The following is a 72,089-nucleotide window of genomic DNA, read 5'->3' on the forward strand; positions in this document are numbered from 1 at the left end:
TATTAGAGAATGTAAGCCTTAAATACTCAATTCTCTAGATTCATTAGGAATGTTTTTCATGTATTGCCTTAAATGAAATGTTTCTGATATGAGCTCATTATCGTTAATGTCTTCACAATAGAAGTCTGCAAATTCTTTGCAGTTATTTCTCAATTGGTCCGAATCGTTTCTTTATAGCTGAGAAAAGAAAGTAAGCCTTTTTTTAACTTCCTCACATGATAGCAAATCTTGCTTTAAATGAGCACCTAATGTGTCGATTATAGACAGAAAATTTTTCACATGAAATATTTCTTTGCATCGAGTTGCACAAACAAACTCTGAAGTTTCTTCAAGATAGTATCATGCATGCTGTAAATTCTGTTCCCTTTGGGGTTATGTTTATAATCAGCACTGTAATTTTTCTTTTTGATTGACAGTTCGTGCTGATTGTATTTACTGCAAGTACTACTGATAAAATTAGCCAGAGATGCAAAACTATTTGATGCAATCTCTTATGTGGTGGTTCTATACTGTAAAATTATGCTTTCCTTATTGATAATGCTCGAAAAGTCATTCTGTATCTCCATTAGGAAAATGGTCTCCAGTTTTCCATTTCTGTGGCAAGACTTTGAGATTCATTTTTTGTTTCTATTGGTTGATTCCTGTTTCTAGCAATTGACTTTAGAGCTTCAAAAATATGATTGTAGCCATTACTCAGAATGTTAAGAGCAGTGCAGGACAACAATAATAAATTCGTGTTTTTCTTTTATTCTTACCTGAAGAGCAGAATACGTTCCACTCATTTTTGCTGCATTATCATGGTTCTGTTGGTGACAGTCTCTCATTGAAATGTCAAGGCTATCCAAGAAATTATAAACAGTATCTGCTATATTTTGAGCACTATGCTCCTCCTCAAACAAAAATCGCAAAAATGTCACAACATGCATTCCAAGTGATGAAAATCAGCTGGTCAACAATGGGTGAGATTTGGCAAGGAATCAACACTTACTGAGTAGTATTTGGCTGCTTTTAGCTTGCTGATAATCATAGTTAACACTTTCTGTCCCATTACGTCAATAAATTCATTGCAAATATCCACAGACAAATATGACATATTTCATTTGCCACAATTGTCATAGATCAGCAACACAAGGATCAAATTCATTTATTAATTCTAAGCATCCCTAATAATTTCCGTTATTTTGAGAACTTCAGGAAACCCAACTGCAACAGTTCTTTTTAGTACACTGTTCCAATAGCTCACCACATTATTAATTTTGGAAAACAACCTAATGTGCTCTCGTCCAACAATTTTACATAATTCATCATACATTCCCTGTGCTGTAAAATGTTCTCATGCTCCTTTAATAAGTTTTTTATTTGCTTCCAATCTTTGTATCCACTAGAAGAACTCAAATTATTGCCCAGAGTATTATTAAATAGACGGTAAGAATAACAATACACGAATTTCTTCGACAGCGAATATAAAAGCCACTTTCTTCCCAAACACCCACCATTAGTCCGTTTTCGAGAGGAAACACTTCCATTTAATTTTTTTGTTTTTCTTTTATCACCTACATCAGAAAAAAACATGTTGAAGTTTCGGAGATGTCACTATTTTTACTTAGAAATACTGTGGCCTTTTGTGAACCCAAATATTGCTCAACTGTTCAGATTTCATCATGGTACTTACCAGGGCCATGCGATATATTTTCTAAGGTACATCTGCTTGTAAGGCAAGGTGGCCTGAGTCGAAGATCCAAGCTGTGATGTGCATGTAACTGTCTTCATAACTGGAACTGATGAACTCGAAACACAAATGTCATCCTCTGTGTGATATGTGGGTCACATTTCTAAGCTTTGAGCTTCAGAGATATCTTGAGATGATGAGCTCGATGAGTCACACTGCGAGTTAGTTTCTTCAACTGCCAAGAGTGAAGTTAGTTCAGGTAGTCAGCTGATATTTTCTTTTTGAGTTTCAATTGTTGTTCCTTTCTTAAGAGCGAATTGAGTATGTCCTTTTTGACATTATTAAACAATCTACAAAACCACACAGATACATAAACTTTAAGTAACTTTTTAATAAATAGACAATCAAGCAAAGCAAATCATGTTCAGTAAAATGTCACTTAACAAGCACCTCCAATATCGAACTAATGCTTTGTAAGGTAGGAATTCCAACACTGCCGAATTCAGCTAGACTGGTGGCAATGTGCCTCGCCGCATTTGTTGTCTCCTGTACCAGCGTACCAGCCTTCATGGCAATGTTGCAAACTCTCTCTAATGATGCTGTACTCTTTTTTTTTCCTCGGCTTAATGCCTTACACTATCTGATCATGAATTCCAATTCTAATTTGTCGAATTTAGCTAACACAATGCCAGTGAAGGTAGCTAAAAGGCAGTTTCTATGTTCACAACAAGTTTAGTTTATGATAATAAGATAATTCGATAAAAATTACATTACAGGTGGTGTAGTCCATTAAAAATCTTTTTTAATTTTATTTTCGGGATGAATGCGTTGTCTCATTGTACATGGATCCCTTTTGAAACTTTTTTTTCACTTAATGAATGCTTTGTGTTACGAGTAAGATTCAGAAACGAATTATGTGTGTTAAGTCAGGTGCTATGGTTAAACTTACAGAAAACAATTGTATTCTAATTGTGCTCAAAAACAATAAGGAGAATTGCTATCTAATCACTGAGAAGACTACAGATGTAATTTTATAGGCAGAAGCTGACTTACTCGAGAAAATACCCCAGCTAATTTAAGGATTACACAAGGCATTAAATTCTGAAAACTAGCGAGTCCTCCAGTGACAGTCATGGGTTCTTTTTCTTTTTTTTTTTTTGGTAAGTAGGACGGATTAAATTTTGAAATTAACTTTTCGGAAATGTGATAAATGTTTGTTACTTGGCAATAAATTTTAATTATTTGTTCTTCAATTCCAAAAATTCACTTAAGAAAAGCAACTGTAACAACCCATCAAGCCGGGGGCCTTGGGCTATGTGCCCCTTGTGCCGTCAGACGTAGATACGATACTGGTGGATAATAATTTAATTAATGTCTGCCCATTTCAGATGAGCCCATACTGAATACTATGCCACTAGCATTTTGATTGCAACATGTGGAAATAGTAGTTCAAAACGGCCTTAGTTTTGTAGTCGTTGCTGTGGCTTGTGGAAGACCAGTTCAAGGGAAGTAAATCTATGGCTCTGTCAGTTTACATCTTTGGAGATCACTTAATGAGTTTGTGTGGTGTCATAGGGTTTGTAGGTGTGGGTGTTTAGGTGTTTGTTGTGCGGCGTTGTGTAGGGGGAGCGAAGGTTAGATTTTTGGAAAAATTACAGCGCTTTTTATTGACACTTAGCAACGGATTGTAAATGTTCTGGAAGTTCCGGTTTATAGTGGCTGTGTTACGTCTTGTAGACACTCCGAACCTGTTGTTCCGTTCCGAATTTCTGATAATTTGTACTTATTTCCCTGCTGAGTGTTGTTGCACGATTCCCTCACTTCTACTTTTTATGCCTGGATGTACAGCTAACATATATTCATGCATAGTGAAATACTGAATGCTTAAAATAGCTGCGGTTTTACAGATTTGGAGGTCGGGATAAACGTTGCAGCGTAAAGGTGCGTGTTACTCCATATCACTGCCAGCGGCAAAAGCGTGCCAGAAATGTCGAGCAGAAGAGCGAGAAAACGGAGCCCTAGTTCAGTATCGAGTGAAGGCAGCAAACGCAGTAGAAGCTATTACGACGATGCCGATTTTGAGGAAGAAGAAGAAGGCTATCGGTTACACATAGCGGATGTTGGTATGCGATATAACTACATAACGTCGTAATTACAGAAAATTGTACATAACATTGATGGGATGCATGTTGCATAGTATTACTTAGGCAGTTGTACAACAATTTTCAGTTCCCTTTAATTTAAAGTCATAAATCTTGTTTTGGGAGTAACTAGTAGCTTTTACAGTATGTTGGTATCTCCACATCCTTTCTTACTGTGTATGACTGATTCGTGCTACTAGAAAAGGCGCTTTGAATTGTAATAATGAAGAATGGAAAATGCTCATAGTCATCTGTATTTATTTGGAAATCAAAATTTATTGTACCACCATATTTATAAAATATTTTCCTCGAGTTTAAGGTATATAATATCAATTATTCAGTCCAAAAAAAGCTGAAGAATCCATACATAATTGATTTTGTAAGAAAGAGGCACCTATTGCTGATCATTAATATTGAACTAATAAAAAAAATCAAAACTGTGTTTTAACATGTAATATAATTTTGGTCTATTCATTCACTACCAGTGAACCCTACATTTAATGGTGATTCACTCTTGTTAAGTATCAGGGATAGACAGGCATAGTATTCATTTTAATTTCCTCTATCATTTGACAGACAGTTACAGCAAAAACACATGCAGCACTCTGGAGAGGAATTTTCGCTGCTACATTGTCAGATGAAAACTGTTTGAGGTTTACAGAGAAATGGCTTTTGCAAGCAATACGTGGTTTATGAAGGTCTCCTGTAAGTTCAGCAAACAAGGACAAAGATACTGCTAGACCAAAATTTTGTACAAACTGTTATGTATGAGAGCACATGTACACTTTGGAAACTTTCTTGTTTTGTGTAGGTAGACTGCCCAAAACTCATTGTCATTCACATGCAAGACTTTCAAATGTGCGTAGGGTTGGTTGAATTAATTATCTTCTTTGATTAGGAAGACTTTGGATGTAGATGAAGGAAAGTGGCATTGTTTCATATTAATATTGGTGTGCGACAAAGGTCATCCTGACATCCACTGCTGGATAAAGGGTGCCAATACAGTTGCCTAAACGTTATGGTATTCAGCTATGTGAATTAACATTGCTTCTGCAAGTTTTCTGAGTTCACTGTCTTAGCCTTTTCCCCTCTTTTAGAATCAAGTCAAGTATTTCCTTGTTCTGTGTTCCATCCATCTCAGTTTGGTTACCATTGTAATTAAGCATCTTCGACTTAAGTCTTTTTCCTGGCTCTCTTTCCATTGCATTCTGTCATAGGTCAAAACAGGTAATGTGTGCCAGTTGTAAACTTCCCTTTTTGTTTAGGCACTCCAGTGTCTTGGGTGTGAAAGTGCTGTATTTACTTTACCAAAGGCAATCTAGGTCAGTGTTAATCTTCTGTTAACTTCTTTTGTTGTCCATCTAGGTTTTCTAATTTACTTTGAAATCTGCATTATTTATCAAGAAAAGTCATGAAAATTATGATGGTTATAGAGTTGATGGTATCACACACTATAATGTTGACACGTTCTATTGAGTTAAAGTTCCTGAATACTGAGACATCCATTTGATGTATTGTTCAGCATCAAAACCGTTTGCTCAGTTTCTAATGAGTAAGCCTGAATTTGGAGAGAGAATCTAATGTACCAAGCTGTTTCACCAGGTGAAACAAAGGTGAATTGTGACAGTTTGAGTGGGTTATTGTTGGCTTTTTAATATTTTTTGGAATTACTGTCTGTGTGCTTTGAGGGCTGTTTTTTGCTAAAAAGCTAAGGCACTATAATGAAAATAATTGTTCAAGATTGAAAAGAAATGTCGACCAATAGTAAATGTATGCAAACATTTAAAACTACAACACATTAAATGGAAACTAATGATTAGAATAGGGAAAAATATAAATGATGATGTGAGGATGGTTAAAATTAAAGAAAATGGAATTTAAGTCAAACAAGTTAGCACTGAGGTGTCTCCCACTAAAGTGCATTATTTTAGTTGGGGAACAGAGTGTTATGATGTAGGAGTAAAAATTAGCATGATGAGGAGTGGGGGGGGGGGGGGGGCAGCATGGAAGGATGTTTTTTTATCTTTAAAGGATACCATGTCTTCGGAAGGGCCTGGGATGGAGAAGTATCTGTTTTAATGCATGAAGCATATACATACCAGCAGACTTACCATGATTGTGTCAGTGAAATAGTGAGATTATGACTCAGTACTAGTAGAGGGGAAGAGTTAGATGTAATAGACATATATGTAATGAGGAGTGGGTTTACAGTACAGTAGAAAAATTGTTCAACTGTGGGAGCTTGGCTGAATAGAAGGATAGACATATGTATAGTAATTCAGATGGACTTAAACAGCCAGGAGCACATTGGGAAGGTAAAGTGTACTCACAGTGCAAGAATTAAGTTGTATTATACAAGCTGCCCTCAGAAGAAGGTTAACAGAAAAGATAGCTTATGGATGTTTTTCTTATAGTGAGGTTATAAATGGTAGAAAAGGCATTATTGAGGAGTGAGTAACCCTAGGACTGTAGTAGTTAAAGTATTGTTACAGATCACAAGTCTTAACAGAAAACAAAGAACAGTTGCTAAATATCACATACCATATGTCGAGGAAATAATGTACTTCAGTGAAATATTCAGTCAGTGCTTAAACACAGGAGCAAACTGTTAGGACACCACGTGATGTTTAAGACACTGTTGTGAGAATTACATCTGTAGCAATTATGATATGACCAATATATATGAGGTAAAAAGCAACAAATGACTTCTGGGGGTGGACAAACCAAGCTCTGTGATTACAGGGCCTGATCGGTGGTTGCTCGTCAACGTGGGTGGCTATTTCTACAGGGCCGTGTCGGTGTGGAGTGTTCAGATTTTTGCCGGTACGTCCACTTCTCTATTATCTGTCTCGCGTGTGTATTTCCTGGAACAGCTGATGCCATTGGCGGAGTGTTGCCAAGAGGTGGAACAGCATGTTTGGAAGTATAAGAAGCCATAAAATAACACAAAGGCAAATGTCAAGTAAGAAAGAACACAGTAAAAGCTGAGCTATTTAACCATGAATCCAAGAGAATTGTGGGTGTGGCTGGGAAAGTGCAGGGGAGTAGTGGTACAGGAACAAGGGAGGAATGATGTCAAAGGGTCCACATTTAATAACAGAGAAGTATATATTACCATAGGAGCAAGGAAGTAAGCAAGCAGGAGAGGAAAGAATAGAGAAATTCAAAAAGTCATGGGTTGCACCATTGTGCCTTATCAAAGATCCCTATTTAACTTTAAAATCTCCTTCTTCCTGAAATGTTTCTGCTTATGCAGATTGTTCAACTTCTGTGCAAATAAGTGAGATGCCAGATAATGGAAAGAAGTGGTAGAAAGAGCAAGGGACAATATCAAAAATTACAGGACATTGCATCTTACTTGTACTGTAAGTAAAATATTTAAAGGGACGATTGATAAATATATTAAAGAATCTTTGCAGAAAGTGAGATGATGGTGTAGAAGCCATCATGGATTCAGAGCAAGGTTTTCATGTGACTCAACAGCTAGCTGGTTTTCAGCAGGGTATATCAGATTGGTAGGAGAAGGCAGTTGATTGTATAGCCATTTATCTTTCCGAAGTATTTGATAGAATAAATCTGCAAGGGCTGGGTCCTAATGAAAGCATATTATGTTGGTGCCGAGAAGTCTATGACAGAACATAAATTGTGAGTATGCGAGACTTCACATCAAATTTAGCAATAATAGAGTTGTGCCACAAGGCTATAAATTAGGACCATTGCTGTGTGTGGTTCATGTAAATGATTCGGGGGAAGTGATAAAGTCAAAATTGAAACTGTTTGCTACGAAGAAGTAAAAGAAGAAGAGAGAAGGAAAAAATAATAATGTGGGAGGCTATGGGATTCTACAGGATGATTTAGAAGTCATCAGAAACTTGATCCAAAGAAGTGAAATGTTGGAAAATCTAAAGAAGAGTCAACTTATCACCTTCTCAGATAGCACTTGTGCTATAAGACAAGACTACAAGCTATGACCTGACAGCATTACAATAGGACAACAAAGCTGATATGTGGGTGTGACACTGCATGCTGAGAAATTAAATTAGGGGGCGCACACAGGTCAGACAGTAAAGAAAAATCTATGTAGAAGATATCCTTAGTCGGTTTACAGAAAGTGTCATCAGATTTAAATACATGGGTCAATAATGGCAAAGCATCAAGATTATTGTCAATTGGACAAGGGTAAATTTACTTTTATAGTAAATTATTGTACAGTAATACTAGGAATGTAATATAATTATGTGTTGTGAAAAATAACAATAATTGCCACCTTCGTTACAGCCATATTTGTGAACAAATAAAAATTGCACAAGCCTACATAAAAAACTACAAATACTTGTTTGTGACATTGTGAGTATTCTGTTCAATCTTTTTCACTTTTTATTTTTTCACAGAACCCTCTTTAATGTCCAACAATAGTCAGTTGTAATACTTTCATCCCATCTTTCCTGACAGCTCCTTAATGTCCCATTGGAGCCACTCTCCTTGTGTTTCGCTATAATGACCTAAATTTTGTGCATAGTAATCATTATGTGGGTATAGGAAACAACTTTCACACTCGACTTACAACCTAATTTCTTGAAATTCCCCATTGTGATTTTTGCAGTATAATATGAATATTTTTTATTCCCTAGAAAGTTTTCAGCACCATGCGTCTTATTCTCTAGTATTCACCATGTTTTCAGATTTATGATCCCTCATCAATTTGTGAATTTGAGGAAAACAGAACCCCAGCTTTCAATTTTCTTGGGTGATAATGAACAGTTTTGTACAAAGGTACTTAGAGCAGTATCAGTCTTGTGAGAAATACCTTATTAACTGCTTCATGAATTCCAGCTTGCGATGCGTAGTAATGGAAGCAACATTATTATTATTATTATTACTATTGATGTTTTACAAGAAGTCCATGCAATATGTTATTTATCTTATGTACAGAAGTGATATATACAAAAATTTAAACACCAATACTTCTACTTTGCCCAGTTAACCCCGTCACATTAAAAAGCATGGCATTTTAGAGTACCTGGCTTGCTACTGTAAATGAAGCACCACAACTATTTGTATTCCTCATTTTGAATACTTGTTAACACAGTCATAATCTGAATGGCTCTTTCATTTCAACTGAATGGGCTATAGGAAGGGATCTGTATATAAGCTCATTATGCAGTAATACACATTTGAGGCTTAGTGCAGGAGAATCAGTAAAATTACTACACCTTTGAGGGTTAGTACAGGAGAATCAGTAAAATGTCTCCACTCGGCAGGATCATGCTCACCTCATAATTGTGGATTAACTTTTTGATGTCATTGGAGGAAACTGAAGAAATTTGTTCCTGGTGCTAGAACATTTTTACTTTTCAGACAAGAACCAACTACTCCAGCAGATTGCTTCAGCATATTGACATCACACAGCCTTGTTCAGGATTGTAAACATCATTATTGTCTTAGGATGTTCCTTTGCATTTGAAATCATTTTCTCCCACATTCTTTAAATGAGTTGGGGAAAGAAAATACAAATACTCTCCATGTGGAACTGGATCAGTGGCTTCAGGAATACTTTCACACACATTTTGCTTCTTACTTTTTGAATTCATTCCTTGAACTTATGTAAGAGGTTTAATAACTCAGGAAAAAAAAGTTTGTTTCATAAACTATTCACCTTACTTCGCAAAATAGTCTCCTTTGAGGAATATACACTTGATCCAGTGATCCTCCAGCTTGTTCATCCCATTGCAAAAATAGGTTTTGTCAACCTCTGCAAAGTACTTGTTGAGGAAAACTTCTTCCCAGCAAACCAAAGGTTTAGCTTAGGGAACAGGAAGAAATTGTCTGGAGCAAAGTCTGGTGATTAGGGTGGATTAGGGACCAATTTGGTGGATGCCAACAAATGTGATTTGGACATTCCTGATTTTCTTAATGAAGGCAGTAGTGACAGACTTTTTTTTTTACCGTAGCTGAAAACTTAGGTTAGATTGGAAGAAGCTGACAGTTCAGTTCTGAGTTAGCAAATGTTGTGAAAAATATACCCCCTCCCACACACACATTTATTGCGTTTTCCATAATTAGAATTATGTGGTGTGTGAAAACGTCTTTTGCTCCATTCTGGTATGCTAGTTTCAAGTTTTAAATATGTTTCAAAGCATTAATAACATCATCTCCCATTCCAAAACTCCTAGTCCCATTGAGAAACCATTAGTTGTCGGTTTTTGTTTTGCAAATGTTTGCTAGTTTTTAATGACGTCATCCATTGACAGCACATAACTCTACAATGTTAATGTCATCATTGACAGTCAACACTGTATCAAATTTTGTACTAAACTTGATATTGCGCATGAATGCTGACAATATTTTTCTTCCAGCTGTCTCTAAAGAAACGTGAGAATATGCATAACTGACATTTACATTGAGGCAGCTCTTAAGCTGTTTTTCATTATGTTCACCTTTGGAAGTGAGACACTGATCATATTGGGAACAATCCTTTGTATTCTTGTATCGTAGAAGCCTGCCATGTATGGTTTCAGTCTGTTTGACAGCCACAAGCATCTCTTTCTCTTATTGAAAATTTTCTTCAGGTACAAGATACTGCAGCAAGATCAAGACTACGGGATGTATGGTTAAAACTCCCAGTAGCAACCCCCTATAGATAATTGTTTTGTGATGAACTGTATGTGGACAAGCACTGTCACCACCTGTTTCCAATTCCAGAATGTTTGACAGTATTTACCATTCATTGTTTAGGCAGAAGGCCAATGAACACCTGTTTCCTTCCTGCTGTGAGGAGTATGTCCATCACTTACTGCAACAGCCCCCCCCCCCCCCTCTCCGCATACACACACACACACACACACACATACATATTCATTGCCCACTGGTGCTCCCATGATGTCTCAGCACGTGTCTATAACACAAATACCCATATGATCTTCAACATTTTTCTGCAGTGCCACATTTCAGAAGGCTCTAGTCTCTTCTCATCTAAACTGTTTATTGTCCATATTTCACTCCATACATGGCTACACCCCAAACAAATACCTTTAGAAAAAGACTTCCTAAAACTTAAATTTATATTTGCTGTTAACAAATTTTTCTTCTTCAGAAAACCTTACCAGTCGACATTTTATATCACCCATACATATCATCAGTTATTCTGTTTACCAAATAGCAGAATTCGTCTACTGCTGTTAGTGTGTTATCTCCTAATGTAATTTCCTCAGCATTATCAGATTTAATTTGACTACATTCCTTAATTCTTGTTTCGCTTTTGTTGATGTTCATATTACATCCTCCTCTGAAGAAGCTGTCCATCCCATTCCACTGGTCTTCCAAGCCCTTTGGTGTCTGTGACAGAATGAAATGTCATTGGCAAACCTCAGAAGTTTTTATTCCTTCTCCAAATTTTACTTTGGTTTCCTTTATTGCTTGCTCAATGTACAGATTGAATAACATCAGGGATAGGCTACAGCCCTGTCTTACTCCATTCTCAACCACTGCTTCCCTTTCATGCCCCTTGACTCTGGTTTCTGTACAAGTTTTAAATAGCTTTTCACTCCCAGTAAACTGAGGTGGCTAAAGTCATGGGGTACCAGTGTGCACATATGCAGGTGGCAGTAGTATCATGTACACAAGGCATAAAAGGGCAGGGCATTGGTGGAGCTGTCATTTGTACTCGGGTGACTCCTGTGAAAAGGTTTCTGACATCGTTATTGCTATAGGATTTAACAGACTTAGAACTTGGAATGGTAGTTGGAGCTATAGTTGTGGGACATTAAGTTTTGGAAATCATTAGGAATTCAATATTCCGATATCCACAGTGTTGAGAGTGTGCCGAGAATACCAAATTTCAGGCATTACCTCCCACCATGGACAACACGGTGGCCTACGGCCTTCACTTAATGACTGAGAGCAGCGACAATTTGCGTACAGTTTTCATTGCTGACAGACAAACCAGTGTGAGACGTATGCTGAAGATATCTATTAGGACCGTGCAGAGAAATTCAGCTTTAATGGGCTGTTAGAGCAGATGACCAATGCGAATACCTTCACTAACAGCACATCATCACCTGCTGCACTTCTCTCTGTCAGACCCTAGACTACTGGGAAACTGTGGCCTGATCAGACGAATCCCACTGTTAGTTAGTAAGAGCTGATCGTAGGATTAAAGTGTGATGCAGACTCCACAAAAACCAAGTTGTCAACAATGCACTGCACAGGCTGGTGGTGACTCCATAATGGTGTGGGTTGTGTTTACATGGCACTGACAGGGTCTTCCAGTCCAGCTGCACGATCATTGACTGGAATGGTTACGTTCAACTATTGGGATACCGTTTGCAACCATTCATGGACTCCATATTCAGAAAGAACAATGGAATTTTATGGATGCCAACGCACCATGTCACTCTGCAACAGTTGTTCGTGATTGGTTGGAAGAGTATTCTGGACAATTTGAGTGAATGATTTGGTCATTCATACTGCCCTACATGAGCCCCATTATGGGACATAATCGAGAGGTCAGTTTGTGCACAAAATCATGCAGCGGCAATACTTAGGAATTTACAGGGGCAGCGTGTCACAGTATATCTTCAGTCGACTTCCAACAACTTTTTGTGTCCTTACCAAGTCAAGCTGCTGCACTACACTGATCAAAAGGTGGTCTGATGCGGCGTTAGGAGGCATCCCATGACTTTTCTGTCCTTGGTGTACCTTACCCCATTTACTTTCATAATTTCAAAAAGAGTATTCCACTCAACATTGTCAAAAGGTTTCTCAGAGTCTACAAATGCTATAAATGTGTGTTGGCCTTTCCTTAACATATCTTTAAAGAGAAGTCTTGTCTTGTTTGATGAGCTTTCGGAATTGCAGTCGGGTCATCTTGACTTCTTGCCGAAATATCATAGCGAGAAGTGAATATAATCCGGCTGCAATCCCAAAACCTCATTGAACATTCAGAACGCTGGGAAATCTTCAAGAATCACAAGTCTTGTCTTGCTGTTTTTCTCCGGAATCAAAACTGACTTTCCCCGAGGTCAACAATTTTACTTGAAATTGCACATTAAGTTGTTAATACTTTTGGTGTTAGTTGTTTGAGAACATTATTGTAATTTTGGCGTCGGCCGGAGTGGCTGAGCGGTTCTAGGTGCTACAGTCGGGAACCGTGCGACTGCTACGGTCGCAGGTTCGAATCTTGCCTGGGGCATGGATGTGTGTGATGTCCTTAGTTTAGTTAGGTTTAAGTAGTTCTAAGTTCTAGGGGACTGATGACCACAGCAGTTAAGTCCCATAGTGCTCAGAGCCATTTGAACCATTTTTTGTAATTTTGGTGGTCCTAGACTTACCTGCCCATCTGCAGCAACACATTGTAAGTCCTACACTTGAGTTTCAGCGTTGGATTTGTTTTAATTTCTAATTTTTTTAAAAAAAGGCAATGCAACTATTTTTGTAGATCCTTGATATCTGTATAATTCTCTTTGTCCTCCTTTTTATACCTGCACTTAAATGTAACAAAGTTGTTTGAGATAACCACATTTAGAACAACATGCATGTCAAAGAAATTGGGCATTCTAGGATAGTTTTAAGCTACCCAGCTTAGTAAATGTGAGGCCAGTCCAGCAATATATGTATGCAAGTGATACGTTGGACATTACTCAAGCATGAGTTGTTGGTGTTTGGTGCAGATACTCCCTTCAGCATGAATACTAATAAATAGGGTACAAGTTTTTGTTAATAAGACTGAAATAAAAGGTAATGAGACCACTGGTAAGGGACCAACTGGTTTGTCATAGAATCAGAGTGAGGTAGCAATATCACTGGGGTGTCGTGCAGTTTTTGAAATTTGGATGTTTTTGCATGTAATCAGATTTGGGTTCGCGTGCACTCGTGAGGGGGTGGGGGAAGGTCAGTACACAACTGCAGTGCCCAACATTGTATGATGGAATATGGTGCATAGTATGCATTTACTGAATCTTGGAATGCTGTAATATATTAAAAATTGTCACTGACACTTAAGCTTGTAGAACATGAAACAAAACCCATGTTCATGTGTAAAACATCTGCATCTTATGGTGTCAGACTACTGCTTTGTGGTAGAATTTCGGTGATCGTAGACCTAACTGTGTATGTAAAACAACACATTGTCAGTCCTACACTTGGGTTTTAGTGTAGGATTTGTTTTAATTTATAAATTGAAAAAAATACAAGGAAACTATGCTTGTGTGTTGTAAATTCTTCCAATTTTGTGGTTTCATCCCTGTGCAGCTCATGTTGTGCGCAAGGTAAGGTTATCATTCAGCTGCCATGGCCAGCATGCTCTCATGACTTGATTCCTATTCATGATGTATGGAATGTTTGAATGGCTTATTGCAGATGGTCTAGCTCTTTCTATGATGGATCCTGACATGGAAATTATTGTTCTTGATGAAATGATATGTTCCTCTAGGCTCCTTGACAGACGCGATGAATTCATTTTGTGTGGGTTGTGAAGCAGAGTTGACTGCTGACTATGAGTACACACCATGTTAGGAAACAATAGTTATAACTATGCCATGTATTTGTGAGGTAGTAAAAAATTGTATTCTAATATTTTCCCTCTTGTTCACCTATGCTTCCTCTGTGTTTATATATTTTTTTTTACACCTCATTTCAGCATTCACCCTCTCCTGTTTATCACTTTGTTTCCATACTTCATCTCATTCTTAACTCCTTTAGAATTTGAAATCCTTAGTGTTAAAGATTTGTATTTGGTATCTGGTACCCCACCCCCTTTCATGCATCCAATATTTGACCCTTGATTACAATCTCTCCCCTTCTACTTCAGAGAAAATGTTTGTTCAAAAAGCATTGTATTTTATTGTAGATGACTTTGTACCTTACAGGTCATGTTGAGGGAAATGCCAGTTATTTCATTTTTATTAAACCAGACACTTGGTGATCTCGATCAGCTTTAGGTTATGAACAATCATGGCGGGGCAGAGACGGTCAATGTTGGAGGGAAATGAACCAGTTCATAGTCAAAGCACTGACTGTTTACTACATAAACAAGATTCATATTGAGCTGGCATAGCAATTTCATTGTGTACTTCTATCTTTCACATATATACTTACATTATGAGGCTGTTAGAGTGTAATAGACGGCAGAGTTTCCCTGCTGTTGTGTGATGTGGTAATGGCACACTTGCAGTGATGGTTTATTTCAGAGGGCAAGGCAGGAGAAGGGAAGCATTGGTGTGATGAGAAAAGGCATGCAGAAGGTGGCTGTATAGTATATAATCAATACTCATGTGTTCTGATGGTCATGTCAGACACTAATTGCAATGTTGTGTAGCCAGTTGTTTCACTAGTACTTTGCACATATCATTTTAAGTCAGTTATGGGAAGAATTGGAAAATTGCAGTGTGAAATTGTTTTATTTGATGGAGGCATACTGCATAAAACTCAATGATCATATGAAATGTAGGTACTGTGTAAGCTGTTTCAAGGATATGTAATAACCAGTTTGTTACATTTAGGGCTCAGTGTATCAAAGAGAGACTTGGAACGTCTCTTTGAAAAATATGGTCGCCTCAAGGAAGTCTGGTTGGCCAAAGCTCCACCTTGCTTTGGTTTTGTAGTTTACCATGAGAAAGATGATGCTGAAGATGCTGTCAAAGCTACAAATGGAATGTAAGTTAAAATGTTAATAATTATAATAGGACTTGGGATATTTAGAGACTTTTTGTTCCATTATATCTCATTATTTTGTATTAGCCTTTGAATTTTAATTGTGCAATTGCCAGAACACTTCATGGCAGTCGTATTAGAGTCACCTTCGCTCGGCCAAGGACTCGTGGGAAAGGTCGCAGGGGATTTGATCCCAATATGCGCTGCTATCAGTGTGGAGATAAGGGACATTTCTCCAGGGATTGCCCCGACACTCCATATGGATATAAACGACCACCATCCAGGTGCAGTAATAATTGTTTATGATGTTTACCCTTTTAAAATTCTTTCCTTTCCTGTTAATAGTAGCCTCTTAAAGTTCATGTACTGCAAAAAATGAAATAACCTTACAGTTACATCTATTTGAATTAGAGATTTAAGTTGAGTTGGTAATGTCTTTTGACCCTGTAAATGAATTTCAGTACTCCAACTGTGTGGTACATTGATTAATTATCTGTGATTGGTTTAAACTTCATGGCTACATACATTGTTTGGTTGTCGATTCATCTTCTAAGATGCATTACACCTCTGAAGGCATAAGTGTCGTGGAAGTTATTTGATTTCACTAACTTGAAACAGCAAACATTTTTGCATCTGTAAGAGTATTATTCTGTTTAAGCAATTTCAACAATGCTGGCGGGTGGTACTTATGCTTAGAGTATGCACAAGGGGAAATGCTGCTATTTGTTTGATTTTTCTTGTTTTAATGGAAAATGTGACACACACTAGACATTATTTGATAGATCAGAGAAATTTACAGACGGTAATCAAACCATTTTAAATAATGGTAGGACTGTGTGTTTCATTGCTGTGCAGGGGACCTTCTCAGTCTTGTTTGCAAGTAAATTTCACTTGTGACTTATACTCTGTTTCAAATCAGTTTTCATTTTCCAGCTATTTAGTTTCAGCATACAAGATAGCAACAGTTTACTTGTGTCAGTGTGACTTGGTGTTCTTTAATTTGTTTAGACTCTTATGACATATGTCTTCTGAAAATTTGGAATTTTCCTTATCAACTTTTTGTGAAAGTTAAGAGTGGTTGTCATTTTGTACATTTTCTTCCTTTTCTTTTTTCACACAAGCTCTGCACAGGATATTTGTACAGTCTTCAGAGTAATTCATACAGAAAAGTTACATGCTATTTAAACTCATGTTTATGGGGTTCCCAGCGCCAGGAATGAGATACCTGACTGAAGCTTATGGGTCACAGTATCTTGTGCAAATAACAGTACCAGTGCAAGCAAATGTTACGTTTTTAATGGGAGAAAATCGCATGCATGTTGTAGGCATATTCTATGCTGTGAATGTAGCTCAGGCGGTTCGTAATTCCAAGAGTTCGACATTTGTATGGAGACTGAGCTGTGTTGAGCCATTTGAGCATGAAATCTGGCTGTATACCACATAATTATAAGAAATGAAAGAGTTATAGATATCTCCTCTTCAAAACAGTGACTGCAGACTGTATAACTGTGTTTTTCATAAATTTGGAAGTATTGTATAGGTATGTGAGTTCATGTATCCGTAATTCCATAGCCCTTTCAGTGGAGGAGTTTTTAATTACTGTGTTGCTCAGAGGGAGAAAACAGGTGTATGCCTTAAGAATGCAGGAGGGAGGTGTGGCAGGTGCACAGGCTAGGCATGTAATGCCTGGGTACAGGAGCTGGTGAGATGCAGTTTACAATGAAGAGGACATGGAAGTTTGAATTGGGAGGGGGTGGAAGGACAGAGAAAGGGTAAACTTCTGGATATAGGATGTGGGGAGAGTGGGTTAACAGAGATTGAGACCAGGAGGATTATGAGAGTGAAGGATGGGCTGCAAAGGTAACTGCCATGTACATAGTTCAGAAAAGCTGGTGCTGGAAGAGATTTTCAAGGTGGCACAGTTTGTGAACCAGCTATGTTGTGCTCAGCAGTATTGGTGGTCAACTTCATTCTGTTCTTGGCCACAATTTGGTGGTGGCCATTCATTCTGGTGGTTCTGGTGGACAGCTTGTTGGCCATGCCCACATAAAATGCCATGCAGTGATTGCAGAAGAACTGGTATGTGACATTACTGCTTTCACAGCATAAGACCACAACAGGCCTGGAGTGGGTGAGGTGAGTGAATGTATGGGAAACCTGGGTCCTCCACAGGTATATGACCTGTGGCAAGGTGTTAGGGGTGGGAGTGGCAAAATGATGGACCGTTAATGATGTGTACGTTGGGCTGGTAATGGAATAACGCTTCAGGAAGGTTTGGAAGGATTTTTGTTAGGCTGTTAGTCATTTCTGGGTTGATTGCAGATAAACAAAACCTTGCTCAATTCTAGGGTGCTATTGGATGACCAAGGAAGTGCTGCTTTGCAGCTGATAAATGGGTATAATGGGTGGAGTAGATGTGTCTGAAGATATGACATAGGAAATCTGTTTGCAGACAAGGCTTGGGGGGGGGGGGGGGGGTGTAGTGTCAGTGAAGGCCTTTGTGAGATCATCAGTATACTGGGCAAGGGAATTTTCAGTTTTTTTCATTTTTCCTGTTTCAGCATTCTTTAGCAGGAAAAAATTAGGCTGCGAAATTCATACCTTACAGGTTAATTTTCAAGTCTGGCCTACTGAGGCTACGGAAAACTGTACATAGTTGTCAGTGAACAGTGAATGCAAAAGTGGAATTAACAACAGATAGTTCAAATGTAACAGAAATTATTTGAATACAGAGATACTCTTAACAGTTTGGACAATTTAAAGTGTTGAAGTATGTTTGCAAACTTCTACTTCTTTTATGAGATGATTTACTTCAGATGTTCAGCCAAACTTTCCTGCTCGCTGGCCTGCTGCTGCAAACTCTCTTTCACTTCTTCTCTGAAGTATGCTGCTAGGTACAGGAATTTCGTAAGACTCTTTCTGCTTATAAAAATAAGTAGACATACCAGATTTCATTTGCTTCAATTAACAATGTATATTTTAACTTCAGACATTTTACAAATTCCGCACTTCACATAAATAAATACTGTTTCATAAGTCTCTCCAAGCATTAGAAACAAAATAAGTTACATAAGAGAGAAAGTTGGCTTAAAAAACATGAGATCAGAAAACACATCTTCCCTTCACCAGGGCTCAGACAAAAGTTTTTACTGGTTCTTTTTCACTGTTCCTGTTACTGTAACAATGGTCAAAACACAATTAGAACAGAGTAGCATAAACACTCCACAAGAAAATTCCAGGGGACTAGAAGTTAGCAAGTGGGCCTGGTGCAGTTCGACCGCCGTGTCTACATTCTGCTCACAACTCATTTCCAACCTGCACACACAAACATGTGACATGCAGTAGGTAGGATTCCACTTTCTTGCACTCATATCTAAAATATCGTGCGTTCGAGACAGTAGGAGGCCAAGTAGTTCTAGAGTTTACAAAGAAATTCACGAATCACAATAATACCTGCACTGACAGCACCTGGTCTTAAAAATAAACACCAAAGTGACAGCATATACTTCATAAATGTTTTCAGAATAAATGCCACAATCCACATGTGGTTCTTACCAAGTCAAAACGAAACTAGAGATCAGCATAGCCAAAGCAAAAGGAAATTTTTGATGCTGCTTATGTCACACCGACATACAAATGCACGTCCACAGCTAATGGGTGTGTTGCTTCTAATGTGGATGTGTCTAAGCACCTTCATTACACCTGACATCAGTACAGTGAATGACAACAAATGTACAAGTATTATTCAAATACAAATATTAGTGTCGCATTTACCTGTAACATATTTGAACATAAGACAAGGATTTCATGTTCATGTTTGCATCTATGGCCAATGGGCACATAAAATTAAAATAGGGGCCATCAGAGCACCTTTATTAATCAGTGACATTTAATATAAAGTACAATGAAACAAATGAAAATCACATTTGTTGCTCCATTACAAATGTTGCATCATATGTGCAGATGGTTGTCTTCCAAAAGTCTATGTACATCAATTAAAAACAGTTCATAGGGTTTGTTTAGTCAAGAAGATTTGTAAAAAACAGTTACGTAATCCTACTAAAACAGTGTCTCACCACACAGAATCCATCATACCCGACCACATAGAAATTGCCTTTTCCTGTATTCAAAGTGTGTGTACATTCATGCGAGTCTCGTTATTGTCAATCACAGTGGACAAATAATTAAATACTGATACTCAAAGCTTTTTACATAATTCTGAACAATTTTGTGTTACCGGTCATGCATGCTGCATGAACAACATTTGCATATAGTGCCTCTTGGATTACACCACCAGTCAGATGCAAACATCATGACCTGACGTAATTTGCTCACTAGACATGTTAATTCAATTATAAATGCACTTAAGTGCTCTCCTAAGAAACATTGTTTCAAATTAATCACACACCCCAGGTTGACTTGGGGCTTGTAGTGACTTCTGTTTTTGTGATTACTGGGTCTCCTTAATACAGAGTACATGGGCAATATCACTTAATGTGAGATCTCCTCGCCTACTCATGTGTTTAGTTACGCATGGACGTTTCATTGAATAGCCGTGTAATGTCACCAGCGCCTTCATCATGCGTTCTGGGATGCCAATGCCGTTTCCCTATAATTGCTAGATAGTAATGCAAAGATATTAACAGGCTCTGAGGTGTGTGGCAGGAGCTCTAGGAGTAAATGGTTTATAAATAGTGTGTCCAGATGCCGTGCAAAAGTGCTCATGCACGGAGGCCGGACACAATGGCCTGATTTTTTAAATTTTATTTCTTTATTTCATCTTTAGTTGAGGGTATGTAGGTTTTTGAATGCAAGCAACGCCTAATGGCTTTTTCAATTTTTAAGTACTGCATTAGGTACCCAGAATAGCATAAGATGATCTCACAGCAAATAAATAGTACATACTGTTCACTGTGTGACACACAACACAGTGTTTCATACAAGAGCACTTTGTAGTGGGTATTCTGTCATTGAAATGTAATCCATAATTGGATATGCATGTCAAGCCAACAAATATGTTAGATCATTGTGGTTGAATTTGAAACAGTGGTTCACTGGAGAGCACTTATGTGCATTTGTAATTGGATTAGCATGTTGTTGTTGTTGTTGTCTTCAGTCCTGAGACTGGTTTGATGCAGCTCTCCATGCTACTCTATCCTGTGCAAGCTGCTTCATCTCCCAGTACCTACTGCAACCTACATCCTTCTGAATCTGCTTAGTGTACTCATCTCTCGGTCTCCCTCTACGATTTTTACCCTCCACGCTGCCTTCCAATGCTAAATTTGTGATCCCTTGATGCCTCAGAACATGTCCTACCAACCGATCCCTTCTTCTAGACAAGTTGTGCCACAAACTTCTCTTCTCCCCAATCCTATTCAATACCTCCTCATTAGTTACGTGATCTATCCACCTTATCTTCAGTATTCTTCTGTAGCACCACATTTCGAAAGCTTCTATTCTCTTCTTGTCCAAACTAGTTATCGTCCATGTTTCACTTCCATACATGGCTACACTCCAAACAAATACTTTCAGAAACGACTTCCTGATACATAAATCTATATTCGATGTTAACAAATTTCTCTTCTTCAGAAACGCTTTCCTTGCCATTGCCAGTCTACATTTTATATCCTCTCTACTTTGACCATCATCAGTTATTTTACTTCCTAAATAGCAAAACTCCTTTACTACTTTAAGTGTCTCATTTCCTAATCTAATTCCCTCAGCATCACCCGATTTAATTTGACTACATTCCATTATCCTCGTTTTGCTTTTGTTAATGTTCATCTTATATCCTCCTTTCAAGACACTGTCCATTCCGTTCAACTGCTCTTCCAAGTCCTTTGCCGTCTCTGACAGAATTACAATGTCATCGGCGAACCTCAAAGTTTTTACTTCGGCTCCATGAATTTTAATACCTACTCCAAATTTTTCTTTTGTTTCCTTTACTGCTTGCTCAATATACAGATTGAATAACATCGGGGAGAGGCTACAACCCTGTCTCACTCCTTTCCCAACCACTGCTTCCCTTTCATGCCCCTCGACTCTTATTACTGCCATCTGGTTTCTGTACAAATTATAAATAGCCTTTCGCTCCCTGTATTTTACCCCTGCCACCTTTAGAATTTGAAAAAGAGTATTCCAGTCTACATTGTCAAAAGCTTTCTCTAAGTCTACAAATGCTAGAAACGTAGGTTTGCCTTTTCTTAATCTTTCTTCTAAGATAAGTCGTAAGGTCAGTATTGCCTCACGTGTTCCAACATTTCGACGGAATCCAAACTGATCCTCCCCGAGGTCTGCATCTACCAGTTTTTCCATTCGTCTGTAAAGAATTCGCGTTAGTATTTTGCAGCCGTGGCTTATTAAACTGATAGTTCGGTAATTTTCACATCTGTCAGCACCTGCTTTCTTTGGGATTGGAATTATTATATTCTTCTTGAAGTCTGAGGGTATTTCGCCTGTCTGATACATCTTGCTCACCAGCTGGTAGAGTTTTGTCATGACTGGCTCTCCCAAGGCCGTCAGTAGTTCTAATGGAATGTTGTCTACTCCAGGGGCCTTGTTTCGACTCAGGTCTTTCAGTGCTCTGTCAAACTCTTCACGCAGTATCGTATCTCCCATTTCGTCTTCATCTACATCCTCTTCTATTTCCATAATATTGTCCTCAAGTACATCGCCCTTGTATAAACCTTCTATATACTCCTTCCACCTTTCTGCCTTCCCTTCTTTGCTTAGAACTGGGCTGCCATCTGAGCTCTTGATATTCATACACGTGGTTCTCTTCTCTCCAAAGGTCTCTTTAATTTTCCTGTAGGCTGTATCTATCTTACCCCTAGTGAGATAAGCTTCTACATCCTTACATTTGTCCTCTAGCCATCCCTGTTTAGCCATTTTGCATTTCCTATCGATCTCATTTTTGAGACGTTTGTATTCCTTTTTGCCTGCTTCATTTACTGCATTTTTATATTTTCTCCTTTCATCAATTAAATTCAATATTTCTTCTGTTACCCAAGGATTTCTAGCAGCCCTCGTCTTTGTACCTACTTTATCCTCTGCTGCCTTCACTACTACATCCCTCAGAGCTACCCATTCTTCTTCTACTGTATTTCTTTCCCCTATTCCTGTCAATTGTTCCCTTATGCTCTCTCTGAAACTCTGTACAACCTCTGGTTCTTTCAGTTTATCCAGGTCCCATCTCCTTACTTTCTCACATTTTTGCAGTTTCTTCAGTTTTAATCTACAGGTCATTACCAATAGATTGTGGTCAGAGTCCACATCTGCCCCTGGAAATGTCTTACAACTTAAAACCTGGTTCCTAAATCTCTGTCTTACCATTATATAATCTATCTGATACCTTTTAGTATCTCCAGGGTTCTTCCACGTATACAACCTTCTTTCATGATTCTTAAACCAAGTGTTAGCTATGATTAAGTTGTGCTCTGTGCAAAATTCTACTAGGCGGCTTCCTCTTTCATTTCTTAGCCCCAATCCATATTCACCTACTATGTTTCCTTCTCTCCCTTTTCCTACACTCGAATTCCAGTCACCCATGACTATTAGATTTTCGTCACCCTTCACTATCTGAATAATTTCTTTTATTTGATCATACATTTCTTCAATTTCTTCGTCATCTGCAGAGCTAGTTGGCATATAAACTTGTACTACTGTAGTAGGTGTGGGCTTCGTATCTATCTTGGCCACAATAATGCGTTCACTATGCTGTTTGTAGTAGCTTACCCGCATTCCTATTTTCCTATTCATTATTAAACCTACTCCTGCATTACCCCTATTTGATTTTGTGTTTATAACCCTGTAGTCACCTGACCAGAAGTCTTGTTCCTCCTGCCACCGAACTTCACTAATTCCCACTATATCTAACTTTAACCTATCCATTTCCCTTTTTAAATTTTCTAACCTACCTGCCCGATTAAGGGATCTGACATTCCACGCTCCGATCCGTAGAACGCCAGTTTTCTTTCTCCTGATAACGACATCCTCCTGAGTAGTCCCCGCCCGGAGATCCGAATGGGGGACTATTTTACCTCCGGAATATTTTACCCAAGAGGATGCCATCATCATTTAATCATACAGTAAAGCTGCATGTCCTCGGGAAAAATTACGGCTGTAGTTTCCCCTTGCTTTCAGCCGTTCGCAGTACCAGCACAGCAAGGCCGTTTTGGTTAATGTTGCAAGGCCAGATCAGTCAATCATCCAGACTGTTGCCCCTGCAACTACTGAAAAGGCTGCTGCCCCTCTTCAGGAACCACACGTTTGTCTGGCCTCTCAACAGATACCCCTCCGTTGTGGTTGCACCTACGGTACGGCCATCTGTATCGCTGAGGCACGCAAGCCTCCCCACCAACGGCAAGGTCCATGGTTCATGGGGGGAAGGGATTAGCATGTGTAGTTAGTAAATTATGTCAAGTCGTGATGTTTGTATCTGACTGGTGGGGTATTCATAGGGGCGCTATAGGGAAAAGATTGTTCATGTTGCATGCATGAGCAGTAACGTAAAATTGTTTAGAATTAAGTAAAATGCTTGAGTATCTGTATTTTAGTATTAACCCACTGTGATTTACGGCAACAGGACTCGCACAAACGGATACACACAGTACAGGAAAATGCGATTTCAGTGTGGTTGTGCATGACGAGGTATCATAAACAATTCTGTGCCATGAGACACTGTTTTAGTAGGGCTATGTATCTGCTTCTTACAAAACTTGTTGGCCAAACAAATGATATATATTGATTTTTGTAATGTTTTATGTACATAGATTATTTATGGATTTAGAATTTTGGAAGACAACCATCTATATGTAAGATGCATAATGTGTGATGGAGCAACAAATGTGATTTTTACTTGTGTAATTGTACATTATATTAAATGTCACTGGTTAATAAAGGTACAGTGATGGCCCCTATTTTAATTTTGTGCGCCCATTGGCCATTAATGCAACAAGAACATGAAATGCTTGTCTTATGGCCAATATGTTACAAGTGAATACGACACTAGAATTTCTAGTTGTGTAATACTTGAATATTTGTTGTTGTTGTTCACTGCATTGATGTCAGGTTTAATGAAGGTGCTTAGACACATCCACATACAAGATGCAACACACCCATTAGCTGTGGACTGGGATTTGTATGTGAGGTGTGACGTTAGCAGCATCAAAAGTTTCCTGGTGCTGTTGGCTATGTTGATCTCCAGTTTGGTTTTGACATGGTAAGAGGCACATGTGGATTGTGGCGTTGATTCTGCAAATATTCATAAAGCATATGCTGTCACTTTGGTGTTTATTTTTAAGATCAGGTGCTGCAGTGCAGGTATCTTTGTAGTCGATATTTGAAACTAATTGCCTAATATAAATACCGCAACTGTTGACAGAATCATTAATAAACACTCAAAGGAGCATTCATCTCTGCAGGTATACTATCTTTGGGTGGTCAGACTGTGGGGCAAGGATTTTTCTTTTTATTGTAGACTGGATGACAGCTGTCAGAACACAAGTACTGTTGGTGGTTAGTTTGTTCCATATGGACACAGGTGTGGCTGGAGCTGTCAGAGAGGTGGAAATCCTTGTCCAGGAAGGTGGCACATTGGGTTGAGGGTGACCAAGTGAAATGGATGGGAGAGGTGTTGAGGTTGTGTAAGAGTGAGGATGTATCTTGGCCCTGAGACCAGGTCATGAAGATATCATCAAAGAATCTGAACCAGCAAGAGTTTTGGAATTCTGGGTGGCTAGAAAGGTTTTCTCCAGCTGCCTCACAAACAAGTTGGCGTAGAAGAGTTCCATGCTGGTGCCCATGGCTGTGCTGTGGATTTGTTTATATACCTTCCCCTTAAGGTCAAATGTAGGGCAAAATGCATTCTTATATTGATAAATATATACATCTCAAAAATATTACAGCTAATATTACATAATAATGGTTGACATTCCGTGCCATTTTTTTAAATGGGTATCGACGTACATTTTATAAGGATTTGAATTTTTTGTTGCCTTTATTTCTATGAAGTACCTTTTCCTTGAAACAAATCAAGCAGTAAAATTGGAATTTCACAGTGTACATATGCAAAAAGAGACTAATAAAATGTGTAAGAGATTTGTGTTTAAGGTCATAGTTGTTTTGAAATTAATTTCTTTCAGTTTTGCATTACTGTGTGGCTATTTTTCTCAACTTCTCTAGGAGAACTTTTCTCAGCGAAAAGATAACAGAAAAGTGCTGCACAGGATTATTCAGTATATAATTCTTTAGAACTATGCCAAATTTCAGGATATTAGCTTTCATAGTTGCTGTGAAAAGGTACATTATAGCTCAAAAAAGTCAATTTATGACTGTTTGAATTCAAAGTTTTTATATCAATTTTTGACAGTATTGCTATATCGCTAGTGACTATAAAGCTGTCCATATCCATAATCTTCCTAGAGTAATCTCGTCCCCTGCCTGCTTTGCCTAGCCAACTTTTCCAATTTATCTGCTGTTGCCTGAGCATTTTCCAGTTGTACTCCATCGATGCTTCTGAGTATATGCGTGAATGCATCTGGATGGAAGCCTAGTCTCTGCAAGCATTTAATCCTTAAGTGGCTTACAAAGTGTCTAATGGATTGGTAGAGACCTGGCCAGTGATATCATCATTTGTCTGTATGTATAATTTTCGCGAAACCCAGTTGATCAGATGTCACCGTTCTTATACAATGTGAGGTCCTTTCACCCATGGTTATCACATGCACATGAAACATTAATCAGATGAGCAAGCGTTTCTAAGTCAATTAACCTAAATCACTTGAAAACTTGTCTGGCACTGTGCATAGCATCATCAATTTCTTCACTAATTTTTCTTCTCCATTGAACTCAGTGAATTTGTCGAAAATTCTTCTTCTCACTTGGGAGCAGCATGTGTAACACTGTTATTTAAATTTCCTGTACCTTTTACACGTGAAATTCGACATTTACTCACTTTTTCAAATATGTGTTCACAGTTATGACGTCAATCAGTTGTAGAATTTTGGAACACGTATTATGTTCGAGTATAATGTCTTTTCTGGAGACTAGAAATCTACTCTGTAGGAAAAGACGGTCGTGTGAAACCCAGCTCGTGCTATTCGTCCACGAGACTCAGAGGGCCTTAGGCACGGGTTCACAGGTAGATGCCTTGTTTCTTGACTTCCGCAAGGCGTTTGACACAGTTCCCCACAGTCGTTTAATGAACAAAGTAAGAGCATACGGACTATCAGATCAATTGTGTGATTGGATTGAGGAGTTCCTAGATAACAGAACGCAGCATGTCATTCTCAATGGAGAGAAGTCTTCCGAAGTAAGAGTGATTTCAGGTGTGCCACAGGGGAGTGTCATAGGACCGTTGCTATTCACAATATACATAAATGACCTGGTGGATGACATCGGAAGTTCACTGAGGCTTTTTGCAGATGATGCTGTGGTGTATCGAGAGGTTGCAACAATGGAAAATTGTACTGAAATGTAGGAGGATCTGCAGCGAATTGACGCATGGTGCACGGAATGGCAATTGAATCTCAATGTAGACAAGTGTAATATGATGCAAATACATAGAAAGACAGGTCCCTTATCATATAGCTACAAAATATCAGGTCAGCAACTGGAAGCAGTTAATTCCATAAATTATCTGTGAGTACGCATTAGGAGTGATTTAAAATGGAATGATCATATAAAGTTGATCGTCGGTAAAGCAGATGCCAGACAGATTCATTGGAAGAATTCTAAGGAAATGCAATCCAACAACAAAGGAAGTAGGTTGCAGTACACTTGTTCGCCCACTGCTTGAATACTGCTCAGGAGTGTGGCATCCGCACCAGATAGGGTTGATAGAAGAGATAGAGAAGATCCAACGGAGAGCAGCGCTCTTCGTTACAGGATCATTTAGTAATCGCGAAAGCGTTACGGAGATGATAGATAAACTCCAGTGGAAGACTCTGCAGGAGAGACGCTCAGTAGCCCGGTACGGGCTTTTGTTATAGTTTCGAGAACATACCTTCACTGAAGAGTCAAGCAGTATATTGCTCCTTCCTAAGTATATCTCGCGAAGAGACCATGAGGATAAAATCAGAGAGATTAGAGCCCACACAGAAGCATACCGACAATCCTTCTTTCCACGTACAATACGAGACTGGAATAGAAGGGAGAACCGATAGAGGTACTCAGGGTACCCTCCGCCACACACCGCCAGGTGGCTTGCGGAGTATGGATGTAGATGTAGATGTAGATTTCGAGCAAAACAGGTTTTGTTGGTATGTGCAAAACTAAGAACTGAAATAAGATTTTTAAAAATAAGTGTTGTGAAGAAAGGAAAAAGCAAAGATAATCTTTCTCACCGCCTTCTAAACTTGTCTGCGGTTCGTTTACATTGTTTGAACGAAAAGTTAATGCACAAAAAATTTCTAGTTTAGAGGTGCGGATCACAGCATTGAAAAAGGGGGCATGGTAGGCACAGATACCCAAACTAATCTTTTTAAAACGTGTTTCTAGCCATAATTTGATTATGAAACTTCAATTCTTTAAGAATAACATCACAATCTAATAAATTACACAATTAAAAAATTGAATTTTTTCACATTGTTGCTCTATATTTATCCTTACGAAGAAGTAGTTGGATGTGAGGATGTAGTTAAGGCGTATGAGGAATGAGATAGTGGGTTTGGATTGGAAAGGATATTGGGAGACATAGTGTTCAGCAAGGCCATGGGTGCGAGGAATGTTAGTATATAGGGAACAGGCATCAACAGTGAGAAGTAGGGACTTCGGTAGTATGCAGTAGTGGGAAAGGTCAAGAATTGGTGAAGGAAGTGGTTTGTATGTTTGATAGAGGCTAGGCTTTGGGCAACGGGTTGGAGAAGTTGGTCAGTGAGAGCACGATAACCATCTACAATGGGGCATCCATGATTTGTTTGGGTTTGTGGGCATTGGGAAGCATGTAGAAAGCGGCCATTTTGGGGGCGCGGGGGGGGGGGGGGGGATGAGGAGGGAGAGGGACTCAGGGAAGATGTTCTGGGATGGGCCTAAGGATTTCAGTAAGAATAGGAGGTTATGTTGGACTTCTGGGATGAGGTCACTGTGGCACAGCTTGTAGAACTTGTAAAAGGATTTTTGCAAAAGCTAGCAGAGTTCTCTCTCTCTTTCTTTCTGTGAGTGCAAGTGCTTCTGATGTTTGCTGAATAGCCTCCTTTACTCCTAAATTATTTACATTTTGAAATTTCGCTACTAATATTATGGATTTTAGTAATCATATGAACAGTGATATGAGACTCTGAAATGTCATAGTTTCAGATGGTGTTCAAATATGTTGTGGATCACTATCTCATGTGTCTTGTGATATGGTGAGTTATTAGGTTGAGCACATGTTTAGAAACTTCTTATTGGAGAAATAGCAGATTTGATGTGGCACAGCACTATATGTCTTAAGTGATCTCATGTTCTAAGGCTACACAAAACAGCCATGTTTATCACAGGAAAGTTCTGGAGACTGATGTCATACAATTCTTGCAGTGTATTCTAAGGAAATCCTCAATTTGCTAGTGAACTGTTACCACCAGAGGACATAGCTTGGGAGGTAATGTTACTGGAACTGAATCTGTGCTTCTTTAAATAACTGTTCGACATGTAAGTTAAATATGGCTTCAGTGAATATTGATTTTATTCTTGAACTGCAGTTGATCATATGTACAGTCATATGTGGCACTAACCACATATTGTATTATTGACTTGCTCAAACATTCCATAAACATAGACAGTTGCCCTTATTTGTGTTAACCTTTGCTTCAGTTGCAAACTAGCCTTAGGCCTTCGTTTTGTATCAAGTTATGTGTTGTTTCATGGAGAGTTATATGCTTCAGGTGAGCCTAGATGTGGTTCAGATTTCACAAGTGCATAGAAGTAGTGAGAAATAAATTCATAGGACCACAGAGTAAGAGATCAGATTTGGTCAGTATGTTAAACCATTTCATCGATTACAAAGTGACATACAAATAATATTTCTGTAGATCCATCATACAGATATGGATGCTGGACTGTGGCTGATCAATAACTTGTAGAAAAAGTATATCACCAGCTGTATTCCGTCCTAAAAATTTAAATTTTGTAAGCAACCAGTTGCAGTGCTAATTAAGCATCAAAACTACTTGCTTAAATAATTTGTGTGTGCATGTTACTACATTGAGGGAACTATACCTACAGAATTTATGAAACCTATAAAGATTAACATGTGTTCAAATTACGGAGCCCATCCTATGCTCCAAAAATTGTGCTAAATGTTGAAGAATTAATAACAAAGATTCATCAACGTTTAGTTTGATCATTTTTGGTGTAGGAAAAAATGTGGATTATATTAGAATTAAACAGAAAAAATTATATAGCTTTTGTTGGCGTGGAAAAGGCATTTGACACAGGACCTGGGGAGCTCAGAAAGTTGAAAACTGGAATAGCCTGGAGAGATAAGACTGATCTTCAGTTTGTGTGGAATCGAAAAGTCAGTAATAGACATAAATTTAATGAAACATCACCTAAAGAGTTAAAAAGTAATTTTAAATGAATACTGATCAATGAAATTGTTCTGTAAGCAGTTGTATAGCTAAACTTCCAGGAAACTTTCCTCACACACCTCTTTATTTCCATGTTAGAACTCATTTTCTACTTATCTTCAACATCTCATTAATCATGGGAAAAACACAGAAACAGAACATACCAGCATTAAATTAAACACTTTTTAATGTGAAATGTTTAAAATACACTCTTCATTACATTTGGATAGAATGTACAATACGTTATAATTCCTAGGTTCACCGCCATTGTTTCTTGCTTAATTGAACAAAGATAATGGTGACACATGAATAACTTAATTGCTTTTATTGACATTTGGGGGGGGGGGGCATTTGAAAGCTCTTGTGTATGAAGCCCCAGTAAAGATGTGTACAGAACGTACATACCCATGTCGTGGAAGGCTGTGAAGCACAATCCCAATTCAGCGCATCAGGCATTCAATGCAATGATGGGTTGATGCATGTATCCTTGCAAACAGATGGCATACTGAACATTTCACTTGGGGAAGTTTTTCATACTGTGTTCGCATATTCATATCCTTCATGTTTCCCATGGTTAATGTGGTTGTAAAGAGAAGTAGAAAATGAGCTCCAACATGAAAATAGTGTCTCTGGACTCATGTCCAATAACATATTTTCTTCTTCTATATGTGAGGAATGTTTCTTGAAAGTTCAGCTATACCTTTGTGTTATACTCTGCATATTAATTACTTTGACTTACCTGCTAGCCATCCATAAATTAAATATAAAAATAATAATGCAGAAATGAAACTGAATAGGCAAGTGAGAGGAAATACAATTAAAGTGAGTAAATGAATTATGTACTAGATTAGCAGAATTATTGGTATCAGGCATCTGATGGATATAAAACAAGAACCACAGTGGCTGAACTACTACCCATCTCAGATCCCTGGGAGGGGACTGCTGAGGAGGAGGTGATCTGCGATAAAGTTTGAATGACCATCAAAACATAACATTCTACAAGTAGGGGCATGGAATATCAGAAGTTTGGACATGGTAGGGGAACTAGAAAATTTGAAAAGGGATATACTGAGGCTCAATCTAGATACAGTTGGAGCTCAGTGAACTGAAATGGAAGGAAGACAAAGTTTTCTGGTCAAAAGAGTATAGGATAATCTCAATAGCTGCAGAAAATGGTATAAAAATTAGATAAGAAGGCAGAGAGCGAGTTACTGTGAACAGTTCAGTGATATGGTTGTTCTCCTCAGAATCGGCAGCAGACCAACACTAACAACAGTAGTTCAGGTATACGTGCCAACGTTACAAGCATAGGATGAAGAGCTAGAGAAAGTATATGAGGATATTGAACAGGTAATGTGCATAGTACATAAAGAAAGATGAAAATCTGATAGTCATGTGGGATTAGAATGCTGTTGAAGGGGGGAGAGCAGAAGAAAATGTTACGGGGGAATATGGACTTGATAATAGAAAATGGTGCATTTGCCCAGGAAAAACCCAGGAATTTTTCATTGTTTTAGTTTTCAGTTAAATTTTTGTAGTTTTGACTGGTAGGAACTGATGCAATAACAAAGAATTTTTAATGTTGCAAAGATTCATCAACTACCATAACAAAACATAGTGCACACACAGGTGTCTGCCAACACCAAAAAATACCAAAAGCTGCAGGACATAGACTGAGCAATACTTAATAACAAGACACTGCTTTTGATGGCTGTGTTATCACAACAGCTTACATTAAGTTTGTTTGGGCAGTTAACAGCAGGCTCAGGCGCATGTGCAGTTATGTCATGTATGGGCAGTACCTTCTCCTGCTTCTGGTCACTTGAAGTGCAGCTATTAACCATATCAGCAGTAGCAACAGCCAGATGCTACATGGAAAAGCTGCCAGATTCGTGCATGAGCAGAGCAGTTTGAGTTGTAAGGGGGAGGGGGTGGGGAGTCCTCATGTGACCCGTGTTTATGTTTAGTGATTTTGCTGTTTCCACTTCGTTTACAGTTCTCATGTCAAATGGAAACAAAATGGATTTCTGTGGTCGGGAGCCATCAAGTGAATTAAAATACATTCCCATAATTATGGAAGGCTAAAATATGTTAATAGTATAAATTTTCTGATTTTATTGTATTTCCAGGCTTTTGGCAGTCGGGAATTAGTTGCCCTGCAGAACAATGAAGTTATTTCTCTCTCTTTGCTAAAGAAGTTTGGCTTTTATAAATCTTTTCCACAGAAGCAGTCAATTTATTTGATACAATATTGATGAGTGTCAACTGTTATTTCAAGTGCACATTTTTATCTTCTGGTACACATGGTATTATGCCATAATAAAGAACCAAAATGAGATAATATAGTACTGGTACTCCAAGAAAATTTGCATCCAGAAAACCACACTGAAAATCTTAATATCAGGTTGGGGCCCACTTCTTTGTGAATCTGGACTTATGAATGTTCACTTTAAGGTGAATTATGCATTTCAGTATGGTTTACGAAATTCTGATGCTCTTGGAGTAATCTCAGACGTCCTGGTTCATTTATGACATAATGTGAGATCACTTCATGCTATAACATACAAACATATGGGCTTCGTACGTCATTGTAGCTACACACACACTGTAACACCGTTTTCTTTGGCTCTCTGACAAATGCTGAAATGAGTTCTAAGAGGTCGCAGGAAAAATATTGTAAATGGTGGTTTGAAAAGTGTTACTTTCAAAGTAAATTTCTTTTTACACAAGATGTAACGCAATTCATGTGCGAACGTACGTTGAATTTATTCAATTACAGAACGTTTTGTTCTCATTTAAAACCAGCCACTTAGAAGAATTTTGAACCCAGAAGACCAAACATTTATGTCGTGATTTAAAATTTTACTGGCACATTTGTCCGATGTATCTTAAAGTGGATCACAAGCAAATGAAGACCAATATTATATATGAAAGCTTAACTTTCGTTATACCTGTACTATGTAAATTAAGTTAAAACATTAACTTTTCCTGTTTGTATGTTCGCACTAATAAACAATGATGTTGCTATTGGCTAACTACATCATATGTCCTATGCTCTGAATGTCTGCTATCATTGGCTGGCGAGAAAATGTGACATGAGCTACGATTGGTTTATAAAAGCACATCACAACCTTGATTTCAATGCTTCGGAAACTAACATGCTGTGCTTGGTGGAATTCAAATTTCATAGTACTAAAGTATGTAGCATATCATAATACGAAAATATGCAGTGTGCATGCTGCTGTGCATCAAAGATCTTTGCAAAACGCGTTTTTTTCTGGGGTTTGTTTTCTAAAGTGCCGGGATGTTTTATGCTTACGTATAAAACCTTAACTACTCAAAGGTTTGCTAAGTTTTACGGTTCCGAGGGAAAATATAGTATCACTCAACACGAAAAAAGTGTATTTTCAACCAGAGAAAAAACGTGTTTTTAACCAGGAGATCTGGGAAAAAACCGGGGAATTTTTTTTCTTTGTCCATGTATACACCCTGTAGAAACAAGGGAGGAGAAAGACTAATTGAGTTCTGCAGTAAATTTCAGCTAGTAATAGCAAATTCTCTATTCAAGAATCACGAGGGGTGTTGGTGTAATTCGAAACGACCAGGAGACACAAGAAAATTTCTGTTAGATTACATCATGGTCATGCAGAAATTGCTAAATCAGATATTCGATTGCAAGGTGTACCCAGGAGCAGATATACTCTCAGATCACAATTTAGTAATGATGAAGAGCAGACAGAAGTTTGGGACAAGTCAGGAACAGTCAGTGTACAATGAAACGAGATATGGAAGTACTAAGGAATGACGAGATATGCTTGAAGTTCTCTGAGGCTGTAGACAATGCGATAATGAATAGCTCAGTTGGTTGTACAGTTGGAGAGGAATGAACACCTTTAAAGAGGGTAAATGCAGACGTTGGAAACAAAACTGTTGATACAATTGAGGCAACTGCGAAGAAACCATGGATAATAGGTGAAATATTTCAGCTCATCAACAGGAGGAGGTAGTAGAAAAATGTTAAGGAAAATTCAGGAAGACAGAAATTAAAGTCAGTTAGGAATGAAATAAATATGTAGTGCGAGGAAGACTAAGGTGAAATGGCTTCATGAAAAATGTGAAGGAAATGAAAAAAATAAATAAAAAAATGTTTGGCGGACGGATTCAGCATATAGAAAAAAATAAATCAGTCTGTGTCAGTGAATTTACGATAAAGCAAAGCCATTGAGGAAAGTAAACATGAAGCAGCACCAGTTGGTCAGTCTTCATTCGTTGACAAGAGTTTTGAACTAACTGCAATCGTTACCAAGTTATAAAAAGCTTCTACACCTGTAAATGTATAGGCATCAGAATTTTCTACCCCATATGCATTCAGTGTAACTTTTGTTGCTTCATGTTTTTTTGATATATGTGTACATTTTCTGTAATATAATGTCCGATCTTATGGTCGCGGAAATTGTAGTAGCAAATGTTCAAGAAACAGGGAGTGTAGGTAGTAATAGTATACACTCCAGTAGTCTTACAAATGGAGCGCTGCTATATGCTACACATTTGTGTGTGTGTCACGGATGGAAGTGACCGCTTAGAACAAGTAGAGTAGCAGGATGTACACTATATCAGTCTTAGATGCTCATGACACTTCACTAGCAGTATCCGCAGAACTACCTTTCTCGGTGATATCTGTATTTTCCACAGTTGTGTCTGTTCATTCGGTGTCTGCTGTAACATTTAGAGATGTACACTATATCAGTCTTAGATGCTCATGACACTTCACTAGCAGTATCCGCAGAACTACCTTTCTCGGTGATATCTGTATTTTCCACAGTTGTGTCTGTTCATTCGGTGTCTGCTGTAACATTTAGAGATGATAATGCCAACCCTTCGTCCAAATTTGTGCCAGTTGATTTTATTTTAAGTTTCCTCATCAGGGCCAGCAGGCTGGGTGACATTCAGCGTCTATATACTAGCAGCAAAGGCATTCACCATTATTTTTTCAAGTTAGAAAGCAAGATGTTTGACTTAAGACTATGGATCTTATTCTGTGCAATAATTTATACCAGTTCTGTACGATGTAGAGCTCAGGTAGTGGACAGCACTTTGAAGAGAACAATTTTGTTGCAAAATTTTGTTGGTGGAATAAAAAGGAGGAGATTAGTGCCCATAATTAATGTAAAAGTTTGGCATTCCTTGCCTCTATGTATTTTTATTTTTTTTCCCCCATTTCTAGTTGCATGTTGAAATTTGATTTGTTCTATATGTAAAGACTTTAGTGAATCTGAATCATTTCATGTTTCCTATTTGCTTCTGCGTGGGGAAGTTGTGTTTCTGTGTTTATTTATGTATTTATTTATTTATTTACTCGTCAAGTTCAGTAGCACAAAATTGAGAAGCAAATTTCCAAGGTCATGGAATGTGTCAGTACATGCAATACAACATAAACGTAATAACAGATAAAAATAATGTTCATGAACCTTAAAAAATTCAGTTCATAAGTTTAAGTAAACGCTATCAGCAATACAATAAAAATCAGCTTAATTTTTCAAGGAACTCCTCGACAGAATAGAAGGAGTGACCCATGAGGAAACTCTTCAGTTTTGATTTGAAAGCGCGTGGATTACTGCGAAGATTTTTGAATTTGAGTGGCACCTCACTGAAAATGGATGCAGCAGTACAAGAGTTAAGGAAGTCCACTCCGAATGCAGGTTTGATTTCTGCTGAGTATTAACCGAGTGGAAGTTGCTTGTTCTTGGGAATAAACTAATATTGGTAACAAGAAATGACAATAAGGAATATACATATTGAGAGGCCAATGTTAAAATACCCAGACTCGTGAATAGAGGTCGACAAGAGGTTCATGAACTAACACAACTTATTGCCTGAACCACCCGTTTCTGAGCCAAAAATACCCTTTTAGAATGGGAAGAGTTATGAAAATAAATAAAGTAGACTAATTTTCATGTAGAATGATCACTCACTTCTGATGCCATTCGAATAGCAAAAATGGCAGTATTAAGTCTTTGAACAAGATCTTGAACATGGGCTTTCCACGACAGCTTACTACCCATCTGAACACCCAGAAATTTGAACTGTTCAGTTTGACTAATCATATGCCCGTTCAGTGAAATTAAAATGTCAGGTTATGTTGAATTGTGTGTTAGAAACTGTAAAAACTGAGTCTTACTGTGATTTAGCATTAGTTTATCTTCTACAAGCCATGAACTGAGGTCATGTACTGAATTATTTGAAACTGAGCCAGTGTTGCACACAACATCCTGTACTACCAAGCTAGTGTCATCAGCAAACAGAAATATTTTACAGTAACCCATAATACTAGAGGGCATATCATTTATATAAATAAGGAACAGGAGTGGCCCCAACACTGTTCCCTAGGGCAGCCCCTACTTGACAGTACCCCACTCAGACCCCACATCACAGCCATTATGAACATTGTGAATAATGACCTTTTGCTGCTTGTTGCTACAGTAAGAGGCGAATCAATTGTGAGCTACTCCCCATATTCCGTAATGGTCCAACTTCTGGAGCAATATTTTGTGATCAAGACTATCAAATGCCTTAGTTAAATCAAAAATATGCCAAATGTTCGAAACCTTTTGTTTAACCCATCTAGTACCTCACAGAGAAAAGAGAATGTAGCACTTTCAGTTGTTAAATGACTTCCAAATTGGAACTGTACATTTGATAGCAAATCATGTGATATAAAATGGTCAATTATCCTTATATAGACAGCCTTTTCAATAACTTTTGCAAACACTGATGGCATAGAAATAGATCTAAAATTGTCTACATTATCCATTTCTCCCTTTTTATAAAGTGGCTTTACTACTGAGTACTTTAATTGCTCAGGAAACTGACCATTCCTAAAGGAAAAATTACAAATATGGCTAAATACAGGCTAACATGTGCAGCACAGCACTTTAATAATCTGCTAGACACTCCATCATAACCATGAGAGACCTTAGTCTTCAGTGATTTAATTATTGACTCGATCTCCCTTTTGTCTGTATCACAAAGGAGTATTTCAGACATCAATCTTGGAAAGGTAATTGCCAAGAAAGTTATATGATTTCCTGCAGAAACTAAATTTTTATTTAATTCACCAGCAGTGCTCAGAAAATGATTGTTAAATACTGTACATATATCTGATGTGTCAGTAACAGAAATATTTTTACTGCAAACTGACTTTATATCGTCGATCTTGTGCTGCTGACCAGACACTTCCTTCACACAACAGACCATATGGTTTTAATTTCATCCTGTGAATTAGCTATTCTATTTGCATACCACATACTTTTTGCCTTCCTGATAACATTTTTAAGCACCTTACAATACTGTTTGTAATGGGCTACTGTAGCTTGATTGTGACTACTTCTAACATTTTGATATAATTCCCGCTTTTTTCTACGTGATATCCTTATCCCGCAAGTCAGCCACCCAGGCTGCCCGTTACTGCTGGTACCCCGTTTAGAATGTTCTAACGGAAAGCAGCTCTCAAAGAGCATGAGAAATGTGTTAAGGAAAGCATTGTATTTATCATCGATGTTATTGGCACTGTAAACATCCTGCTACTCTTTTTATTTGACAAGGTTTAAAAAACTCTCTATTGCTGTTGGATTAACTTTCCTACATAGTTTGTAATTAAATATGACCTTGATTTGAGTACAAAAGCCTTTTAGGGTTAAAATTTGTGCATCATGGTCTGAAAGGCCATTCACACTTTTACTAACAGAATGTCCATCTAGTAATGAAGAATGAATAAAAATATTGTCTATGGCTGTGCTACTGTTTCCCCTGCACCCTAGTTGGAAAAAACACAGTTTGTCAGATCATATGAATTTAGGAGATATACCAACATCCTTTTTCTTGCACCATCATATACAAAATTTATACTGAAGTCACCACATATAACTAGTTTCAGGTACTTCCTACAAAGTGAATCGAGAACCCTCTCCAGCTTGAGCAGAAATGCTCTGAAGTCGGAGTTAGGGGACCTATAAACAACAACAATTAGAAGTTTAGTTTTACTAAATTCAACTACTGCTGCACAACATTCAAATATCTGCTCAATGCAGTGTCGTGATACACCTACGGACTCAAATGGAATACTGTTTTTTACATACAGAGTCACTCCCCCACCCCACAAGGAACTGCTTGGTAAAGGAAGCCTCTGAATTGTCAAATTATTTAAGTGGTGCTCTGATATACCAATAATTTCATAGTCGACATCTATAAGCAGTTCACTAACTTTATCTCTCTGTCTTCAATCTAAAAAAGGTGCACCTCTAACACCAACTGCTACAGGAATTTTTCCATGAGTGACACCACCACCACCACCCACTACACTGTCACCTATAAGCTTAGCCAGCATCCCCTTCCCATACCTATTGAGGTGCAGGCCATGCCTAGTGAAACCCGATCTACTGATAGACCGAACTGGCACCACTGAGATGTGACCCATGCCCTCTGCCATCAGCACCCACTCCAGCCCCACGTTAACTCGCTTAACAGCCGCATTAAGGTGAGGTTGATCATGACGCTGAAACAGTTGCACGAAATGCACATTAGTGCCACCAGTTTGAGTACCTATCTGTAGCAGGTCACCAATACGTCGTATTCCTCATCCTTATCGAGACTGTTACCTGCTCCACCCACTATTACTACCTGATCCTCCTTCATAAAATTCCTACAGAACTTGCCTATGCTGTCAGTCACCTGAGCCAACCATGCACTAGGCTAGGCTTCACAATGCTGGTGACTTGGTACTCGCTCCCCAACGCTTCCTGCAACTGCTGGCCCACACCTCTTCTGTGGGGACTACCTAGCAGGAGAACCTTCTTCTTTCTGCTAGACTTTGTGACTAACTTAGGCCTCCTAATTGCTGAGGTCTGCTGCATGTTCCCTACATCTATAGCTACATGAGGCTCCTCTCTACTCAACTCTGACAGTTGGTCATATCTATAGCGTGTACGCAAAGTAAAACTGTCTGAAAACCTCCTCTTCCTAGCTGCCTCCTTGCCAACATCCAGTTTCCATTCCCTACCACCCTTCACCATCATCAACCTATCTAGTTCCTCCATTAGCACATTGTAACTGCAGCTGAAGGGCACAGATCTTAAGCTCCTGCTCCTCTATCAACTTATTTGTACTACAGATTCTGCATTCCCAGGAGAGGATCTCACTAAAATGACCACTGGCTTCCCCACCGCATTCTCCCGAGTGCAAAAAATCTGAACAAATCGCACACCATAACCCACTACTCACAAACTTACGACAGAGCCCACACGTCTCACTCATGGTAAAATTTTACAATTACAGAAAAAACTATACGTCTACGTTACCAAAGTTCAGTTACACCAGTAGAACTATATAATCACTAACAATAATGGTCTCGAAATTCTCTCCCTCTTAAGAAAGCAACTACTCGTATTAATACTACTACACCACAACTAATACCAATACCAATACCAACAAATTTTCACAAAATTATTAGCTAAAACCAAAAAATTCAAACGAACACTGGAACACTAAGTGAAGTTAAAACACTAAATGAAAATGTTACTGAAATACTTCACTAGAAACAATAATAAACGTCAGTTGAAAACTAAAGCACAAAATTTACTAAACGTCTTCGACACACAGAAAACTCTAAAGAAACACTGAAAGCGAGTGATTACAGAAGTTAAAAAAGACGTTATTTCGCCACAAACAGCACACACACCGCTGAAAACTGTTAAATGTAATATCTCTATTACAGAGCACAAATAAGTTTGTTAGTACTTAGCTTTATAACCGCTACAGCTGCAGTGCATGCCGCGAATTGTAAACACACTACTGAGGCGTGAGGCTTAGACGAATGACGCAAGCATTCTCATGAATAATAGACCACTCCAGTCAATAACACACGAAGAAGGACTGAGGTTAATGAAAAGCCACTGATAAGTTACTTTTATGGGACATATTAACACAAATAAAACTTTAAAATAAGTAAATGAAGTCTAAAATTTTATAAAATAGTAATGAGCCATTTCAACAGCAGTGCAGCACATGTGAAGTCACACCAAAGATCTGAGGATGTGTATCACACAGATGACCTAAGTATGCTTAATTGTGTTGACAGTATTCTCAATTTCTTCATATCATGAAGTGTATTTTACTGTTATGGTGGCAGAACATCCATTTCGTGTGATTCACTTTGGGAAAGATCATTGAATTGGTCATTTATGGTTTTCTGAGTAGTTGAATTTCTTCTTGAAAAACTATTATTTAAAGCTCATCAGACATGACTGGCCACATGTTTGCCCATGGGCACCAGGGGGCAGTAATACCCCATATTCAAGAATACTAGTTCCAGGAGAATGTGTTTTGCTAAACTGGTGACATCAAATAATTGGAACCATAGCTAGTACTAGCCTGTAGATCAGACTAGCATTTTTACAGGCTAACAACACTAATTTCAGTGGAAATTGAAGTGCTAAAAACATTTGTACAGTTAATATTGAATAAAGGAAGACATAATTTGCCACAGTGAGATAAAATGTATTTGGATAAGCAAATGAAGCAGGGGATGTGCTCAGTCTTGCACAATAATATATCACTTGCTCTGGCTATTGCTGTTATCAGCTTATGTGTTTGGGGTAAGGGGGTTTCAAATCTCTGAGGGCACCCTGAATTAAATTTGCCTTGACTTAATCACTTGAGGTATAGGGTAGGATATGTTGTTTGACTTTCTCCAATGAATAGCTTTCCTCATTACTGCCCAATGGAACGTTATTCAAAAACTTTTTATTTTTCCATTCCTTATAATTGTTTCAGTGAATGTAGGTTGCAATAGTTATTCAGAGATGAAGAGGTTTGTTCAGAATAGAATAACATGGAGAGCTGCATCAAACCAGTCTTTGGACTGAAGAGCATAACAGCAACGTACTTTTGTCTTGTTATTACATGATGAGTGGCAGAGGGTCAAAAAAGTGTGTTCCTACTTTAATAATAGATGGATTGGACAAAATTTTGGCTAGAGTGCACTTGATGTGAGGAATTTTATTTCATCAAGGTATATTTACAAGATTAACGTGCCAGTTTCTTGACTTGTTAGTTCGACATATTTACAGACCAGTATCATTTTGCCAAACCAGTTATTGAATAATAATAAATTGATCCATTCACAGGCGGCATGTAAATGTATTGTCGTACACAAACATGATTAATGACAACAAATACATTTTTTATTATATTTCTTGAATATGCATTACAACTGGGTTTAAGGTTATACTATGGCAGTAGCTATGTAATCACTTTCTCTTGATTATATGTGTATAATGATATATACAGATCATGAACATTCAAATGGCTTACATAAGAGTCTACAGGACACAGCAAGCAGATCTATTATTTTGTGCCCTGAAATGAAATTTGAAGTTGACCATGTAATTCTTACGCAACTGATTATTCCTTCCTGTCCATTTCAGTGACCACGCTGTTGAAATTTTAAACCCCAGCAAATATATATTAAATAAAATTAAACCAAACCTTAGCTACATTTACTGCAAGTTATAGGTAATATTTTGCTGAAACCATAAAATACAATCATCTTTGGTATTACTAAACTACTTCATCTATATTTAATCCTTTATATTTAGATTATTAGCAGTTTCATGGCACTAAGAGCCTTGACGTCAGGTAAACATTTGCATAACAAAAAATAATAAGAAATAACAACCCAGAAACATTCACTGAAATATTATTATTTCTAAAATTATTTTAAATTTTTAAAAAGATCTTTTCAAAAATTCTCATAGGAATGTTAAAATATTTATACTCAAGTAACTAAAACATTTGAGTTAAAATGCTCGGAATTTGGTACCCAACATTTGTCCGTCAAAATACAACCCCACTAAAAGGCTGTACATCATTGAATAAAAACACATGGATGCATGGATTCCAATCCATTGTGGTGTATAGGGCCTAAACTAATTGTTGTTGTTGTGGTCTTCAGTCCTGAGACTGGTTTGATGCAGCTCTGCATGCTACTCAATCCTGTGCAAGCTTCATTATCTCCCAGTACCCACTGCAACCCACATCCTTCTGAATCTGCTTAGTGTAGTCATCTCTTGGTCTCCCTCTACGATTTTTACCCTCTACGGTGCCCTCCAATACTAAATTGGTGATCCCTTGATGCCTCAGAACATGTCCTACCAACCGATCCCTTCTTCTGGTCAAGTTGTGCCACAAACTTTTCTCCCCAATCCTATTCAATACTTCCTCCTTAGTTATGTGATCCACCCATCTAATCTTCAGCATTCTTCTGTAGCACCACATTTCGAAAGCTTCTATTCTCTTCTTGTCCAAACTATTTATTTTCCATGTTTCACTTCCATACATGACTACACTCCATACAAATACTTTCAGAAATGACTTCCTGACACTTAAATCTATACTTGAAGTTAACAAATTTCTGTTCTTCAGAAACGCCTTCCTTGCCATTGCCAGTCTACATTTTATATCCTCTCTACTTCAACCATCATCAGTTATTTTGCTCCCCAAATAGCAAAACTCCTTTACTAGTTTAAGTGTCTCATTTCCTAATCTAATTCCTTCAGCATCACCCGACTTAATTCAACTACATTCCATTATCCTCGTTTTGCTTTTGTTGATGTTAATCTTATATCCTCCTTTCAAGGCACTATCCGTCCCGTTCAACTGCTCTTCCAAGTCCTTTGCTGCCTCTGACAGAATTACGATGTCATCAGCGAACCTCAATGTTTTTATTTCTTCTCCATGGATTTTAATACCTACTCTGAACTTTTCTTTTGTTTCCTTTACTGCTTGCTTAATATACAGATTGAATAACATCGGGGGAAAGACTACAACCCTTTCTCACTCCCTTCCCAACCACTGCTTCCCTTTCATGTCCCTCGACTCTTATAACTGCCATCTGGTTTCTGTACAAAATGTAAATAGCCTTTCGCTCCCTGTATTTTACCCCTGCCACCTGCAGAATTTGAAAGAGAGTATTCCAGTCAACAATGTCAAAAGCTTTCTCTAAATCTACAAATGCTAGAAATGTTGGTTTGCCCTTCCTTAATCTAGCTTCTGAGATAAGCCGTAGGGTCAGTAGTGCCTCACGTGTTGCAGTATTTCTACGGAATCCAAACTGATCTTCCCCGAGGTCGGCTTCCACTAGTTTTTCCGTTCGTCTGTAAACAATTCGTGTTAGTATTTTGCAGCGGTGACTTATTAAACTGATAGTTCGGTAATTTTCACATCTGTCGACACCTGCTTTCTTTGGGATTGGAATTATTATATTCTTCTTGAAGTCTGAGGGTATTTCGCCTGCCTCATACATCTTGCTCACCAGAAGGTAGAGTTTTGTCAGGACTGGCTCTCCCAAGGCCGTCAGTAGTTCCAATGGAATGTTGTCTACTCTGGGGGTCTTGTTTCGACTCAGGTCTTTCAGTGCTCTGTCAAACTCTACACGCAGTATCGTATCTCCCATTTCATCTTCATCTACATCCTCTTCCAATTCCATAATATTGTCCTCAAGTACATCGCCCTTGTGCAGACCCTCTATATACTCCTTCCACCTTTCTGCTTTCCCTTCTTTGCTTAGAACTGGGTTTCCATCCGAGCTCTTAATGTTCATACAAGTGGTTCTCTTATCTCCAAAGGTCTCTTTAATTTTCCTGTAGGCAGTATCTATCTTACCCCTAGTGAGATAAGCCTCTACATCCTTACATTTGTCCTCTAGCCATCCCTGCTTAGCCATTTTGCACTTTCTGTCAATCTCATTTTTGAGACGTCTGTATTCCTTTTTGCCTGCTTCATTTACTGCATTTTTATATTATATATTAATTCTGTTACCCAAGGATTTCTACTAGCCCTTGTCTTTTTATCTACTTGATCCTCTGCTGCCTTCACTATTTCATCCCTCAAAGCTACCCATTCTTCTTGTACTGTATTTCTTTCCCCCATTCTTGTCAAATGCTCCCTTATGCTCTCCCTGAAACTCTGTACAACCTCTGGTTCTTTTAGTTTATCCATGCCCCATCTCCTTAAATTCCCACCTTTTTGCAGTTTCTTCAGTTTTAATCTACAGGTCATAACCAATACATTGTGGTCAGAGTCCACATCTGCCCCTGGAAATGTCTTACAATTTAAAACCTGGTTCCTAAATCTCTGTCGTACCATCATATAATCTATCTGATACCTTTTAGTATCTCCAGGCTTCTTCCATGTATACAGCCTTCTTTTATGGTTATTGAACCAAGTGTTACCTATGATTAAGTTGTGCTCTGTGCAAAATTCTACCAGGTGGCTCCCTTTTTCATTTCTTTGCCCCAGTCCATATTCACCTACTACATTTCCTTCTCTCCCTTTTCCAACTACCAAATTCCAGTCACCCATGACTATTAAATTTTCATCTCCCTTCACTATCTGAATAATTTCTGTTATTTGATCACACATTTCTTCAATTTCTTCGTCATCTGCAGAGCTAGTTGGCATATAAACTTGTACTAATGTAGTAGGTGTGGGTTTCGTATCCATCTTGGCCACAATAATGCATTCACTATGCTGTTTGTAGTAGCCTACCCGCATTCCTATTTTCCTATTCATTATTAAACCTACTCCTGCATTACCACTATTTGATTTTGTGTTTATAACCCTGTAGTCACCTGACCAGAAGTCTTGTTCCTCCTGCCACCGAACTTCATTAATTCCCACTATATCTAACCTCAACCTATCCATTTCCCTTTTTAAATTTTCTAACCCACCTGCCCGATTAAGGGATCTGACATTCCACACTCCGATCCGTAGAACGTCACTTTTCTGTCTCCTGATAATGACATCCTCTTGAGTAGTCCCCGTCCGGAGATCCGAATGGGGGACTATTTTACCTCCGGAATATTTTACCAAAGAGGACACCATCATCATTTAATCATCCAGTAAAGCTGCATGCCCTCGGGAAAAATTACGGCCGTAGTTTCCCCTTGATTTCAGCCGTTCGCAGTACCAGCACAGCAAGGCCATTTTGGTTATTGTTACACAGCCAGATCAGTCAATCATCCAGACTGTTGCCCCTGCAACTACTGAAAAGGCTGCTGCCCTTCTTCAGGAACCACATGTTTGTCTGGCATCTCATCAGATACCGCTCCGTTGTGGTTGCACCTACGGTACGGCTGTCTGTATCGCTGAGGCACGCAAGCCTCCCCACCAACGGCAAGGTCCATGGTTAATGGGGGGGGGGGGGGGGGGGCTAAACATATTATATTACAGTAATAACATTGGTAAGGTGAATATATGAAAAATTATTAAAACCTAACATGCAGCTAGCCTTAAAAAATTGTGGCGTGGCAAAATGGGTGTATTCTAAATAACATGGACAAATGCATCAAGTAAATATCTTATAGACACAAAAATAGAACATGAAAAACATGCTTACAACTTTTTGGAGTATGCGCAATCACATAACAGGTACGCAAATGTACGTTGTCTTCTTACAGAGGGCATCAAACTGCACAACTAGCCTATGAATGGCATATACATGCCCTGATGAGTGGGCACAACCAAATATTCAGTAGCCTTTTAAGGGAACACATGAATGGTGAATGAGAACAAGAAATGTTGGGATGAAAAAAGGGACAGCCAGAGTTGCAAGTAAATTGGATGTATATGTAGTCGCGAATGGTCCAAAACTGGTCATCGGCTAAACAAACATCCATTTTAATTGCAGCTCTGGCTGTCTCTTTTTGCATCACAATCTAAAATGAATTGCTGCCCCACATTACCTAACACTCTGAAGTTATGCAAGGAATATTGACATATACAAATACAAAAACTGTTTTAAAAACAATATATAGAATATAATAGTGACAGTTGGCATTTATTTTCATTGATAAGGTATCTACTTGGCACATTAGTCTAAGTTACTTAGACTACCCCATCCCCGCCCACCTCCCGTCTTGCTGCAACCACTCCATAATTTTTCAAGCTAGCTGCTCGTTAGGTCTTTCCACCTTGCCTACGTATCACTGTGGTATAATTTTTCTAGGTCCCATCCACCATACTGGATTGGAATCCATGTATCCAACAGTTTTATTCAATGATGTACCACCTTTTGGTGGTATTTTATTTTGACAAACGACAAATGTTGGTACCAAGTTCACAGCTTTTTAGCTCTAATGTTTTAGTTATGCATGTACGTATGTTTTAGTTACGCATGTATTCTTATGTGAATCTTTAAGTTTTCTAAAATATCTTAAAATAATTTTAGAAAATTTATCATTTCAGCGAATGTTTCAAGGTTGTGGTTCTTAGTGTCATGAAACTGGTAATGATGTGAAAATGAAGGATTAAATGCGGCTGAAGCTGTTTATCAATATCCAAGATGTTACTCGTAGCTGTGGTTGCCCTATCTACAGGGTTGTCTACATACAATGGAAATAAGTCATACAAAAAGAAACACACACTTAAAATGAAACTTTTAGTATCAGAATTAGGTATTCATCGGAAATTACTGAATGAAGGTAAAAGTGTATCAGACGGCATTGGCACAAAGAAGGATTAATGCATAATGGTCGACAGGAAATATCTTAGGGTGTAAGAAGAGCAAGAGAAAGTTATTGCAGATGTTTTTTAATTGTATAGAAATTACTGAAGTAAAGATGGAAAGGGAGTGTTCTTTTTCTTAAATCATAAAATTAAAGTAATAAGAGAGCAGAGGATAAACTACTGGTAAAGTAGGAAGAGAGGAATTCATAAGATAGCTTTACAGGCTACTTCTAAAACAAACATTCTTGTGGGAAGAATGTAAACGTCCATCAGATAGTAGGATATTGAATACATGTCACTTTATGGATACCAGTTTGTATTCTCATAGGACTAAATTAGTGTATACTTAAACAGAAGTGTTTTTTTTATAGTTTTAGGAGTAAGATGCTTGATTATTTTGAGTGCAGCTTGGTTATCTGGCATTTTTTCCCAGAGAAAAAAATAGTTTGCTAACATTAGTTATGTTTTACTTCTTGACTTCATTATATCTTTTCAATGAAACGGTGAAGATTTACTGTTTGTTGAGCTTGAAGAATAAAGGGTTTATTATTAATAAATAATGCAAAACTGTATCTTTTAACATTTGGGACAAATTTGCACCTTGTAGTTTCCATGCTATTATACTGTTTTTATTTTCAGTACTTCTCTTTTCCTATATTCATTGTCTTTTTTGTAATGTTAACACAGTAATGTCAAAGGATCCTATAATGGTGCTCACATTTAAAGTATTGGTGCCAGAAGCATATTGAAGTAATTTTATGTATTCTCATTGTGTTAGTTTTTCAGGTAGCACTGAATATTCAGAGATGGTGATACAAATATCAATTGACATAAAGAGAATTGAACACTTGTAATTTTTACTTACTGTAATACGTGTTCCCCCAGCTTTTCATAGCAAACTTACCAACTTGCTTCATTTACTTTAGGCTGTGTGTGTTGGTTATGGTAAAGAGATGATTACTTATCTTGACTTCTGATTGGAGTGAAGCTTCACGGCTGCTAGATGAAGACTGGAATCTGGTTTTGATTGCTTTTGATTCACTCCCTGATGCAAAGTTGATGCTGTGGTAATGTTTCTTGGTACACTGTTAAAATAATGGTAGGTATTTTCAGTTGGAAAAGTCACAGTTGAAAATATTTTAAATACAGTGACATTTATATTTGGAACATGAAACTCTAGTAGGTCAGTGCCATTACACAGAAGTATATTCTGGAGAGTGTATATTCCAGAATTTGATTTTTCCCTAGTTAGAAATATTTTTACTAAAGTGTTTTATTTAATTTTTGTAACTGTACTTAAATTTAAACTGCTGTGGCAATTACAGCAACAAGAAGAAACAGGATTATTAATATTGGGAAGTAGTTACAGGGTTGTCATTACCAACATGATTTGTGGTTATTTTCCAATCTATTTGTAGTTTCAGTAGTTTTCGGGGATAGGGAATTATTTTAGTGCAAATAATCTATACAGAAGTATATTTCAGCACAAAAAGACAGTCAGCAAATGATGTACATATTGGTTACTATATTGACTGGCTGTGCTAATGTAGTTTTTGAATATTTTAGAACTTTTAACATTAGAAAAAATCCACAGAAGGCATATAACTAAAGAAAAAGCCATAGTTTTTCTTCATATGTTGAAGGGACTGTGTGCATAAATTTTCCCTAATATAATGTTACATTCAGAATTTGTGTGTCATTAATATAATTCATTCAGTTTGTGGCTATGATTTCCTTCAGAATGATTTATATACCTGATTATTTACAGAACTTTTTCTTGTTGTCTCTTATAAAATTGTATGGTGTTGCACCTGATATATGATAGGTAATGATGAAAAACATATTTTTGCTTCCTAAATTATTGGTTTGACTATTACAAATAAATTATTCATGCTCAATGGAAAAAGGAGCTGTAGGAGATGTGTTTGGTTTCTTCCCATGTTGTATGTTCTGGAAGTAGATATGGTCATGATTAGGCCAGCAAAAATCGTGATTTAGTGTTGTACGTGGTGTGGTCATTGAAGTAGATATATAACACTACTGCTGTTCCTATGGCAAGTGGACGTTAATTGCTACCACAGCTCATTTGTTGCTGTCTCTTTCCGTGTGTAGAAACATAACACCATACAATTTTAAAAGACTGTTTAAAAGGTTTTTCATTATTCTCAGTAAAGTATTAGCCATACTTGTGTGCACTTAAAATTGTAAACAGTACAGTTTTAGTGACTGCTGCATATCAACTTCTCTAATAACGGCTGAAGACATTGCTTCACAAGTGTAAGTACTAATGGCACTTTGTAATTGAGGAAACTCACAGTTCTCTTCATTACAGCAAGCATTAGTGAATCTGAGGAATGTCACTAATTCTATGTAAACACTGGTGTTCTAAAAGTTTTTTTATTATTTTATTTTATATGTTGTGTTTAGGTCACCACAGCCTAGGAGGAGACCACCACCATATCGATCATCGGGTGGTACACGATACAGTAGGAGGAGGCGGTATTGATTGCTGTTGCTGTTAAGAACCAAGGGACATTATTCTCTTGTTACCAAAGTAAATAATTTAGTTATTATATACAATTACATTAATAAAATAAAATTTCATCCTCACTGTAATGAGATACTGTGAATTACTTGGGTATTTAGGCACTGTAAGCGTTAATGCATTGTCAGTGCTTGGTTACTTAAGTATTTCATGGCGTAACTGGAGAAATCGGATACATTGTGTATTGGATGTGAACGATGCATATTTGCGTACGTATACAAATTGGTACAAAAAATACATTAGTTTGAATTGTTCATGTTCATGTTTCTGATGTCTGACTTATGTGATAATAAAACTGATGAATTTACTTTTAAAACTGTATAACTTAGAAACTTTTTGAGTTTGCGGTACTCTGCCCTTCCTTATCCCACATCTCTACTAAGTGACAGTTTCATCTTCATATTGTACAACACTACTTTGGATTGAGAACATTGATCTGTTCATTAACAGTAACCACTAGCTGTCCAGATTGCTGGCTCATGGTATAAATTTTGTGTGTTTGGATGCTGGGAAGAGCCATCAACGAAGGTAGTGTAGTGGCTAAGAGACTGGACTCGCACTTTGAAGAGACATGTTTCGAAGAGCCGTCCATACATTTACATAAGTGTAATTTTGAAGTTATTGAAAGTAATGGTGCAAGGCAGTAACTTTGACATGTCATACTGACAGCTGTATCATCCAAGCTTTGTTTTTAATTTCTGTTTTTCTTTTGCAGCTACCTTTCCATCAAATTCCTTACGTTAATTACATGGCAATTTAGACATGTTTTCTTGAAGGTAATGAAGACCTTTGAATCTGCATAGGGATTTGTCAAAGATTTATGTGCTCGTTGCAGAAGCAATGCCCTAATTTGTTTTGACTGTCATTGTTGTTCTGTCATAAGTTGACTAGATGCAGTTCACAACAAATTTCTTTGTAATGTAATATGTTGCCACCAGATAGGACATAAAATGCAGGACTTCTCTGAGTTACTGGGTGCCATGTGCTTTTCCTGCTTAGTTCATTGTAAACAATGTGCAGCTTGCACACTTGTGTATTATTATTCAACTTTTTGGGTGAGGTGGTTGATGGTCACAGTGAAAAATTGTTACCTAGAGGAAGCAAGCTGTCTAGAAATTGCAATCCTAAATAATACTTCTGAATCTATCCAGAAGCTGTTGTTTTAATGTCAGTATATAACAAGAAAAATTTGCTGAAGAACAGCTACCACAAAATAGCTATGGGACTTCCAATTGAAAAATCATGAAACGAAAAGAATATTAGGCATTAAATGGAAAAACCAGATGGCAGTTATAAGCGTCGAGAGGCACGAAAGGGAAGCAGTGGTTGGGAAGGGAGTAAGACAGGGTTGTAGCCTCTCCCCAATGTTATTCAATCTGTATATTGAGCAAGCAGTAAAGGAAACAAAAGAAATATTCGGAGTAGGTATTAAATCCATGGAGAAGAAATAAAAACTTTGAGGTTTGCCGATGACATTGTAATTATGTCAGAGACAGCAAAGGACTTGGAAGAGCAGTTGAATGGAATGGACAGTGTCTTGAAAGGAGGATATAAGATGAACATCAACAAAACCAAAACGAAGATAATGGAATGTAGTCAAATTAAGTCGGGTGGTGCTGATGGAATTGGATTAGGAAATGGGACACTTAAAGTAGTAAAGGAGTTTTGCTATTTAGGAAGTAAAATAACTGATGATGGTCGAAGTAGAGAGGATATAAAATGTAGACTGGCAATGGGAAGGAAAGTGTTTCTGAAGAAGAGAAATTTGTTAACATCAAGTATAGATTTAAGTGTCAGGAAGTCATTTCTGAAAGTATTTGTATGGAGTGTAGCCATGTATGGAAGTGAAACATGGACGATAAATAGTTTGGACAAGAAGAGAATAGAAGCTTTCGAAATGTGGTGCTACAGAAGAATGCTGAAGATAAGATGGGTAGATCATATAACTAATGAGGAGGTATTGAATAGGATTGGGGAGAAGAGAAGTTTGTGGCATAACTTAACTAGAAGAAGGGATCGGTTGGTAGGACATGTTCTGAGGCATCAAGGGATCACCAATTTAGTATTGGAGGGCAGTGTGGAGGGTAAAAACCGTAGAGGGAGACAAAGAGATGAATACACTAAACAGATTCAGAAGGATGTAGGCTTTAGTAAGTACTGGGAGATGAAGAAGCTTGCACAGGATAGAGTAGCGTGGAGAGCTGCATCAAACCAGTCTCACGACTGAATACCATCACAACAACAACAACATGGAATGGCACCAATTTGGGCACTTTTAAAACTGTAATGTTTGAGGATAACATTGAATCTCAAATTGACTTTCAAGCATAGCTGTGGCAATAGAAAGCAAAGTACCATAAAGATGAAATGATAATTAAATGGACACCCTAGCTGCAAACAGATGATGTACTTCATTGGGGACGTGTTGAAAATGTGTGCCCCGACCGGGACTCGAACCTGGGATCTCCTGCTTACATGGCAGATGCTCTATCCATGTGAGCCACCGAGGGCACAGAGGATAGTGCACCTGCAGGGACTTATCCCTTGCACGGTCGCCGTGAGACCTACATTCCCAACATGTCCACACCACTACATTCGTAGTGCGCCTAATAGATATTTGCCCATCATACTCATTACTCGTGGCAGATTAATCTACCAAGTCCCATATGAGTTCGAGCATAGCGTGTGCGTTCACACACAAGAAGGTCAATGGCCGGGAAGCCATATTTTAACTATATGGGTGTCCATTTAATTATCATTTCATTTCCAGCAAAGCTGCATGGTCATCTACGGTAACTATTCTTCCGGGAACAGATACTACCGTCATATATCGTGAAGATCATTGATCCTGCTGTGACCTTGAGTTTTAAGACTGGTTTGCTGGAGTGCTCCTCACTAGCCTATTTTCTGCAAGCCTCTTCCACTCTACATAACTGTTGCAAACTTCTTCCATGTGAACATGTCTGTCGTACTGCATTCTTGGTCTTACTCTCCAAATTTTAACTCTTAACACTCCCTCGCTACCAAACTGTCAAATCATTGATACTTCAACATGTGTCCTACCAAATGACCTCTTCTTTCAGTCAAGTTTTGCCATAACTTTGCCCCCCCCCCCCTCCCCACCCCACCCCCACCTTCTCAGTTTCATATAGTACCTCCTCATTAGTGATTCGATCTATACAGCTGATCTTCAGCACTCTCCTGGCTCCAAATTTCAGAAACTTTTATTCTCTTCTTGTCTGAACTATTTACAAGCCACACTTCACTCCCATTCAAGGCTATTCTTCAGACCAATACCTTTAAGAAAAGATTTGTTAACATTTAAATTTATATTTGTTCTTAACATTAACAAATACTTCTTCTGCATAAATGTGTTTCTTGTTATTACCAGTCTGCATTTTATATCCTCTGTACGTAAGCCATCTTCAGTAATTTTGCTTCCCATGTAGCAAAATTAACATTCTACTTTTCACAGACAAAGGGGGAATATTACCCACTAAATGTATTCCTTTACATCGTTTCATGGAATATGTGTGTCCATACACTCCTGTCATCTAGTGACAGTCCACTGCACCAGCTGTAATTTCTGCTTGTTGTAAAATATAGCCATCAGGACTGAGGGAAGTATGTATCCCACCAAAAAATGGTGTTTTAATGGTTGTTGGGAAGTATGGTTACCACCAAAGTAGTTTCTGGAGGAGGCTTGGTAAGTATCACAAAATTAATCTGTGATTTGCGGTCTTTGGGAAGTGTACTTGCCGCCAACTTGGAGCTTTTGGGTACATCTTACCACATCTGTCTATGCCTCACATCTTATGGTAGTATACTGCATCAGGTATAAGAAAATTGCTACAACAATTAGTTTCTGTTTGTCGTGGGATCACAACTGTTGTCGAAACACATTGCTTTGCTTCTGCAATATACATTATTGTGATCAGTGTCAACTCATGCCATTATTGCATAATAAAGTGTTGAGGATTGTTTTCACATTGTGGTAAGTAAACTTTAATATTGGTAATAATTATTTTTTAAATAAATTAAAAGAAAACATAAAATAAAAACAGAAAACACTGTTCATTATTTTTTTACGTGTCATGGCAACACGTAACAGCCCTCCAAAGGGTAGTGTGAAATTCATTTACCACCATAGTTTCAGTAATACAAAGGTGTCGTGATGACATATGTACCACCATAGTGTTTGGTCCTAAATCACAAAAACAAAATTATCAAGAAATAAATATAGCAATTCTAATAGGATAGCAAAAAACTTATCTTTGCTTAGTTGCTACAAAAAATGTGCCTGCGAAAGGACAAATTCCCTTTCCAGATTTTTTTCCCCATTTTCCTTTACTACAACTCAATATACAGATTGGATGACATTGGCGTTAGGCTACAGCCCAGTCTCACTCCCTTATCGATGACTGATTCTCTTTCATTTCCTTCAACTGTCATAAGTGCAGATGTAGACAACTTTCACATCTGTGTTTTACCCATGTTACCTCCATTGTTTCAAAAAGGGTATTCCATTGGAAGTCGAAAAAAAAAAAAAAAAAAAAAAAAAAAAAAAAAAAAAAAAAACACTTTGTGGGTATGCTATAACAATAGCATTGCCTTTCTTCTGTCTATATTTTAAGATAGGTCATAGCATCAGTTTTGCCTTGCATGCTCATGCATTTTTCCATAATGCAAAATGATCGCACTGAGGGTCAACCTCTACCAGGTTTCCCCTTCTTGTGTAAATAATTCCTCTCAGTATTTTGGACCATGACTTATCAAACTGATGGTACTGAACTATTGACATCTGTCTGCTACTTTCTTCTGTAGAATAGGAATTGCTGCTTTCTTGAACTCGTGAGGTTATGTGGCCTGTCTGATATCTGTTGTATGCACAGTGTAATAGTTACATTGTGGCTGGCTCTCCCAAAGCTCTCAAAAATTGTGAAGGAATGTTGTCTACTCCAGGGACCTTACCTATATTGCTAAGCAACTATCCTGGAACCTGCTACTAGTTGCAGGCTGCCCATCTAATATCCTGTCACACACATACTGCCAATTTTTAAATAGATATTCGTCCATGAAATAGAATGAGTCATCTTGGAGAAATTATTGTAGGTAGATTTAAAACTTGCTTTGCTACAAGTCAAGCAATGGAAAATCCATTTTGCCACGTCATACATTTTATGGTCTTGGCTGACATGATTTGGTACCGAGCAAGGTGGCGCAGTGGTTAGCACACTGGACTCATATTTGGGAGGACGGCGGTTCAAACCCGTGTCTGGCCATGCTGATTTAGGTTTTCCGTGATTGCCCTAAATCACTACAGTCAAATTCCAGGATGTTTCCTTTGCCAAAGGGTATCGCCAATTTCCTTCCCCATTCTCCCCGAATCCGAGCTTGTGTTCTGTCTCTTAACGGCCACATTGTTGATGGGATGTTAAACACCTCTGGGTTTTGGTACTTTTTGGAACTGAAATGAGACTGCATTTGGACCATGAAAAGTCCTAAGGGGTAAATGTATAATGGACTTGATACACTTTCGTATGAATAACATTTCTTATTATACAGGTAATTGTTACAAGTAATGCTGCCACCTGTCACTCTTTTTTTGCCCCCTCTCTCTGCCTTTTGAAAATGAGTTTGTTATACATAAGCACTTAGAATAGACCAAAAATTGAACTCTGTGGGCCTACCTTTGTAATTTATTACCAGCAATGAATGGGTCTTCCACTATTGTTTGTATCATTCAGCACAACTTTGTGCAATCAAATTGTGAAGTATAGTTCAAACCAACTGTGCGTAAAGCTATCAGTTCTATAAAACTTTGGTTTTTCTAAGAGAGTAATATGATCTACACAGTGAAATGCCTTGGAAAGATCACAATAAATCCCTTCTGGCAATATTGCAATATTTTATTATTTAAGGCTTGTACTATTTGATGAGTGAGTTTATAAATAGCTTTGACAGTCAACAACCATTCTGAAATTCAAACGGTACTATGCTAAGTTCCCTCTTAAGTACGAGACTACTTTTGAGTACATTACTGTTTCAAATATTTTGGAAAACTATGTCTGCAAAGAAGTTGGATGACAACTATGTCTTTTTTGTCACATTTCTATGAAGAGATTAACAATTGCTTATTTTAATTAGTCTGGAAAATTTCCCTGTGCCAGTGACACATTATGTATAATGCTAAGGACATTACTTATTAAGTTGGAACAACTTTTCAGAATTATGTTTAATATTCCACCACCACCACAGGGGCTCTGTGAGTGAAGGACGTTGGTTATACTTCTAGATGCTTAGCTTTGTGGGATTACATTTTTACTATATTCTCTTGCTTCTCCAATTGAACCACTTAATCCTATTTTTGCTGCTGCATTTAGAAATTGATTGTTAAAAGTACTCACAGTTTTTGACTTTCAGTTACAGCATTGTCATTTAGTGTAATTATTAAGGCATCTGGAACACTGACTGGTTGTCCTGTCTCCCATTGGACAATATCCCATATTAGTTTTAATCTTACTATCCGCATCATTAGTTTCTGTCAAGACATGTACATACTTCTTGACAGTGTAATGACTTAACTTAAAATATCAGAGTATTTTTGTTGTATGCATGTAATATTAGATCTTGACTTATTCTGCCCTTTACATAAATTTCCCTTTTCCTGTTCATGAGATTTTAATTTTCCAAAACAAACAACAATTAGATGGCAAGAGCACATTAATGCTAGATTATAAACAAAAAACTACCTGTATTCACAAAACATAATGAGCCAACATTGAAGTGTGTTATTCTTGCCCACACAACATGGACAACAACTCCTGCGAAACTTTTAAATTTAATAAGTTTACTTAGTATTCCTGTTTCACGTATCTTCAGGTTGCTACAGTATGTCTTACAACTAGGAAGACAACTGGGAGACATCAGTAATGTGTAAGTTTTCATAAGAATTTGTACCACCTACCCCATCTTTGCCTGTTGGAAGTCATGGAACAGGCTGTAAGGAGGGCAGAACAAAGGACAATCTGAGAAGATGGGGTTGCACTATTGATTCAACCCCTTGTGCACCTTAAGAAGAAAAGACCAGCTTCCTCATGCACACTGTGAAAAGCAACTTACATTCAGATGTGAACTATTGATTGCAAGTGACAACACTGTATATGTAGCCCATTGCTGAGTGAATACAATTTGAAGGCATAGTTTCATGTACTAATATTAATTTCTGTATTGCTTTGTCGCTGTAATGTTTATTTTAGCTTTTATTCTGTTCTCTGACTCCTTGTACTCATTTGAAAACATATATGATCATTATTTTAATTATTCTCAACCTGTAAACCATCATTAATAATTTCATTGTATGATATTACACTCCTGGAAATGGAAAAAAGAACACATGGACACCGGTGTGTCAGACCCACCATACTTGCTCCGGACACTGCGAGAGGGCTGTACAAGCAATGATCACACGCACGGCACAGCGGACACACCAGGAACCGCGGTGTTGGCCGTCGAATGGCGCTAGCTGCGCAGCATTTGTGCACCGCCGCCGTCAGTGTCAGCCAGTTTGCCGTGGCATACGGAGCTCCATCGCAGTCTTTAACACTGGTAGCATGCAGTGACAGCGTGGACGTGAACCGTATGTGCAGTTGACGGACTTTGAGCGAGGGCGTATAGTGGGCATGCGGGAGGCCGGGTGGACGTACCGCCGAATTGCTCAACACGTGGGGCGTGGGGCGTGAGGTCTCCACAGTACATCGATGTTGTCGCCAGTGGTCGGCGGAAGGTGCACGTGCCCGTCGACCTGGGACCGGACCGCAGCGACGCACGGATGCACGCCAAGACTGTAGGATCCTACGCAGTGCCGTAGGGTACCGCACCGCCACTTCCCAGCAAAATAGGGACACTGTTGCTCCTGGGGTATCGGCGAGGACCATTCGCAACCGTCTCCATGAAGCTGGGCAGCGGTCCCGCACACCGTTAGGCCGTCTTCCGCTCACGCCCCAACATCGTGCAGCCCGCCTCCAGTGGTGTCGCGACAGGCGTGAATGGAGGGATGAATGGAGACGTGTCGTCTTCAGCGATGAGAGTCGCTTCTGCCTTGGTGCCAATGATGGTCGTATGCGTGTTTGGCGCCGTGCAGGTGAGCGCCACAATCAGGACTGCATACGACCGAGGCACACAGGGCCAACACCCGGCATCATGGTGTGGGGAGCGATCTCCTACACTGGCCGTACACCTCTGGTGATCGTCGAGGGGACACTGAATAGTGCACGGTACCTCCAAACCGTCATCGAACCCATCGTTCTACCATTCCTAGACCGGCAAGGGAACTTGCTGTTCCAACAGGACAATGCATGTCCGCATGTATCCCGTGCCACCCAACGTGCTCTAGAAGGTGTGAGTCAACTACCCTGGCCAGCAAGATCTCCGGATCTGTCCCCCATTGAGCATGTTTGGGACGGGATGAAGTGTCGTCTCACGCGGTCTGCACGTCCAGCACGAACGCTGGTCCAACTGAGGCGCCAGGTGGAAATGGCATGGCAAGCCGTTCCACAGGAATATATCCAGCATCTCTACGATCGTCTCCATGGGAGAATAGCAGCCTGCATTGCTGCGAAAGGTGGATATACACTGTACTAGTGCCGACATTGTGCATGCTCTGTTGCCTGTGTCTATGTGCCTGTGGTTCTGTCAGTGTGGTCATGTGATGTATCTGACCCCAGGAATGTGTCAATAAAGTTTCCCCTTCCTGGGACAATGAATTCACGGTGTTCTTATTTCAATTTCCAGGAGTGTAGTTATTTACAAAATGCTTCTGATGCAAGTAAGTATATAAATAACTTGTAGGAGCTAATTTGACAGTATGCAGCACTGGGGGGATGTGGTGTGTCTACCAAAACACAATGTTAACACACATGAAAAATTCAGATGATTTGGAGCCAAAAAATGATTATTATTTCAGAGAGGATCTATGTTGGATAGCGCTACTAACAACTAGCACATTTCAAGCACTTGGCACTGTGTGTCTTCCATATACTTGATAAATAATATTTTTAAGGACATCTTATCTGTATACAACTGACTTTTTGACAGGCATTTTGGACTAGTTTATCACAAGGAACATACTGACACTATTCACATCCAAGTTGGCATTTTGTGTATAGTGTTTAGCAACTGTCATCCTTAAATTTGTCACAAGGAAAACCTGAAAAATGTAAACATGTAAATATATGTCATGTTCATACATATCGTTTCCAATCACACTCGAAGATATATCTCCAATTGACAGTAGAATAATTAAATACATGCTATGCAACCAAAATAAGAATTTGATCTAAATTCTTCACAAAAGTGTGGTTATGAATGACAGCTGTACTATGAGTGTAGATTAGAGATTATATTCTAAAAAAAAAAATGATATTTATACTAAACATAAAAGGGGAGATGACTTTACAGAGAATGAACTGTAACTAACATCAGTTTCACTATACTGTGAAACATTCCTGTACACATATATGATGTACATTACAGCTCACACATGGCATTGTGCTCTTCAGTTATATCAAGTTTCTTGAAAGTCATATGTAATAGGTTTGAAGCAGGAAACAATTCATTGACACGTGGCGTGGATGAATTGAAGGTGACCATTGTTGATTCAACTGGTAAATACTCTTATTCACTGTAAATGTCCTGGGGTGACTTTTTGTATTCGTATGTGGTAGTAGAAATGTTTCTATTTGAATAATCTTCTTACAGCCAAAATTTTAACAACATTAAACATTTACTACTGACAATCACATTCATATTACCATTAACAGCCTAACACTAATGGTTTTGCCCTAACACCAGCCAGTATATAAAATGCTTACAATGCATTGTATTTTTGGTGTTATTACAATTATTATTCAATGAAAATTACAGTGAAAAATATAATACAAATAATTATTTTACATATTGCAAAGTTTTTATATGCTACATTTCATAAAATTATACCACATTACAAATTATTATTAAATTATGTAAAATTTCACTAAAAATAAATTAGTATTTCAACTCTCCACAGTAATGGTAACTCTTAATTTCACATTTTTATCATTCCATACAAAAAATGTTCCAAATCACACTAAACTTTGTATGGTAAGACATGATCGTAAATATGTGTTTAAATAACAAAATGGCTGTGTATTCTGATGTTTAGTAATTGGTTGCGTCATATAGTACAGTAGTTGAATGTTGCCTCTTACTTTACACACCAACAAAAATTTCGTGCATAAAATTCATGCACAAGGGTCAGTCAATATAGATAAGTTGTGTATATACTGAATCAGCAAGGGTTTTTATTTGTTACAGGTATGCCTGCAAAGAGTATTTGTTCTAAAAAAAACTAACCATATAAATGTTTGTAGTGTGCATGACACATCAGATATTACATTAAAAACAAAGATTCCATGACTTACCAAGCGGGAAAGCGCCGGTAGACAGGCACAATAAATAAAACACACACACACACACACACACACACACACACACACACACACACACACACACACACACACACACACACACAAGCAGGGATATGTGTGTGTGTGTGTGTGTGTGTGTGTGTGTGTGTGTGTGTACACCTGTCCTTTTTTCCCCATGAGGTAAGTCTTTCCGCTCCCGGGATTGGAATGACTCCTTACCCTCTCCCTTAAAACCCACATCCTTTCGTCTTTCCCTCTCCTTCCCTCTTTCCTGAAGAAGCAACCGTTGGTTGCAAAAGCTAGAAATTCTGTGTGTGTGTGTGTGTGTGTGTGTGTGTGTGTGTGTGTGTGTGTGTGTGTTTTATTTATTGTGCCTGGCTACCGGCACTTTCCCGCTTGGTAAGTCTTGGAATCTTTGTTTTTAATATATTTTTCCCATGTGGAAGTTTCTTTCTATTTTATTTACATCAAATATTACGTTACACCTTTTTTTTTTTTTTTTTTTTTTTTTTTTTTTTTTTTTTTTTTTTTTGGGGGGGGGGGGGGCAGTCTCTCATCTTCATCTCCTTTGCATGCATCTTACATAGACTTCACATCAGAAGTGTATTTTGTCTTACAAATTGTATTCATATAGTGCAGTATAAGTAGCGTCAAATCAAACCAAGGGCTTAAAAGACAAAATAAACATGGTGTATAGGTAGGATAATGTATGTATTCAGGAATATCAAATACAACTTTGTCAATCTGAGTAATACAGTAAGTGGTAACTTAAAATGTGATCACAGACAAAGCTATATACTTACATCTCTAAACATATGAATGAACATATTGTGCTAGCAGAATGTTCACATCAACTCAAGTAAGCAGTTCTCACCTACTTTTCCATTAGTACTGCTTTATTTATTTACTTATATATAAAATAATTAAATTACAAATACAACTGTGGGTGACATGTTTCTGAGCAAACAAATTACGTTTTTCCATGAAGATATGCACATTATTGAAAGATGATGTAAGTTTATATGAGAATTGAAACATTTAGTAAAACAGCACTTTAGCATGCTTAAACATTCTCTTCTCAGTGCTGGAATAGGTTTGTAATTATTATAAAAACTGCAAAGCATCTTAATACACAGGCTGACATACTGAAATAAAATGAACAATTGTTTGTTCATTAGTAACAGAGTGAACAATGATCATCATTTTATTCACTTGTCAACATATCAGTGGTTACTGTTTTCTGTCAGCTTATGTTTCTACATTACTTAAGATGGTAAGACAGATCACATATTGTATGGGCTGGGATGGTATTCAACATAAATAACATCATTACTTCATTAATTATTCATAGCCCACAGATTCAAAAATATCACGTATCATTTCATCTTTTTTAATTATCTTTACTTCACTGTAAATACATTCCTCATAACTCAATGATCTTAATCCACTACATTTCATAAACTCCTCCTCATATTCCTCACAATACTTCAATAATACTCATAATCCCTTGTCATCTTTCATAAGACAGCAGAATCTTGTTTGTTGTTATTCAAGGAGAACCGTAACAAATCATAACCATATCACCTCATAACATATCCTCAGTATTTAACCTCTCACCTAATTGGAACATCGTGAAATTAATGTATCAGTATCCATCTCATCAAAACTTCATTGCAGATAAAACATTCTCATCATTAATAATTCATAGTCAACCTTAGTTTGCCCTGATCATGTTGAGAGTAATTAACATGGTCTCGCTATACACAGAACTTTTCTTCTTTTCTAATGGTTAACAAAAATTTATGAGTTTCAATAGCATAATTAGTAAAAACTATTCTACTAACATTATTCCACACAGATTTCTATTTCCAACATAAAGCTTCACAACACATTTTCTGTACAAAATTAATGACCATTATATATTGACTTAACACTTCACAGACCTGGCCTGAGCATACCTCAGCCCAAAACTTTGTGTTAAGGAGACTGTGCCCGAGTATAGGTAGGACTGTGACTTTTTCAAGGTGTGAGCCACCTGTCATTTGAAAACTGGACTTGTTTCGTGTAAGAGCAATGTACGGACATCTTGCTACCTGTCCCTTGATTGGTACTGCCTTCTGTTATCAATTTCTATAATTTTTTCGAAAGAAACATTAGCAAACTTTAACAGCTGCTGTCATGAGTGGCTAGCCCAATACGATTGCATTGACATAATTTTGTGCATGTACTTGTTAGGTTTCACAATTTGCATAACTGTATTACAAATGCATCACATTTGTTGTGTGAGTAAGAAATTTTGGAAGCTCAAGAGGAAGTAATTACTCAGTTACCTCATACTTTTTTCTTAGGGGGATGATTATACTTTTTGTCACCGTTATTTTAAAATATGTAATGTATCAAAAAATTAAAGTAAATCTGAAAAATAAATCATGAGGATTGGTGCTTTTTTAGCATGTATTGCTCTTGAAGATACATCAATTACAAATGTGCCAGTAATGCTTTAAATAACAGCTTAAGTACAATAATCCAATGAATGCATGCATGCATGCATGCATGTCCAAAGGAACAGACACTGATGCGAGTACAGCAGTTGTGAATAAGGACAACCATCAGCTGTAGAAGTGAATGACGACAATGAAAATTTGTACCGGAGGGTGACTCGAACCTGGATTTCCTATCTTACCATTTGTCTATCTGCGTGTGACCCACAGCCTGACTTAAACTTCCATATATTGTCAACCATGCATCTACGACTTGTACTCTTTCATCTGTTATGTATATTCCCATACATCATTTAATATATTTCGTAATGGCTGTAGTCACCGCAGTGTCTGGTCATACAAGCTTGCACTCCAATATCGTGTTTATCTGCAGGTACTGGGTGAGTGACTTTCAAGTACAACGTCTGACCTGTACAGGAATATACATAATGGATGTAAAAGTATAGATCATAGATACATGGTTGACTACATATGGAAGTTTGGGTCTGGCCTTGAATTGTGCACAAATAACCAAGTGGTAAGGCGACTGCTCACAACAATCAGGAAATTCGTGTTCGAGTCCTGGTCCAGCTTAAATTTTCATTGTCATCATTTCATTCTACAGTTGTCCTTACTCGCAATTACAAATTCATTTAATGTAACAGCATAAGTGGTCGGTTTCCTAGGCCCGATATTCTTCTAAGTGGTCAGACTCTGAAGTGTTAACAACTATAACTTGACTGAAGAAATAAGAAGTCCGACCCACATCTTCCCATTTAATGATTTTTATCATGATTGTGGTTTTATATGACATAGCATAATACTTATTCCAATGTAACCCAAATAAGTTGCAACCATGCAAAATACCATCATAACGCTAAATATTTATCACTTCTACTAGAACCATGTTAAACGAAAAAACACAAACGTGTAATCGGCATCAAAAGTTTCAGATTAATTTTCATTTACTGCATTCACAACAAATATAATGTTTTCAATTTCTGCAAAAGGAAGGAAAGGGGGGGGGGGAGGAGCATGAGGTCATATTACACTGGTACGCAAACCTTAGGGACGAACGTAACTTTCACATGTACCAAGTAACATAGTTGGGTGAAACTTTAACCATACATAGAAAGAACTGCAACAGTACAGTAATATAAAGGTAACTGAACCAAACACTCAAGGAGAGAAACAGAAATGAGAATTTTATTCAAAGATAATAATTACACTGAAGTCATCACAATTACGATGTTCCCCTGACATTACCAAAGGTGAAATATAGACCATAATAGGGTGTGTCACCACAAGGGATAGTTATGTGTGCTATTCAGTGTGATCCCATGCAGGTTGGTAAGGAGTCCTTATGGTAGAGCATTCCAGTGTAGTTGACACAGTTGTAATTGACCAACTCGTACAAATACCTGGGTGTAACATTTTGTAGGAATATTAAGTGCAATGACGACTGACACTCAGTCATGGATAAAACAGGTTGTAGACTTGGTTTATTGATAGAATACTGGAGAAATGCAATCATTTTACAATGGAGACTGCTTACAAAATCATTCTATAATGGAGACTGCTTACAAATCTATCTGACAACCTAGTGAATATGAAGAAGAATTACAGGATCTTCTGGATGGAATGAACCATCTAATAGTACAGAATATGGATTGAATATATAGGTTAAAGAAAGATGAAAGTGATGAGAAGTATCTGAAATGACAACAGCGAGAAACTTAATATCGGAATAGGCAATCCCGAAGTAGATTAAGTTAAGGAATTCTGCTTCCTTGGAAGCAAAATTACCCATGACAGATGAAGCAAGGACATAAAAAGCTGGCAAAGGCAAAGAGGAAGCTCCTGGCCAGGAGAAGAATGCCGGTATCAAAAATTTGAGGAAAAAAATTCTGAGAATCATTGTACGATAGTGAATCATGGCCACTGGGAAAACTGGAACAGAAGATAATTGAAGTGCTTGCGGTGTGGTGCTACAGAAGAATGCTGAAAATCAGGTGGACTAATAAGGTGGTTCTCCGCAGAATTGGCGAAGGAAGGTACACATGGAAAATACTGCAAAGAAGGGACAGGATGGTAGGAATGTTTTTTAGGCTTCAGAGAATAACCTGGATGGTACTAGAGGGAACTGTAGAGGGTGAAAACTATATGGAAAGACAATGGTTGGAATACACCCAACAAATAATTGAGTGTGTAGGATGCAAGTGCTACTCTGAAATTAAAGAGGTTAGCACAGGGAGGAATTCAGGGCAGGCTGCATCAAAAGACTGGTGACTCAAAAAATAGTCTGCAATATTCCTTTCTCTGGAATATTTAGAATGAATGGTATATATGTAAATATTAGTCCCACTAACAATTTCTTCTAAAATGTCATCTGTGAAGAAAAGGTGCAAGCAGTAAATTGGATAATTTACATTTTTTGCTTCACGCGACTCCCAGGTAAATGCTTGATAGTGTTATGTTGATCTCTTCTTGCTCTCTTGTTTTGAATTAGAGGCTGATGACTGCACTCCGTAACACCTTTTCAATCATACAAGTTAGATTTATCAGTAGTATCTCTTTCGTCTGAAGACTGCTCAGTCTCAGAGTTGTGATCAATTTCGAAGACTGACTATATCACCACAATCTTCATTAGCAGTGCTCATTGTGCAACCCCAATTCAACAGCTTCAGTAATTAGTGTTGGTTGATAAAAATGCTCATAATTGTTTGACAATTGGGATAAATCCATTTTCTAAATGAAGAAATAAACAAATAACTTTTAAAACGTTATGATTTACATTTTATAATATTGAAAGGAAAAAAGCTGTCTTACCTGCAATACATCATGTAAAAGAGCTGATGACAGAACTGACTTACAAGAATGCATGAACATGGACTGAAATTGTGTCTGTTTAATTTCTTGCTTCAGGCATAATTAGTTTTCAGTTATTATTGCCAGTGATTTGTTAAGGGAGGAGGGGAAGGTAGAAAAAGCACTAACAGGAATCTTTAATTTGTAATTCCTTGTTGATGGAAAGTTAAACTGTTTACAACATTTGTTAATTTATTTCTCCCACCAATTGAGGTGCAATAGCCAACAAAATTTTGGTAATTTTTCCCGAACAGGTTCTTCACTTGCAATAATTTCGAATAATGTCCACTCTTAATGTTTCTCAACAATTCCTCTGACAAATACTCACTTTCAAAACAGAGAGCATTTTCTCTCATCACCTGCATCATTTACTTCAATCAAAACATTGACTTCTACAGAATCAATACATGAATTAATTATATCGTTATCAGTTGTAACTACATCCACATACATCAAAGCTTTCAATATTAGATGCAGTATTTTTCTCAACTTCTAAATAAGTTTCCACCTTTGCTGTTAACTTTTTTGTGCTGATTCGGCAGTAACTTTTAATTTTCAGATTTCCGATTTAATTTTGGCAAATTGAATGCTACTATTCTGAAGTTCACATTTTACTTCATTTATTGACTGAAAAATTTTGTAATATGTTTCTGCTGCCTGGTAATGGTGTTCATTGTTTGATTTGTCAATCTTGTTATTTTCCATTATTCAGTTACACATTTTGTCTTATGACTGCCTGGTATCTTTTCTACTCCCTCAACAAATATTCAATAATTAAATTTCCACCTCAAAATGATCGTCCAAAACTTGGATCAAAGTGTGAGTCGTTTTTCCCATTGTCTTCATATCTACGTCACTTTCTAATTTCTGTATTCATCATTTTCATATTTCTTTAGTCACCATGATAAAAAATAATGAAATTTCACATGCAGTGTTTCTCCAAAAGATTCCTCTTCATTGAACACAGAATAACAATAAAAAATAAGCTTGTATATTTTTCTTTTTACTTCTTTCTAAGACAGAAAACAATACAACCCACAACACTTGTGTCCAATTATCATAATGTTCTTATTCTTTTAATAATATTTGATGTTTGGTGCTCCAAATTGTATTTCAGTGGTTTAGTTGTTTCAATCTTTAACATTATCTGAATGTGCACATTGTGATCATTTGATTTGCTACATTAGAATTTGGCAGATTAGAGGCGTTTGTTCATTCAAAACATAAAATAGAATAATGGAAAAACCAAACAATGGAAAATCCAGGATGGAATGTAACAGTAGAATGAAAAGGATAGCTGCTGCTCACCATATAGCAGAGATGCTGAGTCACAGAAAGGCACAATAAAAATAATGTCAGAAAGTTAGCTTTTGGCCAACAAGGCCTTTGTCAAAAGTAGACAACACACACACACACACACACACACAGAGAGAGAGAGAGAGAGAGAGAGAGAGAGAGAGAGAGAGAGAGAGAGAGAGAGCCACAGTCTCTGACAGCTGGAGCCAGAGACTGCAGTCGTGTGTGAGAGTTGCGTTTGTATGAGTGAGTGCGTGTGTGTATGCTGTCTATTTTTGACACGGGCATTGTTCGCCAAAAGCTAATTTTCCGACAGTCATTTTGTTGTGCCTTTCTGCAACTCAGCATCTCCACAGTAATGGAAGAAGTGGAACATATTAAGAATAATAGATAATGAAAAGACAGGCAATGAAAATGGTAATGATTGTTTCCTGAGGCACATACAACTGCCTCAGTTGGTAAGAACACTTGTGCCTTTAGTAACAATGCAGGGATTAGAACAAAAACAAAATCATCATTAAGTTTTGGATGTATAACATAAAGTACACCTAATTGAAGAACACTGGCTCCAAGTTCCTGATTTTGGCTTACTCCTGAAAGGAATGTTTTATAAGACCGTTTTCAGTTACAACATTAATTTCTGTTCCTTGGAGAAATGCATGATACACACTGTGCTGTCTTACAGTCTGTTTATTCACTACCAGTTTCCATCATGGACCATCTTCACAGTGGAAAAATATGTATAGTGACAACTTCACACGACATACATGCAGCTTAACTAGCAAAGTATATGTCATTGCTGACTTGAAAATGTAAGAAAATTGATACTTAACACTAAAATACAGGCTTAAACAAGCAAAAACTACATCCAAAACATGAAAGAGTAGTCAATTGCTCAGGCAAATGGTTCAAATGGCTCTGAGCACTATGGGACTCAACTGCTGTGGTCATCAGTCCCCTAGAACTTAGAACTACTTAAACCTAACTAACCTAAGGACATCACACACATCCATGCCTGAGGTAGGATTCGAACCTGCGACCGTAGCAGTCGCACGGTTCCGGACTGCGCGCCTAGTACCACGAGACCACCGCGGCCGGCCATTACTCAGGCACATGAAGACCCAAATTGCTACTGGATCTTGTTGTGCCTGAGCAATAGTGTTGTGCATTTACTGCTCTTACAGGCTTTCAACATAGTTTTTGCTTGTTTAAGCCTGTATTTTGGCGTTAAGTATAAATTTTCTCATGTTTTCAAGTCAGCAATGGCATATACTTTCCTGGTTAAATAGCATGTATGTCTTGTAAAGTTATCACAGTAGATATTTTTCCACTGCGAAAATAGTTCAGGATTGAAACTGGTAGTGAATAAATATAATACAGCAATTGCGTGTCATACATTTGTCCAAGTGTATCAGGGTTGCTGACAGTGCCTGAAGAAAATTTTTGAATTTAAATTCCATTGACTGCAAACAAAGAAATGTAAGACACTGAAGTTCAGTGGTAATACAGTTGAATGTTCTGTTACGACCTGTCACAACAGAGAAATGCCAATAAACCATCCTTTCTATACAGATCTTACACACACACACACACACACACACACAGATATATATATATATATATATATATATATATATATATATATATATATATATATATATATAAGAATGTCTGCTTGTGTCTGTGTATGTGCGGATGGATATGTGTGTGTGTGTGTGCGAGTGTACACCTGTCCTTTTTTTCCCCTAAGGGAAGTCTTTCCGCTCCCGGGATTGGAATGACTCCTTACCCTCTCCCTTAAAACTCACACCCTTTCATTTTTCCCTCTCCTTCCTTCCTTCCTGACGAAGCAACTGCCAGTTGCGAAAGCTCGAATTCTGTGTGTGTGTTTGTGTGTTTTGTTCATGTGCCTGTCTGCCGGCGCTTTCCCGCTTGGTAAGTCTTGGAATCTTTGTTTTTAATATATATATATATATATATATATATATATATATATATATATATATATATATATCCAAACTATATAGATCGCCAGTAAGTGGAGGACTGAGCACACAATCTCCTAATGATGTGGTGCCTTCTGGTGATCCTATGTGGGACTTGAAATAAACATTTCTCACAATAAAAACAAATGGAAGTATTTTGTATGTGTATGTGCTAAGAGCTTCCATGGAAATTTATGTTTCTCGATGTATAATCAATGATAGTTATGTTTGTGGATAAATTTAGTACACGAAAATGGGGCAAAATATTATATTACATTGTTGTGGATAGTTACAAACCACTTACACATCTTTGCTTTTAACTGCTTCACTTATGATGTAAATTTATTTTAAATCTGAGATCAAAAATTGAATTGTACTCTCTGACTATATTGAGGTTTTTGCGAGTAGTAAGCAAAAGGTTTGGAGAAGAAAACAATTTTTTGGTGTATAAGAACTTAACTTCTTGTTGGGAATGTGTCCATTATTGTTGATGGAGCTGATAAATGTCCTTGTTCACTGCAGATATCATGGAGTGACTTTTTTTGGAATGTTCTATGTTCATATGTGGTAGTAAGTATTTCAGTAACCTTCTTATATCCAAAATCTCTCAACACTCTTCGCTTATTTATAGAACTTCCACTTTCTACATATGCTGCTGACAGTCGCTCTCTCATAACCACTAACAACTAACTTGCTAACTGCTTTGGGCTAACAATGGTCCTTAAAGTCTTAACAGTGCATTGTATTTTCAGTGGTACTACCATTATTGCTTTATGTTAAAGATGAAAAAAGATTAATACAAATGATTTCATGTGTGACATTTAGGTTAACAGAAAACAAAAATTTGTTTTCAGTTGATTATTTCATGAATTGCAAAACCTTTCTGTGCTGGATATCATTAAATAAAACTCATTAACAATTACTATTATAATATGTAGATTTTCACTAAAAATAAACTAGTATTTTAAACTCCCCACAATAATGGTAATTCTAATACCAAATCTTTAGCATTCCATACACAATGTTCTACTCAGTAAAGCACCGAACAATATTTAACAACATATAACAATGAAACTTACGACAGTTACACATTAAACACAGGCATGTGCAGGCATGGCAACCACATTTCACTTCACTGCACCATTCGACCAAATAATAAATGTTCTGAAACTTTTTTAACAGACGTCATACAATGATTAGTCTATGTAATGTCATGAACATAAATATGTGGTTTATGTGACAAAATTCAGTGAGTCATGATGCTTAGTAATCTGTTTGTACAATAAATAGATAAATCTGAGTCTTCTAAATAACTACCATACTGGGGCAAATATCTGATGAAACTGGCCATTTATTTTGAAAGACTAAATTAAAAATCAGATTTAGAGAAGAAAATGCTACTGTATTTCAGATTTCACATAATGCTAAATAATAATTTCCTTATAGCTATTATAATGTTTAAGTACAGTGATTCCAATTGTGGGTATGTGGGAGAGACTGGAGGGAAACTTAGAATGAGCTGCAGAGAAAACATATTCTGGATGAAAATAATGAGACATCTTTCAATCTTCAACTAAGGGAACAAAACAAAAGAGAAGCAGCAAATTTATTCAAATACTTAAACAATCAGGATCTACTAGCAATGAATAGAGTAAGAGGATTTTGGGAAACATTGTGACATGACACTAAAATTGCAGAGACAGTTTGTGATTACTGTTTAGTCACATTTACAGGTTATAATTCATTCTATAGATATAATACTTCATGTTTAAAATTTTCTTCATGATTTTATTTGTATATTCAGAACAGCAGTTCCGGTAACATTTGGTGCCAGCATTCAGTACCTGCTAATAATAACTAACAACTAAACCACAGAAATGTACACTACTTAGGTTTTGATATGGCTGATCTGATATTTCATTGCATTATTTATAATTATTTCATCAATAAAGTATACCCGCGTGCAGGCCTGGGGATTAGAATAGGCCAGAGGTATTCCTGCCTGTTGTAAGAGGCCACTAAAAGGAGTCTCATACCTTTCGGCTCTTATGTGAGGGACCCTGTAAGGTTTGAGCTCCTTTTTTCAAGATTTTCTCAAAGACTGATCCAATTGGGGAAGGGTGCCTTAATGGTGCATCGTCTCCTTCACGCGTTGAAATCTTCAGGCCACTTTCTCGTCGTGGCATTGCAGTCCCGCTCGTCTTCCATCTCTTGAGTGAGGACACTTTTCTGGATGCGATTTCCTCCACCCACTATGCAGTGTCATTTCCTCTGCTGACAATGACCATGAAATTCCTTGCACCTCATATCCAGCACGGTAGCCAGTCCGCTGTGGTGGGACCGCCATGCACCTTGTTGGTTGTGGGCCCCTGACTACAGAGGGATTGCTCTGCTGATGCCTGCGCCATTAACACCCCACGTGTGCCAAGCAGTAGATGCTCGTCACCGTGGGGCATCGGGATTCCTGGCAATGGACATCCTACCAGGTGGCCATGGCTGGGTGGCACCCGTGGGGAGGGCCCCTCATTGGAGTGGGTGGCAACTGGGTGGATGACGCACGATGGAGTGTACCATGTCATCACTTGCTGGTGATCAAATGCCAGCAATCTCTAAGCATTCCAAGTCTCAGTAAAATATTCCCCACCCTGGCGACACCAGGCTAAGGATGGCAGCAAACCTTATTTGCCCCGGTACCTCATATGTACAAGAGCTGATGGTGACTCCTTTGTCTTGATGAATCCTCAGCTTTTTGTAGAACATTTAGAGGACAAGATTGGGCAGGTGAAGGGCCTGTCCAAAATGTGGTCAGGGTCAGTCTTGATAAAAACAGCATCCTCTGCCAAGTCATGGGCATTACTCACTTGTGACAAGCTGGGGGATGTTTCCATTACCATCACACCTCATGAGATCTTAAATATGGTCCAGGGTCTTATATTCCACAGGAGCCTTCTTTTGAAGTCTGACAACAAGCTGCATGCCAACTTAGAGTGATGTGGAGTTCATTTCATCCTGCGCATCCATCGTGGTCCGAGGGATAATCAGGTTGCCACCGGTGTCTTCATCTTGGCCTTTGAGGGTCACCCATTAACCGACAAGGTCAAGGTGATGCTCTACCACTGTGATGTCAAGCCATATATCCCTTACCCATGTGGTGCCTTAAGTGCTGGAAGTTTAGCCATATGTCTTCCTGTTGTACTTCCAGCATCACATGTTGAGATTGTGGACGTCCATCCCATCCCAATACTCCATGTGTCCCACCTCCCATCTGTGTCAACTGCAGAGAGCACCAAACTGCAGGGTTTTACAGCGAGAAAGGAAAATCGTGGAATACAAGACTCTGGACCGACTGACCTACACTGAGGCCAAGAGGAAATTTGAGGGAAATTTGAGCGCCTACATCCTGTGGCTATGACCACCTCTTACGCTGCCACTAAGAGAACAGTTGTACCCCCATCAGTTCCATGAGTTCCAGTCGGCTCTCAGAGCTGGAAGACTACACCTGTCCCCTTGATGTCTCTTCCCCCACTGTTGCTCCCACACAACCTAACTCAGGAGCACTGTCTCCCCAACCATAAGGGACACCAATCCCCACTTCTCAGCTGGAGAAGCATAAGTCATAGGGCTTCACTATCATCCTCAGTTCCGGAAATTGAATCAGTGAAGCCCTCCCAGCCAGAGAAACCCAAGGACAGTGAGAGAAATAAAAAAAGAAGACCCCAAAGACCAAGAGAATTGCAGTGGTACCCACACCACTGTTCCCTACGAGCTCTGCGTCTGAGGTTGAGGTGAAGATTCTTGCATCCGTTGAGGACCTAGATCTTACAATACCTTCAAGGAGCCATTCACAAGGTGCAGTCACGGGATCTAGCCCACGGCTTCCAATT

The 72,089-nt window shown here is 38.0% G+C and overlaps 1 protein-coding gene across 2 annotated transcripts; it reads left to right on the forward strand.

The window, feature by feature from the left end:
• Positions 1-3,202: 3,202 nt before the first annotated feature.
• LOC126277943 (serine/arginine-rich splicing factor 7-like) lies at positions 3,203-49,426 on the forward strand. 2 transcript variants are annotated; one of them, XR_007550626.1, is made up of 6 exons: positions 3,203-3,303; positions 3,577-3,792; positions 15,309-15,462; positions 15,576-15,743; positions 47,492-47,664; positions 48,993-49,133. XR_007550626.1 is itself a non-coding variant. In XM_049977538.1 (5 exons), exons 2-5 carry the CDS (start codon positions 3,657-3,659, stop codon positions 49,069-49,071), a joined length of 537 nt encoding a protein of 178 aa, XP_049833495.1. In that variant the 5' UTR covers positions 3,203-3,303; positions 3,577-3,656; the 3' UTR covers positions 49,072-49,426. The 2 variants fall into 2 exon arrangements, 1 of the variants encoding a protein (XP_049833495.1); XM_049977538.1 differs by lacking the exon at positions 47,492-47,664 and having other exon boundaries at positions 48,993-49,426.
• Positions 49,427-72,089: the final 22,663 nt, after the last annotated feature.

Source organism: Schistocerca gregaria, chromosome 6 (assembly GCF_023897955.1).
Source record: "Schistocerca gregaria isolate iqSchGreg1 chromosome 6, iqSchGreg1.2, whole genome shotgun sequence".
In the NCBI taxonomy this organism is placed as follows: domain Eukaryota; kingdom Metazoa; phylum Arthropoda; class Insecta; order Orthoptera; family Acrididae; genus Schistocerca; species Schistocerca gregaria.

Bases quoted from the DNA above. Each gene is read 5' to 3' on its own strand.
- LOC126277943 (XM_049977538.1), top strand. From the start codon at position 3,657: ATGTCGAGCAGAAGAGCGAGAAAACGGAGCCCTAGTTCAGTATCGAGT. The intron at 3,793-15,308 runs GTATGCGATATA...TGTTACATTTAG, and splicing joins GTTACACATAGCGGATGTTG to GGCTCAGTGTATCAAAGAGA. The intron at 15,744-48,992 runs GTGCAGTAATAA...TGTTGTGTTTAG, and splicing joins TATAAACGACCACCATCCAG to GTCACCACAGCCTAGGAGGA.